A 69,819-nucleotide genomic window follows, 5' to 3' on the forward strand; every position below is an offset into this window, starting at 1 on the left:
GTTCTATTCAATTTTATATAGGTAGAATGCCATAGAGATTATTAGTTGGCATGAACCCACATTGGACATGTTCTTTTTACATGCCCAAATGGTTCTATTTGGTTTTAGAGAATCATTGTAAAGGGAGAGAGGGGTTTGTGGGGAATGAGAGAAAGAGAAATATCACTTTGAAGTAGTTTCTGGAATTAATATTTGGAGAGATTATAGAAGACATAGATAAGGCTAAGCATATATATATATATATATATATATATACATTTGAGCTCAAAGAAAGAAAAGATAGTCTTTTGCTGCATGTGAGGGAAGCTAATTAAAACTAGATTGAGAAAAATGAGAATGCATTACAACAACGAAGGGATAACTCCTGAACTCTAAATGCAGAAATGCTACCTGGTGTCCAAAAGGGACTAGGGCCAAAACCTGGAAAGTCCTCAGGGATCCCAAAAGCCCTTCTCTGTGAGCTTTTTTCTTTCTCTCCTTCTCTCTCCCAGTATTACACCTCAAGCCACATAACAGTGCTTGATAGCCACATCATCATCCTGAGTTTACTTTCCCTCCATTTGAACAGAGGAAACTAGAATCCCTTAGTCCAGTGCCTTTGTTTCAGGAGGCATTGAGTGATTGGTTCAGCTTAGATCTAGAGCCCAGCTCTAGTCCAATCAGCAATGGGGAAGAGAGCAGGGCTCATACAGTGCACATTTCTGTGGGTCAACAAAGCAGTTAAGGAGTCACTGGCATCAAAAAGAAGTCCCAGGAAGTGTGTATAATAGTGCACCATTTATGTAGTTTTAGAGAGAAAAAAATAGTTGATCTGGATGAGAGACAACTCTTAAGCAGTCACGCCAGTCTATAGGATGGATTCTGTACTTAATATTTTTGTAAATCATACAAAAGAGTGAATGCTCAAAAAATAGCCCTATATTTTCATATAAACAAAGATCTTTAGAGTACAAACATGCCAAAGTGGGTGGTGGTGGGTAGGGGAAGGGATGTCAACAGATGGACTTTAATGAATATAAGGAAAAGGTAAAACATAAACTAAAGTAATCCAATTATCCAAATCCATTAGTTTTGAAAAATCAAAGGAGCCTGCTCTTGAATGCACTGAGGAGAATTTCCCATAGATGAAAACCTGAGCAATTTCTGTGATCTAAAAGACTAATACAGAGCTTTTATTTATTGTGTAATTTCTAAGTCTCAGGTATTATTCACTTATTTACTGATGCAATGTGAGTAGAGAGAGTAAGAAGGAATAAAGAAAAAAGAGGGGAGAGAAAAGCAAAGAAAGTGAAATGAAAAGGAAGAGAGAGAGAGGGAGGGAGGGAGCAAGGAAGGAAAAGAATATCCTAAGATTCTACTTCAGGAATGGCTGTCTCCAAAGTGTATGTTCTCACTACCACATGAAAATGCACACATTTTTTAGATTTGGCATGAAATTTTTTGAGAAAACATTAGAGAACATTAAAATCATTTATTGAAAAACATGGGAGGCAGTGCAATGGTGGCTCAGTGGCAGAATTCTTGCCTGCCATACTGGAGAACCGGGTTCTATTCCCAGAGCCTGCCCATGCAAAAAAAAAAAAGACATTGGGTATTGAATTTTTTAAAAATACACAGACAAATCTGAAAATGAAACAACAACCCATTTGGAGCCAGATTATGTAGGATACAAATAAAGGTAAATGCAAAGTCTCCCTACTGATCTCCATTCCCAACTCCAAAATGTTCCTTCTTTACTGTCAGGAACCTAAAATTCATCAAAAGGGGCTCCATCCTCCAAAAGGAAGACTTTGACCTCAAGTAAAAGAAAATATTCAAACCCAAAAGCAAAGAAGAAACAAGACAATTGATAAATCACATTTCAGAAAAATCAAAAGCTATTTCACAGCAAACAATATTTTTTAAAAAGTTAAACTGCAAATCACATTTGCAATGTATCTGACAGATCATTACTATTCTTAATAGTTGAAGAGTTCTTACAATAGGAAAAGATAAAATGCCTCAACAAAAAAAGCAAATAGAAAAAGAGCAAAGGACCATGTTTCATTTCCTAGGCTGCTCAAGCAAATACCATGAAATGGGTCAACTCAAATTTTGGGGATTTATAACTTACAGTTTTGAAGCTAAAAGAAAAGCCAAATCTAGGAGTTATCAAAGCGATTCTTTACTCTCCAGAGACTGTGTAAGGTGTTCTGAGGCTGGCTGCCAATCCTCCATTTGTCACAGGGCAAGGCACATGGTGGCATTTCCTGGTCTCTCTTCTCCCTTCCCAGTTCGGCTGATTTCAGCTTCTGACTGCTTCCTCTGTGGCTTCCTCTATCTGAATTTCATTCTCTTATAAGGACTCCAGTAATAGGACTAAGCCCAATCCTGGGCCATGCCTTCACTAAAAGAACTTCACTAAAAGGTATTCATTACAATGGGTTTACACCCACACATTTTTCTGGGGTGCATACAGCTTTAAGCCACCGCACTAATTGGCAGGACATACATTTGCCAAATAAATGTACGAAAAAATGTTTATCTATACTAGCAACTCAACTTTTTGAGTATGTGGTGGACAGGTTTTCTCTTTCTTTTTTTAAATGACTACATCAAGGATTGAGAAGGGTGTTTTGAAATGTGCTTTCTTACAAATTACAAGTGAGAGTGTAAACTGTTACGAATTTTTGGAACATAATTAGACAATATGGATCACAAAACTAAAAAATCTATCTACCTTTTGATCCAAAATTTGTGTGCCTAACAATGTATTCCAACACAAAAAATAGACCTCAAAAATTAAACAAGAATGTTTTTAGGTAAAATTATCTATAAAATCTGAAAATGACCTAACATCCAATATCAGGCAATTCTTTAAATAAAATTGTTCCATCCATAAAATAAGACTCTTTTCAACCTTTAAAAGGTATGCTATGAACAAATAGTAATGTTCTGAATTAAGTGAAAATAACAAATTATAATATAACTTATACTTATCTATATAATTCCTACATATATGCATATTTACATTTATATATTAAGTATAATATTTATTTATGGTATAATATTGTATATTATATATTTTATATAATATATGTGCTTTGATATATAAAACACATCATTAGTATTTGTAATGTAAATATATATTTAATACTCAGTAGATATATACCAAAATATTACCAATAGCCCTTTCTGGGCATAAGGATTATAGGATATTTTATTTTATATATTATATTGTTGCCTATTTTTCACAGTTTCTATTAAAAATTGAATTATTTTATGGTGATAAAAAATATTTTTAAATTAAAATGCAAATTCTTCAGAGAGGGAGGGACTGTTCTGTCCATCACATCTGTGGATTCAAAGAGGTTTTAATCATGTTGGAGGAGGTCACAAAGACGGCTGCACATTTTGGGTGTCTAGAAGCAAACTGTCTTCTTCACAAATTTGCAGAGCCTATGTAAGTATTTCCTCCCTAAAGCAAAATAATTCTGACATGATTCAGAATTTTTAAAAAGCAATCATACAGGAGGATTGTGGGAAGACGGCAGAGTAGGAAGCTCCAGGAATCAGTCTCTCCAACAAACAGCAGTGAACTGGCAGAAGCTGTCTGAATCAACTATTTGAAACTTAGGAGTTTAGTGGAACACTGTGCAGCATCCCGGGAGGAGCAGAAGGAAGAGGATGGTAACTTGTGATAAATTTTGGTTGGTTTCACCTGCTCTGCAGCGTCTCCAAACCCCACACCGCCCAGGCCTGCAGCGGCTGGTATTGAGAAATGCAGCACAGGCTCCTAGTGCAGCTTATAGGTGCTAAGATGGAGCATAAAGACCTACCTCATCCACTAAACTTTGGGGAGGGTGGTGGTCTAGTCACTGATCACTGCTTTGCATCAGCTACTTCAGATCACTTGGGGCCAGCTCTGAGGGTGGTCATTGTCCCATCACCCCTCAGGCAAAGACAGCAGAGGAAGCTTAACGATGGTACTTTCTCAAAATTACATAGTTAAGAGTTCCATTAACTATGCAAGTGATGAATCAAAATAACGCAGCTTTCATTACTGTAGGGGTAACTAACAGTTCTGGATTCTGGGTGTGATTATGGTTGAAAGGGGAAGTTTAGGGTTGTGTATGTCACTAGAAGGAAAGCTAGAGGATAAAATGTGGGACTGTATGACATAATGAACCGGTGGACAATGACCCTATTTAATTGTACAAATATAAGAATGTTCTTACATGAACTAAAACAAATGTACATCACTATTAAAAGGTGTTAATAATAGGATGGTATCCTGGTTTGATGTTGTTATGTACCCCAGAAAATGCCATGTTCATTTAATCCATTGCTGTGGGTGCAGACCTACTGTGGCTGGGACCTTTTGATTAGGTTGTTTTAATTGTGCTGTGACTCACCCAACTCAAAGTGGATATTAATCCTTTACTGGAGTGCTTTATGGGAGTAAAAGATAGAAAAAGCACAGAAAGCTCAGAGAGAAACACCTGGAGAAGTTTGGAGAGAATTTAGAGCGAGAAAATCCCTGGAGATACTAAGAGTGGTTCCATAGAAGCTCAGAGAGGAGGTCACTGGAACCAGGAGCTGAAAGCAACAAAACCCAGGAGAGACGCACCAGCAGATGCTAGCCATGTGCCTTGCTACCTGACAGAGGAACCTCTGATGACAGCAGCCTTTTCTCAGAGAAGATATTGTCTTGTTGATGCCTTAATTGGGACATTTACATGGCCTTAGAATATTAAATTTGTGAACTAATAAATCCCCATTTGCAAACCCAACTCATTTCTGATATATTGCATTCTGGCAACTTCAACAAACCAAAGCAGATGGTATATGGGGAAAAATACAACTAATGGAAACTATGGACTATAATTAAAAGTAACATTGTAATATTCTTGCATCAATTGTAACAAAGGTATTAAACCAATGCTAACTGTCAATAATGGGGGTAACAAGAAGCATGTTTTTGTTTTGAGCAATGAGAATGTTCTCAAATTGATTGTGGTGATAAAAGACAACTCTGTGAGTACACAGAGTCTTCGATTCTACACTTTTGATGGATTGCATGGTGTCTGAATAAAACTGTCTTAAATATTCAGCTTCAAAATCTCTAGAAGAAGCTCCCTTGCTGGTCCTTTCCCCACCTCCTTTATGCAAGGTGAATTAGCTTATGCTTCCATTGTGGGGCCCTGGCCCTGTTCCAGAAGGAGCAGAGTGGCCCCTGCCTGCATACTGGGGTGCATGTATGTCAGTGTCACTCTATCAGGTGGAAGTCTGAGGGACTAGACCAGGGAACCTGTCTTGGACTGTTCTTCCCAGAGTTGGCCTTGAGAACAGAGAAGCAGCTTGCAACCATGTCAGAAACAATTACATAAAAGCAGCCCTGGACAAAGGACTATCTGCATTATATCACACAAGAGAGCAGTTAGGAGGAAGTGAAAGACTATTTAAAATGGACTAGAAAAGGGTGTTCATTGAACTTCTATAAACTGTAAACAGGAATTTCTAAGGTTGCTAGCAAGCACAACCCTAGTAAAAGATGCAGGCTCTATGGCTCCATATACACTCAGATACAATAGAGAGGACCTTGTACTTCTTATTTGACTTGATCTGATCTTTTTGATAAGAGAGCTAAGTTTTGAAGGAGACCACCAACCAAAGCAGAGACAATTTTCAAAGAGAGTGAAAGGTGATTTTAGCTTTGGTTGGTTTTTTTTTTTTAATTAACTCCTGGCATTCAAGAAAATCTGTTTTATCATCTGCATAAAAACTTAAAGAACAGACAGCTCAGGGACTGAATCCCAGAACTAACACTTTAAAATATTAAAATGTACTGTGTGCAACAAAAGATTACAAACAAATAAAGAAACATGGGTTGACAGCCCATCCAAAGGAAGAAGATAAAAATCCAGAAATCATCAATGAAGAGGACAACACTTTGGACTTATCAGACAGAGACTTTAAAAACATGATTCGATATAGACATTGTCTATATCTTAGAACTACAATACTCTGAGACCAAAGGAAGAAAGGTTGATTTGGTCTGGAACTGAAATTTTCTGTAGCATATAATCTAACTCAACCTATCTGGATAGCTCACTTGAACAACTGAAACACAGGGAGTCCAGAATAAGAAAGAGGACCTTTAATCCTGTATAGATTAATGTAATGCTTGCATACATCCTAGAATATATTAAACAGATAATCAAAAAGTATTGGCAAAGTCCCTTAAGGAATGGGAGAAAAAATATGGAACTATTAAACTTTACCATCAAGGAATCCTCTAATACTGGTTCAAACTTTAGGAATACCCAAATGAATAGGCCATGTCCTTGATCTTGATGCTTACTCCGGTAAAGCTCATGCAGGTAGTGGAGCTTAGCTTACCTATAGGCATGCCTAACAGTTACTTCTGGAGAACCTCTGTTGTTGCTCAGATGTGACCTCACTCTCTCTAAACCCAACTCTGCAAGTGAAATTAATGTCCTCCCCCCTACATGGGACATGACATCCAGGGGTGAAAATCTCCCTGGCTATGTGGGAGATGACTCCCAGGGATGAATCCAGACTTGGCATTATGGAATCAACAATTCCATTCTGACCAAAATGGGGGAAAGAAGTGTAACTAATAAAGTATCAATAGCAGAGAGAGTTCAAATGGAGTCAAGAGGCTACTCTTGAGGTTGCTCTCATGCAAGCTTCAATTAGACATTGCTACCTATAATAAACTGCCAAACCCCAACCAGGGTCATTCTAGCCAATCCTAAAGAACACCTAGGGTAATATGTAAGATTCCACAAGGGTTCAATGCACTAGTATAACTTTTCAGAATCCTACAAACACTGGATGGTTCTCTGCACTAGATAAGTCCTGGAACTTAGAGGGCCCAGCTTCTCCAGAACATCAGATAGTTCCAGCTCCCTACCCCATATTACTGACAGACCCATCCAACCTGAAAAGTTAGAATGGCCATAGCCCAAACACCCCTAAAGAGAGGAATAGAAAGATCAAAGGTGATGGTGGAATTGTACAGAGAAGATAGGATTTAACAAATAAACATGATTGCTGAATAATTAAATTGATATCTCTTTTAGTCTACAGTATCTTAGAGCAGCTAGAAGTAAAAAACCTAAAATTATGGAATTGTAACCTATGTCAAACTCTGAAATCTGTTCTACAACTAATTGTGGTGCTGTGCTTTGAAATTTATTGCTTTTTTGTATATATGTTACTTTTCACAAAAAAGAAAAAAAGTCAATTGTAATGATGAAAAAATATTTATGCCTTCTAGCCTCCTATATTCTGGAGCCACTAGAAGGAAAAATCTGTGAGGATCATATGGTAACACATGACAAACGCTGGGATCTGTCCTGTAACTACATGTTGAAGAGTGTTTTGAAACTATTGCTTTTTTATTTCGTTGCTTTGTATATATGTTATATATTTTTTTATTAATTAACGGAAAAAAAAAAGAAATTAACCCAACATTTAGAAATCATAACATTCTACATATGCAATCAGTAATTCTTAACATCATCACACAGATGCATGATCATCGTTTCTTAGTACATTTGCATTGGTTTAGAAGAACTAGCGACACACCAGACAAAGATATAGAATGTTAATATAGAGAAAAGAAATAAAAGTAATAATAATAGTAAAAAAACAAACAAACAAACAAACAAAAACAAACAAACAAAGAAACTAAACCTATAGCTCAGGTGCAGCTTCATTCAGTGTTTTAACATGATTACTTTACAATTAGGTATTATTGTGCTGTCCATTTTTGAGTTTTTGTATCTAGTCCTGTTGCACAGTCTATATCTCTTCAGCTCCAATTACCCATTATCTTACCCTGTTTCTACCTCCTGCTGGACTCTGTCACCAATGACATATTCCAAGTTTATTCTCGAATGTCCGTTCACATCAGTGGGATCATACAGTATTTGTCCTTTAGTTTTTGGCTGGACTCACTCAGCATAATGTTTTCTAGGTCCATCCATGTTATTACATGCTTCATAAGTTTATGCTGTCTTAAAGCTGCATAATATTCCATCGTATGTATATACCACAGTTTGTTTAGCCACTCGTCTGTTGATGGACATTTTTGCTGTTTCCATCTCTTTGCAATTGTAAATAATGCTGCTATAAACATTGGTGTGCAAATGTCCGTTTGTGTCTTTTATTACGCAATAAAATTAAAGGCTTTGTTTGGGAAAAAAAAAAAAAACATGATTCTCAAAATGCTTTAGGAGATAAAGGAAAACCCAGAGAAAGAACTAAAAATATGAGGAAAATAGTAAATGAACAGTATGGGAATCTTTTTGAGACACTCAATAGAAACCAAATAGAAATACTGGAATTGAACACAGTAGTTGAAATGGGAAATACCCTACAGGTTTTACAATAGCAGATTGGAGCTGGCAGAAGAAAGAATCAGTGATTTTGAATACAAGATGATTGAAATGATTCAGGCTAGGGAGAAGAAAGAAAAAAGAATTAAAAATGAACAGAGCCTAAGAGAACTATAGGACATCATCAAGCACAATAATATACATGTTATAGGAATTCCAGAAGAAGAAGAAGAAAGATAGAAGGGACAAAATGTATACAGTAAGAAATAAATGGCAGAAAACTTCCCAAATTTAAAAAAAGACCTGAATATACACATTCAAAAAATCACAATGAAACCCAACCAAGATAAACTCAAAGAGAACACACCGGATTTAGTAATCAAACCGTCCAATGCCAAGGAAAAGGAGAGAGTTTTTGAAAGCTGCAAGAGAAAAGCAACATGTTACATACAAGGGAGTCCCCATAACATTTAAGTTCCAAGTTCTCATCAGAAACCATGGAGGCAAGAAGGCAGTGGTACAAAATATTTAAAGTGCTGAAAGAAAACAATTTCCAACCAATAATTTTATATCTGTTAAAACTTTCTTTCAAAAATAAGGGAATGATTAAGTCATTCCCAGACAAACAAAAGCTGAGAGAGTTCATAACCACTCAATCCATCCTACAAGCAATGCCAAAGCAAGTTCAGACTGAATGGAAAGGGCACTAGACAGCAGATTGAAGTGGAATCAAATAAAATATGATTGTTATAATTTAGGACAAGTTTTAACCCCATGATAACCATAAAGAAAATACATGAAAAAATATATTCAGAAAGAAATGAGAAGGACTCCAAATAGTATGATACCAAAAAATCAAATAAATATGAAAGTAGGCATTGATGGAAGAATTGAGGGTCAAAAAAGGTATGACATCTGAAGACAAATTAGCCAAATGGCAAAAAAGTGCTGTGCTATCTGTAGTTACCTTAAATGTAAAGGGATTAAACAGTCAAGTCTAAAGGCAGATTGGTAGAATGAATAAAAAAGCATGACATAACTATATGCTGTTTACAAAAGACTCACCTTAAATTCAAAGACACACACACAAGTAGGTTGAAAGTGAAAGGATGGAAAAAATATATGCCATGCAAATAGTAACCAAAATAAAGCTGGAGTAGCTATATCAATATCAGATAAAATAGACTGTAAGTCATAAAATGTATGAGGTACAAATAACATCATTATACTACTGAAGGGGTCAATTCAACGAGAAGACATGGTAATTATAAATGTATAGGAACCTAAAAGCAGAGTCCCAATTTATATGAAGCAAATACTGACAGATTTGAAGGGAGATATAGACAATTCTACATTAAATAGTAGGAGATTTCCACACACTGCTTTCAATAACTGATAGAACATCTAGACAAAATGTCAATAAGAAATAGAAAATTTGAATGCTACTATGAACCAGCTAGACCTAACAGAAATATATAGAACAATCTACCCCACGGCAGCAGATACACATACTTGTCTAGTGCACATCGATCATTCCCCAGGAAAGACCACATGTTAGGCCAAAGAACAAGTCTCAATAAACTTCAAAAATATGGAAATTATACAATTATCCTCTCTACTTACAAGGAAATAAACTTAGAAATCAGTAATTGTGTTAGTTAGATTCAGTTGTCAACTTGGCCAGGTGAGCATACCTAGTTTTGTTGCTGCGGTCATAAACCAATGGTACGTGAACCTCATCTGTTGCTAATTACATCTGCAGTCAGCTAGGAGGCGTGTCTGCTGCAATGAGTGGTGTTTGACTTAATTGGCTGGTGCTTAAATGAGAGATCACAATGTAACACTGCTAAGCAGCTCGGCATTCCTCATCTCAGCACTAGCAGCTCAGCCCAGGCCTTTGGAGATGCAGAAAGAAGTCACCCCAGGGAAAGTTGTTGGAACCCAGGGGCCTGGAGAGAAGACCAGCAGAGACCATCTTGTGCCTTCCACGTAAGAAAGAACCTCAGTGGAAATTTAGCTGCCTTTCCTCTGAAGAACCAACAAAATAAATCCCCTTTTATTAAAAGCCAATCCGTTTCTGGTGTGTTGCATTCCGGCAGCTAGCAAACTAGAACAGTAATGGAGGGAGAAATGGGAAATTAACACGTAGAAATTAAAGAATGGACTTTTAATCAATTGGTCAAAGGAGAAATCACAAGGGAAATTAGGAAATGTCTTGAGGAGAATGGAAATGGTGCTGCATATAACACATGAAAATTTAAGGTATGCAGTGAAGACAGTACTGAGAGGGAAATTTATAGCTCTAAATGCTTGCATTTAATAAGAAAGACTTCAGATCAGAGATCCAGTTCCCAAACAGGAAGAACTAGAAAAAGAAAAAGAACTAAACCCAGTGTGAGAAGAAGGAAGGAAATAATAAAGATTAGAGCAGATCAAAATAAAATAGAGAATAAAAAACAATAGGGAAAGTTTAAAAAATAAAAGTTGATTCTTTGAAAATGTCAATAAAATCTGCAAACCTTTAGCTAGACTGACAAACTAAAAAAGAAAGAGGACAGAAATAACTAAAATCAGAGATGGAAAGGGAGACATTACCACTGGCTCAACAAAAATAAAAAGGTTCATAAGAGGATACCATGAACAACTGTATGCCAACAGACAAATTTATAGCAATTTACAAACTACTTACACTGACTGAAGACAAGTAGAAGATTAAAAAAACCCATTAAGTTGTAAAGAGAATGAATCAGTAATCAAAAACTCTCTAACTAAGAAAAGCCCAGAACCAGATGGCTTAATAAGGGAATTTTACCAAACATTCCAAGAATAATTAGCTCTAATCATGCTCAAACTCTTCCAAAAACTTAAAGAGAAGGGAACATTCCCTAATTCATCTAGAGGCCTTCACCACTCACATATTAAAGCCGTATAAATTTATCACAGGGAAATAAAAATGCAGACCAATATCTCTTAAGAATATAGATGTAAAAATCCTCAGCAAAATATCGTCAAACCAAATCTAACAGCACATTAGAGGAATTAACATTAAAAGCTGGATACACCCAAGGTATGCAAGGGTGGTTCTACATTTTAAAATCAATTCATGTTATATACCACATTAACAGAATGAAGTATATTTAAAAAAAAAAAAAGCCCAAAACATGACAATATCAATTGATGCAAGAAAGACATATTACAAACTCCAGCACCCCCCCTTCTTGTTAAAAACACTTAGAACACTAGAAATAGAAGGAAATTTTCTCAACGTGATAAAGGGAAAGTGTGAAACAACCACAGCTAACATTATAATCAATGGGGAAAGACCAAAGGCTTTCCCTCTAAGATCAAGACCGAGACAAAGATGCCCCTGTCACCACTGCTATTCAAAATTGAACTGAAAGTTCTAGGCAGTGCAATTAGGCAAGAAAAGAAGTAAAAAAATCCAAAATCAGTAAGGATGAAATGAAACGTTCCCAATTTGCAGAAGATATGATCCTATACACAGAAAATCCTTTAAAAAGTCCACAGTAAAGCTACTAGAACTAATAAATGAATTCTGCAAAACAAGATCAACATGAAAAAAAAATCAGCAGTGTCTCTATACAATAGTAATGAACAATAACAAAGAAGAAATCAAGAAATAATTCAATTTACAATAGCAGCTTAAAGAATCAAATGTCCAGCAATATAATATATTTAACCAAGGTTGTAAAGGACTTGTACACAAGAAATGACAAAATAGTGTTAAAAGAAATCAAAGAAGACCTATGTAAATGGAAGGACATTCCATGTTCCCGGATTGGAAGACAAAATATTGTTAATATGTCAGTTCTACACAAAGTGATTTATAGATTCAACACAATCCCAATATAAATTCCAGTAGCCTTCTTTGCAGAATGGAAAAGCCAATCATTAAATTTCTGTAGAAGTGTAGGGGCCACAAATAGCCAAAGCCCATCTTGTAAGAGAAGAATGAAGTTGAAGGACTCACACTTCCTGACCTTAAAACTTATTACAAAGCCAAGGTAATCAAAACAGTGTTATACTGGTATAAGGAAAGAAATAAAGCTGAATGGAATCAATTGTAAGTTCAGAAATAAACCTTCACAGCTTACAGCCTACCCTATGGAATTTGGACTTGTACATCCCCCAGTTGCATGAGGCACTTTTTATAAGATTTCATATTTACAGATATCTCCCATTCGTTCTGATTCCCTAAGAAGCCTGATTAATACACAAGGGATTGCTATAGGAAATACTAGGCTGTCATCAGAAGGAACTTATTTTCTTTAATAATTTTGATTCAGGAATGCTAATGCCCAAATAACTTTATTTTCCCCACACTTCTTGGTTCTCTCATGATCATGTGTGAGTATCACTGGAAGTGTTCACATAGTTACCCAGCTAAGGATAGTGTGATTGACAGAAGAGGAAATTCTTATTTGTAATAGTTGAAAGAAACAAAGCAGATAAATATTCTTATAACAAATAAAAATGTATTATATAGTCGATTTCCTATAAAAATTGAGTAAGGTTTAAGCTAGTAGTCTAGCCCTTTCTCTCTCTCTGTTCTTCTCTCCTTCCCCAAATATTTCTATCACAATCTGCCACATAGTCAAAATACACCACTCTCGTACATGTTCGGCGTATAGGGAGAAAACTGCTATTGTATGCTATGGCCTATGTTTAACAGGAAAACATCAGCAATATCACAGCAACACCAGGGGTAAATAATGGGGGGAGGGACAAGAGCAAAGGGGAGGTTTGGATTTTCTATTTGGTAATGGTGTGTTTATTGGTTATCTTTCTCTTGGGAACAATGAAATGATCTAAAATTGAGAGTGTGGATGGACTGTTGACTTTGGACATTATACATAATATCCAATGAATGGAGGTGGTTGAGGGTTGCACTGACTGAGGAATAGATTGGCTAACAACGGTGCGTACATATGATCAAATAGTATCAAAAAAGGAATGAGGTGTGAGGCATGCAACATTGTGAATGACCCTGTGGAACATTTGGTGAGGCAAAATGCACCAAAAACAAAAAGAGCAAATGTTGCATGATCTCATTTAGAAAATACTTATATAAAGAAAACAGGGGCCTAGATTGTAAGCTCTTAGAGCAGTCACATTTAGTCCAGAGTGGTATTGTTATTTCTTGATTTTGAGAGGCTGTTATATATATATATATATATATAACCTGGTGTTCACAGATGAGAATGAAGCCAGTCAGGTCAAGATTAAGGTAATTCAGAATACAGAGGTAAGGAGATATTGTCTACATTGTAGTACCTCATCTACTCTTTGAAACCAAAGGAAGAAAGGTTTATTTTATCCAGAACCTAAATTTTCTGTAGCACATAATCAGACTCAACCTGTCTGGATAGATCATTCACACAGGTAGCCCAGTGTAAGAATAAAGGACTGTAATCCAGAATAGCTTAATGAAATGCCTGGATACATCCTTAAGTATATTAAGCAGATAATCAAAAAGTATTGGCAAAGTCCCTTGAGGGATGGGAGAAAAATTATCGGACTATTAAACTTTATCACCAGGAAAACCCCTGATACTGTATCAAACATTAGGGTCACCCAAAATCAATAGGCCAAGCTTCTTGACCTTGAGGCTTGCTCTTTTGAAGTTTAAGTAGGTAGTGGAGAAGCTTAGCCTACCTATAAGTATGCCTAAGAGTTACTTCCAGAGGACCTCTTTTGTTGTTCAGATGTGGCCTCCCTCTTTCTAAGTCCAACTCTGCAAGTGAAATCATTGCTCTCCCCACCTCATGGAACATGACATCCAGGGGTGAAAATCTCCCTGTAACAGCATGGGCAGTGACTCCCAGGGATGAACCTAGCCCTTTGCACCATGGGATCAACAATGCCATCCTGACCAAAGAGGGGAAAGAAGTGTAACAAATAAGGAATCAGTGGCTGAAAGAGTTCAAATAGAGTCAAGAGGCTACTCTGGAGGTCACTCTTATGCAAGCTTTAGTTAGACATTGCTACCTCTCATCGCTTGCCAAACCCCAGGCAAAGCCATTCTTTCTGGTCCTAAAGAACACCCAGGGAGTCTGAGTTTCTACAAAATTATCTGAGATTCTACAAAGGTTCCATGCACTAGGGTAACTTTCCAGAAACCTCCAACCTCCAGATGGGTCCCTGGACCGGATAAGTCCTGAAACCTAGAGGGGCCAGTCTTTCCAAAACATCAGAATTCCATCCTCCTGTCCCATTTTATCGACAGCCCCTTCCAACATGAAAATGTTAGAATGGGCGTAGTCCAAATATGCCTAAAGAATGAGAGAAAGATCAAAGGTGATGGTGGAGTAATATAGAGAAGGTAGGGTTTAACAGATGAGTATGATTGCTTAATCATTATGTTGATGTTTCTTTTTGTATCCAGTATCTTAGAACAGCTAGAAGTAAAAACCTAAAATTACCCCATACGAAGCTCTGAAATTTGTTCTACAACTAATTGTTGTGATGGGCTTTGAAATTTATTGCTTTTTTGTATATATGTTATTTTCCACAAAAAAAGAAAAAAGTTGATTGTGATTATAAAGGCACAGTTATATGATGATTTTGTGAACCATTATTTGTACACTTTGGATCGTTATATGGCATCTGAATATAAAACATTTATCAGTTAAAAAATGAATTAAGAAAATCCACCTCTTGTGTGTTTTGTGGGTTCCTGAAGGTACTTACCTTGTCAAGAGTCTTTCATTATTTAAAAAATAAATATTCTTGAGCCCATTCAGCTCAAGCCTTGATTAACTGCAGTCATTTGAGAGCAGGAACATGACAAGAAAGGAAGCACCAGGTAAGGAGTCCAGTGTGCCCAGGACACCTAAAGAGAATAAGGGAAGAAAAAGGCAAAGGGAAAGGGTCATAAAAGCAAGTGCTACTTTTCAGCTGTGCTTAGGACCAGCTCTGTGTACAGACATTGGGTATAATAATCAAATTATGAAATTTTATGTACTTCTATAACCAAGGCAGCATCCATTTCATTACAACCCCTTAAGGAATGGAAAGTATGCCATTCACTCCTTGAGAAGAACTGCTTCCTCTAGAAACCACAAGGTGGGGACTCTCTCTAGCATCTCCATGCTCTGATTCCATCGTCAGAGCTGAAATAATGGGTAGCATTGGAAATCTCACTGACAAAATATACTCCTCCAATCAGGGCAGTTTTAAATAGAACTTGCTGTAAATGAACCACCCTGCTTAAGTATAGACTTCTGTCCAGTGAGAATCCTTCTTTACTGATGCTGCATCTGTATCAATCTATATCAGCCATCATTTTCTTTCCTCAAGCCATCATTTTCTTTCCTCAAGCTTTTTAATTTAGTTCTGTGTTCCTAAAATAAAATGAAGTATCTTGCATTGGCAGAGACAGAGACGTGCCATCCAGATCCCTTTCAAGGAAGGACTTGCCACCCCGCTGTAGGGAGTGCACGTAGCTGTCCAGCTATCAGTGCCTTCACAGTTGGTCACAGCTGCAGAGAACTGCCTCATTACATCAGTTCAACCCCATTTAGGACAACCCTAACAGGCAGTACTCACTCCAGAGCTACCAGGAGCTAGGCATGAATACTGGAGAGTGTTGCTTTCAAAGCTTTTACTTTCACGAGTACTGATCCCTAATAAATATCTCACATCCCAAAACCCATTTCAGCATCTATTTCTAGCAAACCTAAACTGAAATGAGAAATAAATTGTTCAGATCATCTGACAATTATTGGCCGCTAAACAATGTTGAACACAACCTGTACTTTTGTACAACTTCATACTCTTCGACTGAATCACCACTTATTCATTTATTCAATAAATATTTGTGTCTCCTTTGATCTGGACACCAACTGTGCTTGATGATGGATGTACCAGAAAGCAAAAAGGAATACCTATATAATGATTCAGTAATCAAAATCATTCCTTAAATCCTGATTTCTTGGTTACAATATCTATATCCTTCCTAATTTTGTATTTTCTTTCTTACTATTCTTCAGTCCTAATATACCACATAGTTTCCTTATTTTTACTTATTTACTTATTTTTGCATGGGCAGGCACCAGGAATCCAACCCGGGTCTCTGGCATGGCAGGCAAGAACTCTGCCACTGAGCCTCTGTGGCCCACCCAGTTTCCTTATATCTTTCATCGTAGTTTAATATTTCACATACAACTTCTGTTTAACCAACTGTGTGGTTTCTAGCTCATGAATAGACCCAAACTAATATAGCTGGCTTAATGTTTTGCATTTTGCTTGTCACTCTATCCTTTCTTGCTGTCTGGAATGCAGATACAGTACTGGAGGTGAAGCAGCCATGAAAATGAAAACAACAATTTAAGGCATGGCAGACTAGAAATTCAGAAACAGCCTGGTGCCTGATTGCTTCAGGGAGTGTTTCAGTTTGCTAGGGCTGCTGAAATTCAATATACCCAAAGTTGAACTGGCTTTTATAAAGGGGACTTATTTAGTTTCCTTGGAGGAAAGGTAACTAACTTATATCTGAGTTTCCCTGTCACATGGGAAGGCACACAGCGACATCTGCTGGGCTTTTCTCAGGCTTCTGGGTTCAAATGGCTTTCCTAGGGTGGAGTGCAGGTAGGGATGGTGGTGTGCATTTCCTTTCTGCATCTCCAAACATCTGAGTCTTAGCATTGAGCTGTGCTGGGCTCTATTCTGACCTTTCCTTCTAAGCCTCATTCTTCGAGGAAGGCACTCCCCTTAGCTGACCACAGTTGTAATCAGCCATAGATGAGATTCACATGCTAATGATTTAAGGCCACAGCAACAGAACAAACTGGGCACCATTACTTGGCCAAGTTGACATCTGAACTACCACAGAGAGCAACAATTAATAGTGTATTGCCTATCCCTGTTCTCCTCATTGTATGAGAAAAATAACCTCTACGTGGGTTTTCTGTTACTTGCAACTGAATGTAAACCCTGGTTGATGGAATCTCCTACTTGACACTTACTATGCCTGATGCGTAATGTTGTGTCACAGCACTTGATGGAATGAATGAATAAATGAGTGATAGCACTTGCTATTATTTTGTCCTGTATGTCCTAGTCAAATCCAGAAAGACAGTCAGTAATTAGATATAAAGTCCCAAGAGCAGTCTGGTCCCTGGTCCCCCCTCACCCCGACCCTTGGCTCTCTCCACTGTAGAACAGATCTGCTCATTCTAGTCTTTCCTTTTCATTCTATCCCTTTTACAGAAATACCACATAAAATAGGAACAACAAAGGGTTTCTCCTGTAAGATCATTTTTGACAGTTTCCTTCCATATCTCATATTCAAAAAGAGAGGAAAATTTGGCACATGGAGTGTGGGACTGTATATATTAATATGCTATATGTATTTTATTTAAATGCTTATTTTTTCAGATGAGCTGGGAGATAAATGGCATGTCTATAATTATCCCATCACCATCAATATGCTTCAAATTACTGTCTGCTCATAAAGGTAGAGAAAATTTAAGTGCTTTTAAATGAAATTTCAGAAGTTACCTATTCATCAATTTGTTCTATATCATGGAGTCCTAGAGGCAAGAAGGTGACTTGAGATTGTATTTATTCGAAAAGAAGTTTTCAGCTAAGCTGCTCGATTGGGATATAAGAAGACTGTCAAGAAAGGATGCCCACCAAGCAAAACCAGGGTTTTTCAGCTTTACAAAAGTTTTCCAACAAAATTACAAACTATTGATGGTGTGCCACTCTTTATTTATTGCCCTATCAGTTTTTCCAAACTAAGTTTCCTATTGATTTATTGACTTATCTATTTATTCAACAGACATTCATTTAACACCAATTATGTGCATGAACATTGCCAAGTGCTAGAAATAAATGAGACAAGGTCCTGGAACTCAAAAAAAAAAAATTCATAGGCAGACACATGGTAAACTATTTCCATAAAATATGTTTCTAACTGAGGGAAAGATAGGCTTCTTGGGGGGTCACAGAAGAGAGAGAAACCCATCTCAACATGGAGGAAGTGTTCAGGAAAGGTTTCTCAAAGAGGATGATCCCTGAGCCATTTTATACAATGAACAGAAGTTACCTCTACCCACTCTAAACGTATTCCCAATCCAACTGCTTCTCAGCATATCTTCCTCTACCAGCCTAGTCCACCATCCTTCTCCTTGGATCATTTCAATAAGACCATAACAAGGCTCCATAAGGCAAATTTAATTCTTGTCTCTACAGCAGTAGTAGTGAACTTTTAAGTGCTAAATCAGATTATGTCACCTCTCCAGTGATTTTCCATCATTTGTAAAATAAAAGTATTTATCATATCTATTAGACCTGTCATGATCTGGTATCTGGCTACCTATTGGATCACATTTTCTATCACTCGTTCTCTGATTTTCTGCACTCCATCTACAGTAGCCCCCTTGACATATCTCAAACACACCAAGCAGTCTACCTCAGGGCATTTGTACTTGCTTTTCTCTCTGCCTAGAAATATTCTAATGGCTTACTCACCCACTTCAGTTGGTTCTCTGCTCAAATACCACTTACTCAGTGAGATTCTCCATCACCATACAATGTAAAAAAAATTCCCCATTCCTCAATTCCCTTACTCAACTGTTTTTCTTCTTAGCACTTGACCACCATCTAGCATTATATGTATCTATCACTATCACTATCTTCCTCTCTAGAATATATGTCCCCTGAGAGTGGGATTTTATTCAATTCACTGCTGTATCCCCAGGACTTGGAGCAATTCCAGCCACACTGCAGGCACTCGGTAGAAAGAACGTATGTGTTGAATGAACCTATCCATTGCATGTCCCCACAACTTGGAAGGAAAGAAGAAAGAAAAGGATATCATGTTCAGAAGTTGTTTACATGGTAGTCCTATGCCCCACTTCTCCCATTCTAATTTAGCTTAACAGTCTCTGTTCTAGCCCCAATGGGAAGCCAAAGAAAAGAGCAGTTTCAAGGAGAGTAGAAAGGGAGGCGGGGATTGCTTGTCTGAAAAGCTTTAGAATTGCTATTGTGAATTAGAGCTGTGTTATTAAAAGCTTTTTTAAATCCTGCAAGTTCTAAGTGAAGGCAAAGCCTGAGTCCATTTGGGGACACATGCTCAGCCACCTCAGCTTGGGGTTCTACTATGATGAAAGGGTTTTCTGATGGACAAGGGTTCCTGGAGAAACTTTGTCAGCCATCCTCAGTGGGAAGTTATGCAAGAACTTTTACAATACACAGAGGCAAGAGTTCTTAAAATGGCAACCCAGATCTTATTCTGCACTCAGGGATTTGGGGGGACTTATATTTTACTTTTTTAAACTTGTATTAGTTGTCAGCATTTAAACATTAGTAGATTTCACATCCAAATCTATATATTCTGTTATCTCTTGAAAATTCTAAAGATCTAGGAACACATAATAATTGATGGGAGCTGAGTTACAGCTGTTCTCTTCAGGTGAAGCAAGCATTCTGCAGCTTGCTCCATACCTACCACGACCTTTGTATTACCTCAGGTGGGTTCCCTTGCTGGGTACCTGTCTGGTCCCTGCAGGCATTTACATTTTGATTCCTGGACTTAAACCTGATTTATTACTTTGATCAGGAAGATCAAAAAAAGAAGTAAAAATGTTGCTCCTGACGGCCATGAAGATTGTTCAACAATTAAAGTAACACGGATAATTTTAGAAAGGCAGAGTTGGAATAGGGTGCAGAAGATGTTCAGTCTACTTCATTATTACAGATAAGGCAATAAAGGCCCAGATGGGTCAAACTTTGAGCAGATCAACAATTCAGATCTTTGATGCCCAGTAAGGGTCCCATTCCTCCCACTGAATGGCTACCGGAACTTGTATTTGACGTTAGCCACCATCACCATGTGTCCTTGGTCGGTGTTGAAGCCTCTCAATGTCTTCCATTCCTAATATTTTAAAAACGCTTTTTATAGCCTAACCTCAGGAAAAGTCAGCCCTTCTAACCATGTAAGGGCAACTGAGAGAAATCTCTGGAATAAAATCTTTTGAGGCCAGGGCAAGATTTGAAGGACTTGAAGTTAGCCTACATTAGGCATCAGCAAATTCCTTTGGTAAAGGGCCATGATAGTAAATCGTTCAGGCTTTGTGGGTTCCCATCTCTGTTACAACAGTTCAGCTCCACTACAGACTATGTAAAAGAATGGGCATGGCTGTGTTCCAAACAAAATTTATGTATGAATGCTGAAATTTGACTTTCATATCATTTCATCTGCCGTGAAATATTGTTCTTCTTTGACTTTTTTCCAACCACTTGCAATTGTAAATGTTCTTAGCTTACTGGTCATAGAAAATAATTGGCAGGCCGGGTTTCGTCTACAGGACATAGCTGTAAGGCCTAGATTTTAAATGTGCATGTGATGAGCAGCCAAAGTTGCTTGGTTGTGGGCATGCCTGGATTTGGTTCAGTCCAAACACAAGGGCTCCTGCCCTAACCAGAAGTGGCCTGATTTTTAATATTGGTATCTGAACTGTCTTGCAGTTTATATCATGTTTATACATTTTACTCACATTCTTATTTGCTCTTCACACCAAACCTGTGAGGTACAAAGGATGTAGAGCTTACATTTCACATTTGTTCATTACTTGAACAGAAGAAAAATTCACCCAAAATATCACTACTTCAAGAACATTTTTCTTAATATTTTTCTATGGCTTTCTCATAGGTGTGCAAAATTTTACAGAATTGACATCATAATGTGGCATCAAAATTTTACATCCAATCATATATGTGTGTTTTTTTTACATAATCTATGTATTACATTATATTACTAAATAGGCCTTGTGGTGCATATGTAAGGTGCTATGAGATATACCATTATTATTAATTGTTTCTCATTTTTTGACATTTAGGAGGTTTCTAATTATTTACCATGATAAATAATTCTACAGTGGATATCTTTATTCACTTTACTTTCACTGGAGTATTTCCTTATGATATTTCCAGAATCAAGATCACCAGATAAAAGAATAGTAACATTCTTTGATTTTTTTGCTTTCAAAAATTTACAGCAAAGCCCCCAGAAATGTGTGGAACTTTCATAGTACAAGGGTTAAAAGGATGGTCCATGAAACAGCCCAGCTCTGTCATTAACTCCTGGTGACTTCAGTAAAGTTGCTTTCCATTGTAAGTCTCAATCCCTCATCTGGCAAATGAGGAAAATAATATATACTTTATGTGAGTATTAAAATATATGATCTCTGTTAAGGTGGCCCATACTGTACAATTTCTAAATATTAGTGAAGATGATAGGATATTGATGATGATGATAATAATGACGGTGTTGAGTATTTTAGTCTGCTGAAGCTACCAAAATGCAAAGTACCAGAAATGGATCAGCTTTTATAAAGGGGATTCATTAAGTTACAAGTTTACAGTTCTAAGGGCATAAAAATGTTCAAACCAAGGCATCCAGAGAAAGATACTGTCCTAGTTTGCTAGCTGCTGGAATGCAATATACTAGAAACGGAATGGCTTTTTAAAAGGGGAATTTAATAAGTTGCAAGTTTACAGTTCTAAGGCTGAGAAAATGTCCCAATTAAAACAAGTCTATAGAAATGTCCAATCAAAGGCATCCAAGGAAAGATACCTTGGTTTAAGAAGGCTGATGAAGTTCAGGATTTCTCTCTCATCCTAGAAGGCACGTGATGAACACAGTCACAGTTCCTCTCTCAGCTGAAAGGGCACATGGCGAACATGGCATCATCTGCTAGCTTTCTCTCCTAGCTTCCTGTTTCATGAAGTTCCCCAGGAGGCATTTTCCTTCTTCATCTCCAAAGCGCTGGCTAGCAGACTCTCTGCTTTGTGGTGCTGCAGCATTCTCTGCTCTCTCCAAATCTCCCATTCTCCAAAATGTTTCCTCTTTTATAGGACTCCAGTAAACCAATCAAGACCCACCCAGAAGGGTGGAGACACATCTCCCCTAATCCAGTTTAACAACCACTCTTGATTGGGAGACATCTCCAGGGAGATGATCTAATTACAGATTCAAACACACAGTATTGTAAAGGGATTATTCTGCCATTTTACGAAAATGGGATTTTGATTAAAACATGGCTTTTCTAGGGGGCATACTTCCTTTCAAACCAGCACAGATACCTTGACTCCAAAGAGATGCTGAATGGCGTTCGGGTTTCCTCTATCACATAGGATGGCATGTGGCCAGCATTTCCCGGTCCTTTCTTTGCTTCTATGGGGCAACTCTGGATTTCTTCTCTTAGCATCCCTTGGCTTTCTCCAGTTTCTAATTTGCTTAGTATTTCATGGAAAGGCACATGGTGATGTCTGCTGGGCTTTGGTTCCTGACTAGCTTCTGTCGGCTCTCTCAGTTCCTGGTGTCTCCTGGGGTTCTGCATTTCCAAACGTTTGCATCTGAGCTTTCGGTGTCAGACCTCCAAGTATCTCCAAATGTCTACCTCTATGTCAGCTCTTTTAAGGACTCCAGTAAACTAACCAAGACCCATCTTGAATAGGCACAGTCACATCTCCATCTAATTAAAAGGTCATACCCACAATTGGGTGTGCCACATCTCCACAGAAACAACCTAATCAAAAGATCCCACCCTGCAATACTGAATCAGAATTAAAGAACAAGGGTTTTCTGAGGTACACAACAGTTTCAAACCAGTACAATGAACATCAATTTATTCATGAAGAACTGAGTTTAAAGTGTTTAAAGTTCTTGTCTAATGATACACATTCAGTAAATAGCACTTCAGATACCAATTCAAGTCTTTACTGTTTCTCTTTGATGGCATCCAAGGTCTTCCTAGGATTTTTAACCTATAAATAGTTTATATTTCTTGCTTCAGCTCACTCTCACAGCCTTTCATTTGCAGACTGACTTCTAAGCCTTAGAGATCACCCAATCTGTTCCCTCCTGATCTAAGGACCCTATTGGTTTAGTTTTAACCTGCTACCCAAATCCAGAAGTGACAATTTTTCCTCTTTTTCTTTTTAAGTTAAACACTCATAGATGAACATTATATGACATAATATTTGTGCCTTCAAGCGTTAGCATCAGCCAAGGCACCAAGCTTGCCAAACAACACTTTTCCTTCTAACAGTATTTATATTGCTATTTAAAGTAGATGTCGACAAGCTCTGACTCTGAGTTCATTTATATTCATCTTCTTTTATCCATGCTCTGATATTTCAAGGTTAATGAAATCAGTATTCCTGAAACAGAACTAATATCCAAGAAGAATTCATATATGAAAAGAATTTATTACATTCTCCTCATTATTTCTTCTTTTACAAAAACAATACCCACTCCAAAGGTCAAAATATAGAACCAGTAAATATTAACATGAGATTTTGATGAAATCTATAAACTTTGCCCATAAGCTACAATATTATTCTACATTAAATAAGGTAGAGTCTATAGACTTACTTGGCAGCTTTTCATCTGTGCTTAATCACTCCTTTTCCCAGTATGGTTATCTATATATCTACTCATTGAAGGAGTTGTTTTTCTAAGGTGTTGATTGCATTTCATAGTAGTTTCGGTACAAAATATTTGAGGAAATTTGATGACACTTGTGGTTATATATTGGTGGCATTTGTGGTTCTAGAGCAGTGTCATTAAACCTTTCTTCTTAAAAAAAAAAAACAGATAGTAAATATTTTATGCTTCTTGAGCCTTGGAGTCTCTGTTGCAACTAAGCAAATTTTGTGGTTGTGGCACAAAAGCACCCATAGACAATACATTTGTGAATAGGTGTTGCTGTATTCCAATGAAACTCCATACACAAAGCAGATGGTAGGTCTGCAGAAAATTTTTCTAACCTCTAGAAGCTGATAGACATGTCCTAAATGTCAGTGACGCTCATATTAGCACTTTTGGACATCCAATAACATTTTGATGATCTTGGTGACTTCTGACATTTTGTGGAACCAGAACATGGTGATGGTATCTTTGGACTTAGTGACACTTGTTATTGTGGACTTTTATAGCACTTAAATTTTTTTGTTGACACAGTTCCAGAAGGTTGTGGTTTAGTATATTAAAGGTCATTTGCCAATCGTAAAATCATAGCATTGAACTCAGAGCAAACACTCAGAGAATGATTGTTGAGTGAATAAATGATCCCTTCTTGGGTCTCCAAGGTGTGAAAAAAAATCTATATCTATTATTTATTAATTCCTATACTCCATACTTTATATTCAATGAAAACTGTCTAGTTAATTTGGAAAAAGTATCAGACTATGGCTAACAGGTAGTTTAAATTTTTATTTATTCATACTTGCCTTGTATGTGTCAGCAAATATTAATTAAAGCTCTAACTATATGTAGGGTACAGAAGTATTTGTAACTGACCATTTCGAAAATCGTATTTAGGTGTCTGGATTCACTAGCTTTATAAATATCTCTAATTGAATCTTGATATAACTTGGTATAATTTCTAATGAGAAATGTCTGCATTCCTAAAGGAATGGGGACTTTTTTATATACAGACCTTAGAATGTCTCATTATTAACAAATAAATACAGGGATGTGTCCCTCTTCTGCACACCAAGAATGTGTTCCACTAGATTTAGAAAATTATAATTTTACAATATAAAATTACAAGGACTAAGTTCAATCTACCAGTGGATACAAGAACAAAGTTAGAAAAAAATATATTATGGGCTTCTAGTCAATGGAAAATGTTCCAGGTTTCCATTCCCTCATAGAATCTTTGAACAACTAGCAAAAACTGGCAGAGCCTCTCCCTCAAACTCCAGAAAACAGTTAAAGGGTTGCAGATACTGAGTACTGAATCAAGAAAATACAGTTTTTTAAAGGGATGGGGAGGGCAGGCCACCAGAGACCCAGGTTCGATTCCCGGTGGCTGCCCATACAAAAAAAAAAAAATAGGGAAAATCTCATGATTTCCTTGCTGATCACTTCACCCAACCATCCCCAGTGAGGTGTGAAGCCAGCCTGCATTCTCATTGTGGGTCAGTAACCTTGTTCTGGAGGGAGCAGCATAACTCTTATTTGCACAGTGAGGGGTCTGTATATCAGTACTAATCAATTCACTGGCAGCCTGAAAGATTGAGCTAGAAAACGCAACAGGGGTCATACTCCCTGAACTTGCCCTGCAGACATAAGCAGTTTGTAGACAGCTAAATCAGTATAGAAAATAATTAAGTCAAAATGTCTTGGGACAAAGGATTACCTGCTTTAAATCATATCATACAGCACCAGAGAAGGGGATAAAATCTATTCATAGGATGTAGTGAGGACATTCAAAGTTCTTAAAATGGAGGATTTCCTAAGTCCTCAAGCAAGCACAAGACCAGTATACACACAGACACAGAGAAGACGGTAGAGAACATGATCCTTGCATTCACCTTGGCTGATCTTCTTGATAGGAAAGAACCTAACCTGCCACAGAGCACCCAGCCAATGCAGAGGCAATTTGTAAAAACTAAGAAAGACTTTTAATTTTTGCATTGGTCTCTTCGCTTTTGTTCATTCCTGGCATTCAAAGAAATCACTGCCATATCATGAACTGGAAATAAACTTATGGAACAGACAGCTAAGGGACTAAACCCAAGAATTAACACATTAAAATATTAAAATGTACAGAGTGCAACAAAAAGTTACAAGACAAAGCAATAGGAAATGATGGCCATCCAAAGGAACAGGATAGAAATCCAGAAACCAACAACAGCAAAGACCAGATTTTGGACATGCCAGATAAAAACTTACCTAAAAAATAATCCTCAATAGGTTCAAAGAGATAAAGGAAAACTTAGAGAAAGAACAAAAAGACATCAGGGAAACAATGATTGAACTATATGAGAATCTCAATAAAGAGATAGAAATGTTAAAAGAAACCAAACAGAACTACTGGAATTGAAGACCACAATAACTGAAATGAAGAATTTCCAGTAGGGTTTCAATAGCATGTTGGAGCTGGCAAAAGAAAGAATCAGTGAACTAGAAGACAAGACAATTGAAATAAGGCAGGCTTATGAGCAGAAAGAAAAAAGAATGAAAAAAGGTAAACAGAGCTAAAAAAAACATGTGTGACATACCACCAAGCATACTAATATATGCATTATGGAAGTCCAGAAATGAAAGAAAGAGAGAAGGGGCAGAAGAGAAATTTAAAGAAATAATGGAAGAAAACTTCCTAAATGTAATAAAGGACATGGATATGCACATTCAAAATTCCCAGTGAACCCCAAAGAGAATATACTTGAAGAGAACAATGTATAGACACATAGCAGTTGAACTGCTGAATACCAAGGACAAGGAGAAAGTTCTGAAAGTTGCACAAGAAAAGCATCATGTTATGTAAAATGAATTCCCCATAAGATGAAGTTTCAATTTCTCATCAGAAACCATGGGGGCAACAAGGCAATGGAATGAAATATGTAAAGTGCTGAAAGAAAACAAAAACAATTGCCAATCAGGAATTCTTTAACCAGTGAGACAGTCTTTCAAAAAAAAGGAAAAGAGTAAGACATTCCCAAATAAAACAAAAGCTAAGGAAGTTCATCACCACTAGATTTGTACTACAAGCAATGCTAAAGGAAGTTCTTCAGATTAAACAGAAAGGACACTAGGGTGGGCCACAGTGGCTCAGCAGGCAGAGTCTTCACCTGCCATGCCGGAGACCTGGGTTTGATTCCCAATGCCTGCCCATACCAAAAAAAAAAAAAAAGGAAAGGACACTAGATAGTAACATAAACAAATAAAGACCCCGGATAAAGATAACCATATGGGTTACTATAAATGCCCATACTATTGTATTGCATCTTTTGGTATGTAACTCCACTTTTTCCTTCTTATAGGTTCTAACAGGCAAACACATCAAAAATTATGATAAATCTATGGCTTGGGACATACAGTATATAAAGACATAGTTTGTAACCAGAACAAAAAAAAGGGGGATACAGAGGATATGGGGGCAGTGTGTGCGCATTATTGAAGTTCAGTTGATATCAAATCAAACACGTTTATTTTAGATTTAGAATGGTCAATTTTAGCCCCAGGGTAGATACAAAGAAAATGCATGAAAAATATATACATGCAGGGTGGGCCACTGTGGCTCAGCAGGCAGAGTTCTCGCCTACCATGCCAGAGACCCGGGTTTGAGTCCCAGTGCCTGCTCATGCAAAAAGAAAAATAAAAAGAAAAAACATACATATACAAGCAAAAAAAGAGAAGGGACTAAAAATTGTACAATTCAAAAAGTGAAATAAACATGAAAGTGGGCATTAATGCAAGAAGTGAGGTACAGAAAAGGTATAAGTCTTAGAGACCATGTAATAAAATGGCAGAACAAAGTTCTTCCTTATCAATAGTGACTTTAAATGTAAATGGATTAAATTATACAGTCAAAAGGCAGAAATGGGCCGAATGGATAAAAAAGCATTACCCAACTATAAGCTCATTATAAGAGACTCACCTTAAATTCAGAGACACGAGTAGACTCCAAATGAAAGGATAGATAAAGTATACTATGCAAATAGTAAATAAAAGAGAGGTAGAGTAATTATACCAACAGCCAACAAATTATACTTTAAGACAAAATATTATAAGGGACATAGTAGGGCATGATACACTGTAAAGGGGTTGATTCAACAAGAAGACCAAACAATAATAAATATATATGCATCTACTGGCAGAGTCCCAAAATAAATGAAGCAAAATTAATGGATTTGAAGGGAGAGATAAATAGTTCCACATTAACAGTAGAATAGTTCAATATATTACTTTCAATAATGGATAGAACATTTAGACAAAGGATCAATAAAGAAATAGAAGGACTTAAATGATAACCAAAAAGACCTAACAGACATATAGAAACATTTCACCCTACAGCATCAGAATACACATTCTTCTCTAGTGCACATAGATCATTCTCCAGGGTAGTCAATATGTTAGGTCACAAAAAGTCTCATTAAATTAGAAAATATTGAAATAAAAGAATGTATTTTCTTTGAACACAGTAGAATGAAGCTAGAAATAATGAGAGGGAAAAGTCATAAACACGTAGATATTACAGAGTACTCTCTATTTTGCTTAGAACTGTTTAGTATGCTTGTGTGTATATATATTATATATAACATATTATATATAAAATACAGAACTACTTATGTATATGAATAGATTAGATAAAAAATGTCAAGACACATATATAGTCAATGATCAGATAGATGCATAGATATAGATAGATAATCAACAAAATAAGTTTTGGGTCAATTTTCAAGCTCAGTTAAAATAGTGTGGGGCGGGCCGCGGTGGCTCAGCGGGCAAAGTGCTTGCCTGCTATGCCGGAGGACCTCGGTTCGATTCCCGGCCCCAGCCCATGTAACAAAAAAACGGAAAAACAAAATACAATAAAAACAAGAAAATGTTTAAAAAAAAAAAAAAAAAAAAAAATAGTGTGGATTAAGGGTGGGCCACGGTGGCTTAGCAGACAAGAATGCTTGCCTGCCATGCCAGAGGACCTGGGTTCAATTCCCAGTCCCTCCCCATGTAAAAAAATATATATATATTGTGGGTTGAATTTCCAGTTGTTTCAATTATGCAAGGGGGTACAATATTCATTTTTTATCTAGGCCAAAAATATCATCTGTTCCTCTTATAAAATTAAACATTTATGAAAACTTAAGATAATGGTGCTAATTATGTCATATTTAATGATATAAACAAATCATGTAATTTTCTTCTATTTTTTTACTCAACTGATTGATGCATTTCTATAAACATTTAAGGCATTAATAGAAAAACTGAAAAGAAACATTAAAGTATCTAGAGTCTAATAAAAAGTTCAAAATGCAGCTAGCCATAAGCAAATGCATGAAAAATTTTATAACTAACTAGATGAATAATATAGAGTAATAAAAATGATTTACAACATGGAATACAGTTTACAACAATCTTAGGAATTTTTCTAGTTTGCTAGCTGCCGGAATGCAACACGCCAGAGACGGATTGGCTTTTAATAAAAGGGGATTTATTTTGTTGGTTCTTCAGAGGAAAGGCAGCTAACTTTCCACTGAGGTTCTTTCTTACGTGGAAGGCACAAGATGGTCTCTGTTGGTCTTCTCTCCAAGCCCCTGGGTCCCAACAACTTTCCCCGGGGTGACTTTCTGCATCTCCAAAGGCCTGGGCTGAGCTGCTAGTGCTGAGATGAGGAATGCTGAGCTGCTTAGCAGTGCTACGTTGCAATCTCCCATTTAAGCACCAGCCAATTAAGTCAAATGTCACTCATTGCAGCAGACACGCCTCCTAGCTGACTGCAGATGTAATTGGCAACAGATGAGGTTCACGCACCATTGGCTTCTGTCCGCAGCAACAAGACTAGGTATGCTCACCTGGCCAAGTTGACAACTGAATCTAACTAACACAGGAATTAAATTCAAAAGAATTACATGATAAAAAAAATTGTGTGATATACTTCATTCTTAGGGGATGGTAGAGAAACTTAAAATTTCCAACTTTCTTTTCTAATTATGAACCCAAGCTTCTACCCTAAACAACTCTTGATATTTTATCTGTAGCAGGCAGCTAAAATGTCTCCTAAATCTATGCAGAAAGCAGAATTTGTAAGCAATGAACTAGGATATTTAGCTGAAGGGGATTTCTTCTTTTTGCTTATAGTAAAATGCCAGAGGCAAGAGAAAATTTGAGGGAAAAATTCTTAAGAAAAAAAATACAGGACTTAATGATTTTGGAAAGTCTCAGCCTAGTGAAAGTCATAAAAGGTGCAAAAACACTGTCAGGAAACCACTCTAGAGAAAAAGTAAAGGATGTGGCTAGATATAAGTAACAAAAGTTCACGTATTCAGTTACACTAAAAGCTCTTTAAAAAGACTAGGAATGTAATTCATGGATTTCCTCAGCCATCTCTGTGGAAACCAAAGATAGGAATGGGATTATCAAAGAAAGAATTGTGGAACAGTTTGTTCAATACAGCAAATCCCTATGACATACATTGGCTATCCATAATATTTTTGAGAATTTTACATCAGCAGAAATACTGCTAGTTTGATCTGAAAGGGACAGAAAGAGGGCAAAATACAAAAAGGGTGTAGACTCCCAAAATTCTACAGGCAGGAGATGGTTGATAAAATTACCCAATAGCAAATACATGGTCCCCTTCATGAGATAAGGATACTGAGGAAGTCATAGACACACTCTGCAGCCATCTCATTGCCCTCACCTACACCCCTTATCTTCCTTTCTTGCTTGACTTTTAACCTTTTTTTTGTTTTTTAGTTTTTTTTTAATTTCTTATAACAATGTACTCTTAAATAGCCAATAGGTCAAAGAAGAAATCACAAGGGAAATTAGGAAATATGCTGAAGTGAATGAAAAGAAAAATACAACACTCCAAAACTCACAGGTTGCAGCAAAGGGAGTGTCAAGAGGGAAATTTATAGCTCTAAATGTGTATATTTAAAAAGAATAAAGATGTCAAATCACAGAACTAACCACAGAACTGGAAGATTCTGGAAGAATTAGAAAAAGGAGAGTAAAATAAATCCAAAGCAAGCAGAGGGAAGGGAATACAAAGATTAGAGTGGAGATAAATGAAATAGAGAATAAAAATGAAACAATGCAGAGAATCAATAAAACCAAGAGTTGCTTCTATGAAATGATCAATAAAGTCTACAAATCTTTAGCTAGACTGAGAAAGGAAACAAATAACTAAAATCAGAAATGAAAGAGGTGACATTACCAGTGACCCCACAGAAATAAAAAGGATTATAAGAGAGTGATGTCATTAACATGGTAATGAAAGACAGCTACTGAAATGCTCTCTCCAGAGATTCAGCAAAAAAAAAAAAAAAAAAAAAAGGAACAAATCTCACTTGCTTAGAGCTCTGGAGGAAGGTAAAGACTGGAGAAGGATTCCACAAATGCTGAATCAAAGCAAGAGAAAAATATCAGGTGGGAAACTTTTGTGGTGAACCAGCTGGTCCTCCTGCCTTCCCCTCACTTGATCCTACCCAACTCAGGAAGTGCCCAAACGTTAGATCCCTCCCACCTCCCACTGAGGACACAGACTTTAAACAGATCCTCACCTATATCCAGACACAGAAACCCAAGCCCACAAGGACTCATGGCAGGACTCAAGCCACAGGGGAAGACAGAATACAGAAGAGCAGCAAGGAAGAGCTTCCATAGAATTAGGGAGGGAACTGTAGAATCTTCCCCAAAAGCTACAAATTTAGCCACGCTGAAACTGTCTGGGGACCCAGGGGACAAGAGAAGACATTTCAAGGCCCAGGTCAGTGAAGGATGAAGAGTCTGAGAAAACATGGACAGAGTCCTGGTACCCATCATTCTTGAGGGAAACAGCAGCAGGCAGCCCAATCCTTGCCTGGAGGATGGTTGCAGACTGGAGTAGCTGTGGGAGCCCTCAGCCAAAAGTACAGAAGGGTACATAGTCAAACAGTGAGCCAGATTTCAGCCAGTGAAGTGAGGACACATGAACTCCACAGTTTCAGCCCCACCTGGTCAGATGCTGTGGTGCTCCTGAAGACCATTAAGTAACTGGAGAGGTCCCATCAGGAGGGCAGTCTGTAAAGTGCAGGTGTAAACTGCAGGGCTTTTCATAGTCTCATCAAACCCATCAAACCCTATCCCAGGCCGATCAGAGCTGATCTATATCCCCTGCTTGGGGCACCTGGCCTTATTTGGGCTGAGAAATACTGGTGACCCAACTTTCAAAGCAGTACAATAACACAAATCCAATCAACAACAAAATCCTTGAGAAACCAACCTTCAAAATAGACCCATCGAGATAATCAGGTGACCAGATATCATTTAAAAAAATCACATGGCATACTAAACACAAGGAGAAATGACCCAATCAAAGGAACAAATAAAAAAGTCAGAGGAAGCACAGAACCTGGAAAATTAATCAAAAGATATTCAGAGGACTTCCGGAGAAGATGGCGGCTTAGTAAGACGTGCGGATCTTAGTTCCTCCTCCAGAACAGCTACTAGGGGAGTAGAAACGATACAGAACAGCTCCCAGAGCCACGACAGAGATAAAAGAGACAGCGTACCCCATCCTGGAACGGCTGACTGGCTGAGAGAACCCGCTCCGGTGAGATCGCCGAGGGGTGCGGGCTTCCCCGGGCTGGGGCGGCAAGCGGCCGGAATCCCTCCCTTCCTCCTTCCTGGGCCAGCTGGGACAATTGGAAAGGCGATCCCCTCAAGCCGCGGCGGCTGGCGCCCCCCCCCCCACGCATGGCCCCCCAGACCAACTGGGAGAATTGGATCGGAGATCCCCAGGCTGCGGAGAATGGTGACCGGGGTCCCTTCCAAACACGTGACTTCCCGGTCCGGCTGGGAACGGTGCACTCTCCCGGGCCGTGGTGGCTGACGCACTCCCGCCACACTTGTCGCCCCGGGCAGACTAGGAGATTCGGATGGGCGCTCTCCCGGGCTGCGGCGGCCAGCAACCCTCCCTGCATTTGGATCCCCAGGCCAGCTGGCAATCTTCCAAGCCGCTTCGGCTGGTGAACATCCCCAGGGCGAGAGTTTTCCAAAGTTAAAGGACCCACAGCACCTTTTACTGGTGGGACGCGCAGACAAACGTGTGCCACACATGTCACCTACTGGGCAGGAAAAGAAAAACAGAGCCCAGAGATTTCACAGAAAAAGCTTTCAACCAGCTGGGTCCCACACCCAGGGAAATCTGATCAAATGCCCAGACACCAGCAGAAGATAACGGATCACGCTCAGAAAATTGAAAATATGGCCCAGTCAAAAGAACAAACCAATAGTTCAAATGAGATACAGGAGCTGAGACAACAAATGCTGAATATACGAACAGAAATGGAAAACCTCTTCAAAAACGAAATCAATAAATTGAGGGAGGACATGAAGAAGACATGGGCTGAACAAAAAGAAGAAATAGAAAAACTGAAAAAACAAATCACAGAACTTATGGAAGTGAAGGATAAAGTAGAAAAGATGGAAAAAACAATGGATACATACAATGATAGATTTAAAGAGACAGAAGATAGAATTAGTGATTTGGAGGATGGAACATCTGAATTCCAAAAAGAAACAGAAACTATAGGGAAAAGAATGGAAAATTTTGAACAGGGGATCAGGGAACTGAAGGACAATTTGAACCGCACAAATATACGTGTTGTGGGTGTCCCAGAAGGAGAAGAGAAGGGAAAAGGAGGAGAAAAACTAATGGAAGAAATTATCACTGAAAATTTCCCAACTCTTATGAAAGACCTAAAATTACAGATCCAAGAAGTTCAGTGCACCCCAAAGAGAATAGACCCAAATAGGCGTTCTCCGAGACACTTACTAGTTAGAATGTCAGAGGTCAAAGAGAAAGAGAGGATCTTGAAAGCAGCAAGAGAAAAACAATCCATCACATACAAGGGAAACCCAATAAGACTATGTGTAGATTTCTCAGCAGAAACCATGGAAGCTAGAAGACAGTGGGATGATATATTTAAATTACTAAAAGAGAAAAACTGCCAACCAAGACTTCTTCATCCAGCAAAATCGTCCTTCAAAAAGAGGAAGAAATTAAAACATTCTCAGACAAAAAGTCACTGAGAGAATTTGTGACCAAGAGACCAGCTCTGCAAGAAATACTAAAGGGAGCACTAGAGTCAGATACGAAAAGACAGAAGAGAGAGGTATGGAGAAGAGTGTAGAAAGAAGGAAAGTCAGATATGATATATATAATACAAAAGGCAAAATGTTAGAGGAAAATATTATCCAAACAGTAATAACACTAAATGTTAATGGACTGAATTCCCCAATCAAAAGACATAGACTGGCAGAATGGATTAAAAAGCAGGATCCTTCTATATGCTGTCTACAGGAAACACATCTTAGACCCAAAGATAAACATAGGTTGAAAGTGAAAGGTTGGGAAAAGATATTTCATGCAAACAACAACCAGAAAAGACCAGGAGTAGCTATACTAATATCCAACAAATTACACTTCAAATGTAAAACAGTTAAAAGAGACAAAGAAGGACACTATCTACTAATAAAAGGAACAATTAAACAAGAAGACATAACAATCACAAATATTTATGCACCGAACCAGAATGCCCCAAAATACATGAGGAATACACTGCAAACACTGAAAAGGGAAATAGACACATATACCATAATAGTTGGAGACTTCAATTCTCCACTCTCATCAATGGACAGAACATCTAGACAGAGGATCAATAAAGAAATAGAGAATCTGAATATTACCATAAATGAGCTAGACTTAACAGACATTTATAGGGCATTACATCCCACAACAGCAGGATACACCTTTTTCTCAAGTGCTCATGGATCATTCTCAAAGATAGACCTTATGCTGGGTCACAAAGCAAGTCTTAACAAATTTAAAAAGATTGAAATCATACACAACACTTTCTCGGATCATAAAGAAATGAAGTTGGAAATCAATAATAGGCGGAGTGCCAGAAAATTCACAAATACGTGAAGGCTCAACAACACACTCTTAAACAACGAGTGGGTCAAAGAAGAAATTGCAAGAGAAATTAGTAAATACCTCGAGGCAAATGAAAATGAAAACACAACATATCAAAACTTATGGGACACAGCAAAGGCAGTGCTAAGAGGGAAATTTATTGCCCTAAATGCATATATCAGAAAAGAAGAAAAGGCAAAAATGCAGGAATTAACTGTCCACTTGGAAGAACTGGAGAAAGAACAGCAAACTAATCCCAAAGCAAGCAAAAGGAAAGAAATAATAAAGATTAGAGCAGAAATAAATGAAATTGAAAACATGAAAACAATAGAGAAAATCAATAAGACCAGAAGTTGGTTCTATGAGAAAATCAACAAGATTGATGGGCCCTTAGCAAGATTGACAAAAAGAAGAAGAGAGAGGATGCAAATAAATAAGATTAGAAATGAAAGAGGAGACATAACTACTGACCTCACAGAAATAAAGGAGGTAATAACAGGATACTATGAACAACTTTACGCTAATAAATACAACAATTTAGAAGAAATGGACAGGTTCCTGGAAAGACATGAACAACCAACTTTGACTCAAGAAGAAATAGACGACCTCAACAAACCAATCACAAGTAAAGAGATTGAATTAGTTATTCAAAAGCTTCCTAAAAAGAAAAGTCCAGGACCAGACGGCTTCACATGTGAATTCTATCAAACATTCCAGAAAGAATTAGTACCTACTCTCCTCAAACTCTTCAACATAATCGAAGTGGAGGGAAAACTACCTAATTCATTCTATGAAGCCAACATCACCCTCATACCAAAACCAGGCAAAGATATTACAAAAAAAGAAAACTACAGACCAATCTCTCTAATGAATACAGATGCAAAAATCCTCAATAAAATTCTAGCAAATCGTATCCAACAACACATTAAAAGAATTATACATCATGACCAAGTAGGATTCATCCCAGGTATGCAAGGATGGTTCAACATAAGAAAATCAATTAATGTAATACACCATATCAACAAATCAAAGCAGAAAAATCACATGATCATCTCAATTGATGCAGAGAAGGCATTTCACAAGATTCAACATCCTTTCCTGTTGAAAACACTTCAAAAGATAGGAATACAAGGGAACTTCCTTAAAATGATAAAGGGAATATATGAAAAACCCACAGCTAATATCATCCTCAATGGGGAAAAATTGAAAACTTTCCCCCTAAGATCAGGAACAAGACAAGGATGTCCATCATCACCACTATTATTCAACGTCGTGTTGGAGGTTCTAGCCAGAGCAATTAGACAAGAAAAAGAAATACAAGGCATCAAAATTGGAAAGGAAGAAGTAAAACTATCACTGTTTGGAGACGATATGATACTATACGTCGAAAACCCGGAAAAATCCACAACAAAACTACTAGAGCTAATAAATGAGTACAGCAATGTAGCAGGATACAAGATCAACATTCAAAAATCTGTAGCATTTCTATACACTAGTAATGAACAAGCTGAGGGGGAAATCAAGAAATGAATCCCATTTACAATTGCAACTAAAAGAATAAAATACCTAGGAATAAATTTAACTAAAGAGACAAAAAACCTATATAAAGAAAACTACAAAAAACTGCTAAAAGAAATCACAGAAGACCTAAATAGATGGAAGGGCATACTGTGTTCATGGATTGGAAGACTAAATATAGTTAAGATGTCAATCCTACCTAAATTGACCTACAGATTCAATGCAATACCAATCAAAATCCCAAGAACTTATTTTTCAGAAATAGAAAAACCAATAAGCAAATTTATCTGGAAGGCCAGGGTGCCCCGAATTGCTAAAAACATCTTGAGGAAAAAAAACGAAACTGGAGGTCTTGCGCTGCCTGACTTTAAGGCATATTATGAAGCCACAGTGGTCAAAACAGCATGGTATTGGCATAAAGATAGATATATCGACCAATGGAATTGAATAGAGTGCTCAGATATAGACCCTCTCATCTATGGACATTTGATCTTTGATAAGGCAGTCAAGCCAACTCACCTGGGACAGAACAGTCTCTTCAATAAATGGTGCCTAGAGAACTGGATATCCATATGCAAAAGAATGAAAGAAGACCTGTATCCCACACCCTATACAAAAATTAACTCAAAATGGATCAAAGATCTAAACATTAGGTCTAAGACCATAAAACAGTTAGAGGAAAATGTAGGGAGATATCTTATGAAACTTACAATTGGAGGCGGTTTTATGGACCTTAAACCTAAAGCAAGAGCACTGAAGAAGGAAATAAATAAATGGGAGCTCCTCAAAATTAAACACTTCTGTGCATCAAAGAACTTCATCAAGAAAGTAGAAAGACAGCCTACACAATGGGAGACAATATTTGGAAATGACATATCAGATAAAGGTCTAGTATCCAGAATTTATAAAGAGATTGTCCAACTCAACAACAAAAAAACAGTCAACCCAATTACAAAATGGGAAAAAGACTTGAACAGACACCTCTCAGAAGAGGAAATACAAATGGCCAAAAGGCACATGAAGAGATGCTCAATGTCCCTGGCCATTAGAGAAATGCAAATCAAAACCACAATGAGATATCATCTCACACCCACCAGAATGGCCATTATCAACAAAACAGAAAATGACAAGTGCTGGAGAGGATGCGGAGAAAGAGGCACACTTATCCACTGTTGGTGGGAATGTCAAAGGGTGCAACCACTGTGGAAGGCAGTTTGGCGGTTCCTCAAAAAGCTGAATATAGAATTGCCATACGACCCAGCAATACCATTGCTGGGTATCTACTCAAAGGACTTAAGGGCAAAGACACAAACGGACATTTGCACACCAATGTTTATAGCAGCGTTATTTACAATTGCAACGAGATGGAAACAGCCAAAATGTCCATCAACAGACGAGTGGCTAAACAAACTGTGGTATATACATACGATGGAATATTATGCAGCTTTAAGACAGAATAAACTTATGAAGCATGTAATAACATGGATGGACCTAGAGAACATTATGCTGAGTGAGTCTAGCCAAAAACTAAAGGACAAATACTGCATGGTCCCACTGATGTGAACCGACATTCGAGGATATACTTGGAATATGTCATTGGTAACAGAGTCCAGCAGGAGTTAGAAACAGGGTAAGATAATGGGTGATTGGAGCTGAAGGGATACAGACTGTGCAACAGGACTAGATACAAAAACTCAAAAATGGACAGCACAATAATACCTAATTGTAAAGTAATCATGTTAAAACACTGAATGAAGCTGCAAAAAAAAAAAAAAGATATTCAAACAGATCTCCTGAATCAATTCAAAGAAATGAAAGAAATGTGTAAAAGAGATAAAGGATATTAAAAAGACACTAGAAGAGCATAAAGAAGAATTTGAAAGAATACATAGAAAAATAATGATCATTAAGGAAATAAAAGACACTGTAGATGGAATTAAAAATATACTAGAGATACACGAGAGCAGAGTTGAAAAGGGATAAGAAAGAATCAGTGGACTAGAAACAAAGAAACAGAATCCATTCAGACAGAAGAACAAAATTGAGGGGGAAAATGGCAAAGTTTGAGCAGGTTCTCAGGGAATGATGGACAAAACAAAGTGCACAGACATGTGCATCATAGGTGACCCAGAAGACAGCCAGGAAGAATACATGAAGAAATTATGGCTGAAATTTTCCCAACCCTTAAAAAAATATATAAAAGATATAAATATGCAAATCCAAGAAGCCCAAATTACACTAAGCAGAATAAATCTGAATAGACACATTCCAAAACACCAATAATCAGATTGTCTAATGCCAAAGAGGAGTAAACTTTGAAAGCAGCAAGAGAAAAGTGATTCACTATATACAAGGGAAGCCATGTAAGACTCAGTGCTGATTTCTCACCAGACACCATGGAGGCCTGAAAGCGGTAGTATGAATCTTTCAGACACTGACAGAGAAAAATTGCCAGCCAAGAATTCTCTAGCCAGCAAAACTGTCCTTCAAAAATAAAGAAGAGTTTAAAACATTCACAGATAAACAGAAGCTGAGAGTTCGTTAATCAGAGGCTGGCCCTGTGAGAATCACTAAAGGGACACCTGCCAGCTGAAAAGAAAAGATAGAAGAGAGAGACCTGGAGGAGGAAACAGAATTGAAAAGTAATAGCAACGATAACTAAAAGGATAAAAAAAAAAAAAAAAAGAAAAGTAGATCTAACAAATAAAAACCACAGAATAAAATGGTTGAAGTAAGAACTGCCTGGATAGTAATAATTTTGAATGTTCATGGATTAAACTCCCCAATCAAAAGACACAGATTGGCAGAATGGATTGAAAAATATAATCCATCTATATGCTGTTTACAAGACTCATTTTAAATGCAAAGATACAAATAGGTTGAAAGTAAAAGGATGGAACTTTGAGTAGGGCATGAGATTTTGTAGGTTTGTCCAGAGTGATGCCCTCATAAATCCGAGTGTTAAAAAAAGAGAGAGAGAGAGAAAGTGAAAGGATGGAAAAAGACATTCCATGCGAGCAGTAAAAAAAAAAAAAGTGGAGTATCTATACTGATATTGGACAACATGGACTTTAAATGCAAAAAATGTTATGAGATAAAGAAGGACAACATATATTAATGAAAGGAGCAATTCACTAAGAACTAACAATCACAAATATTTATGCTCTTAATCAAGTGCCCCAAAGTACATGAGGCGCAAATTGGCAAAACTGAAAGGAATAATACACGATTCTACCATAATAGTGGGACACTTCAACCTACCAGTCTCTCCAATAGCTAGAACATCTTAACTGAGGATCAGTTAAGAAAGAGAGAACCTAAATAATATGGCAAATAAACTAGGCCTAATAGACATATATAAAACATTGCACCCCAAAACAACAGGATATACCATCTGCTCAAGTACTCATGGAACGTTCTCCAGGATAGACCATATTCTGGGGCTTAAAATAGCTCTTAATACATTTGAAAAGATTGAAATTATGAAAGCACTTTCTCTTATAACGGAATGAAGCTGGAAATCAATAACAACTGAAGAACTCGAAAATACACAAATTTGTGGAGGTTGAACAACATACTCTTAAACAATCCATGGGTCAAAGGAGAAATTGAAAGAGAAAGTAGTAAATATCTTGAGACCAGTGAAATAGAAGATCTCAACAAACCAATCACAGGAGATTGGATCAGCCATCAATAACCTTTCAACAAAGAAAATCCTTAGACCAGATGGCTTCCCTGGTGAATTTCACCAGTCATTCCAAGAAGAATTAATACCAATCCTACTCAAACTCTTACAAAAAATTGAAGAAGAGGGAATACTCCCCAATGTATTCTACCTAACCCATTCTACCTAACTCATTCACTCAATACCAAAGCCAGGTAAAGATACAAGTAAAGAAAACGTCAGAACAATCTCTTTAATGAATATAGATGCAAAAAGCCTCAAGAAAATACTTATAAATCTAATCCAACAGCATATTAAAAGAATTATACACCATGACTAAGTGGGTTTTATTCCATGTATGCAAGGGTGATTCACACAAGAAAATCAATTAATGTAATACACCACATTAACAAATCAAAACCATATGATCAACTCAATTGATGCACAAGGGTATTTGACATAATTCAGCATCCTTTCATGATAAAAACACTTCAAAAGGTAGGAATAAAAGGAAACTTCCTCAATATGATAAAGGGCATTGTGCTGGTTTGAAAAGATTTATGTAACCTAGAAAATCCATGTTTTAATCCCGATCCAACCTCGTGGGAACAAGGAAAATGCTCTCAGGAGCGCTTCATAAAACAAGAAGCCTGGAGAGAAAGCTAGCAGACATCACCATGTTCACCATGTGCCTTTCCAGTTGTGAGAGAAGCCCTGAACTTCATCAGCCTTTCTGGTTGGTGAATTTTGGACATTTTTACTACATTAGAGCAGTAAACTTGCAACTTAATAAATCCCCCCTTTTTAAAAGCCGTCCGTTTCTGGTATATTGCATTCCAGCAGTTGGCAAACTAGAATAGGCATATATGAAAAACCCACAGCTAAAATCATACTCAGTGAGAGTATGAGAGACTGAAAGCCTTCCCTCTAAGATCAGGACCAAGACAAGGGTACCCACTATTAGCACTGTTATTCAACATTGTGCTAGAAGGTCTAACTATAACAATTAGTCAAGGAAAAGAAATAAAAGGCATCCAAATTGGAAAGGAGGAAGCAAAACTGTCACTATTTGCATATTCCCCTTTTAAAAGTCATTCTATTTCTGGTATATTGTATTCTGGCAGCTAGCAAACTAGAACACCACATATCTTATAAGGGTTTGACATCCAGAATATATAAAGAAATCCTACAACTCAACAATAAAAAAGGCAACAGCCCAATTTTAAAAATGGGCAAAAGATATGAATAGTCATTTTTCCAAAGAGGAAATACAGATGGCTGAAAAGCACATGAAAAGATGCTCAGTTTCACTAGCTGTTAGGGAAATGCAATGAACTGCATCTCACAAATACTAGAATGCTGCTATTAAACAGACAGCAAGCTACAAGTGTTGGAGAGGATGCAGGAAAGTTGGAACACTTATTCACTGCTGAGGGTAATGTAAAATGGTACAGCTGCTGTGAAGGACAATTTGGTGGTTCTTCAGGAAGCTAGGTATAGAGTTGCTTTATAGCCTGGCAATCCAGCTACTCGGGATATATCCAGAAGATCTAAAAGCAGGATGCAAACAGACATTTGCACACCAATGTTTATAGCAGTATTATTCACAATCGCCAAAGGATGGAAACATCCCAATTATCCACCACTGGTAAATGGATAAATATAGTATATACATACAATAGAAGACTATTCAGCAGTAAGAAGGAATTAAGTCCTGAAGCACAAAGCAACATGGATGAACCTTAAGGACATTATTTAAGTGAAATAAGTCATACACAAAAGGACAAATATTTTATGATCTCACTGATATGAGCTAATTATAATATGTAAACTCATAGATACAGAATATAGGATAAAGAATGAGGTTAAAGAATGGGGAGTGGTTGTTTAATATGTGCAGAATGCTTAACTAGGTTGAATTTAAACATTTGGAAATGGATAGAGGTGACAGTAGCACATTAGAGTGAGAATAATTAACAGTGCTGAATGGTGTGTGAACATGATGGAAAGGGAAAGTTTAGACCCATGAATGTCACCAGAAAGAAGTGAGAGGTTAAACCATGGGAATATATAACAGTGAATTGTGTGGTGAATAATGTCCGTGATTAACTGCACAAATATAAAAAAGTTCTTTCATGAGCTAACAAATGTACAACAATATTCAAGGAGTTACTAGAGGAGTAAATGGGAAACATGCATCTATTGAAAACTATGGATTATAGTTAATAGCAATATTTTTATATTCTTCTATCAACAGTAACAAAATATCACACCAGTACTATGGGTCAACAGTGGATGGGGGGATAAGGGAATGAGAAGATTTGGGGTTTCTATTTTCTTTTTATTTCTTCTCTGGAGTAATTAAAATGTTCTAAAATTGATCATGGGGATGTATGTATTGATACTGTGAACCAGTGATTGTATACTTCAGACAGTTTTTATGGTGTGTGAATGTATCTCATTAAAATTGCATTAAAAATGATTCTAAGAGAATACTATAACCAGCCTTAAGCCAACTAATTAGAGAACATAGTTGAAATGGACAAATTCTTAGGAAAACACAAATACCTCCACTGACCCAAGACAAAATAGATCTCAAGAGACCAATAATTAGTAAAACATTGAATCAGTAATTAAAACTTCCCAGTAAAGAAAAGCACAGGACCAGATGGTTTCACTGGTGAATTTTAGAAAACATTCCAAGAAGATTTAACAGCTATCTTGTTCAAACACTTCAAAAATTGCAAAAAGAGGAACACTCACTAACTCATTCTATGAGGCTGATATCCCCTTCATACCAAAGCCAGATAAAGATACCACAAGAAAAGAAACAGACCAATATCTTAGATGTAAAATACCTCAAGAAAATGTTAGCAGATGTATTCCAATTGCACATTAAAGGAATTATACCACCATGAAAAAAAGGGGATTCATCCCAGGTATTCAAAGATGATTCAACATAAGGAAATCAATTAAGGTAATACAGCACTATACATAGAACAAAGGGGGAAAAAAAGACATGATCATCTCGATTGGCACAGAACAGGCATTTTATAAAATTGAGCACCCTTCTTGATAAAAAAAAAGCCCTTTAGAAAACTAGGAATAGAAGGAAATGGTAAAGGGAATATATTAAAAACCCTCAGCTAACATCGTATTAAAAAATGAAAGGCTGAAAACTGTCCCTCTAAAATCAGGAACAAGACAAGGATGTCCACTGTCACTACTGTTATTTAACATTCTACTGAAAGTTCTATCCAGAGCAATTAGGCAAGAAAAAGAAATAAAAGGCACCCAAAATTGAAAGCAAGAAGAAAAGCATTCCCTACCACCAAAAACAAAAAAGTTCTAAAAAATCCACAACAAAGTTACTAGAAGGTATAAAATCAGCATGCAGGGATCAGTTGTGTTTTTAAACACTAGTAATGAACAATCTTAAGAGGAAATCAAGGGGGAAAGTAGCAACTAAAAGAATTGAATATCTAGGAATAAATTTCACCAAGTTATACATGGAAACTACAAAGCATTATTAAAAGAAATCAAAGGGTGGGCCACGTTGGCTCAGCAGGCAAGGATGCTTGTCTGCCTTGCCAGAGGACCCGGGTTCGATTCCCGGTGCCTGACCATGTAAAAAAAAAAAAAAAAAAAAGAAAGAAAAAGAAATCAAAAAAGATCTAAATAGATGGACGGGCATTCCATGTTCAGGGATTTGAAGACTAAATACTGTTAAGAGGTCAATTCTATCCAAAGTGATTTACAGATTCAATGCAATTCTAATAAAAATTCCAACAGCCTTTGCAGAAATGGAAAAGCCAATCATCAAATTTATATGGAAGGGTAAACAACCCCGAATAGTGAAAACCATCTTGAAAAAAGAAGAACCAAGTTAGAGGTATCACACTTCCCAATTTTAAAACTTACTTAAAAGCTACAGTGGTCAAATAGCATGGTACTATCACAAAGACATAGAGACCAGTAGAATCAAATTGAAAATTAAAAACTAAACCCACATATTTACGGCTAATTGACTTTTGACAAGGATGCCAAGTCCACTCAATGGGGGAAAAATAGCCTCTTTAACAAATGGTGCTGGGAAACCCATAGGCAAAAATAAAAAATAAAAAGAATGACTCTTACCTCACATGATATAAAATTTAACTCAAAATGGATCAAAGGCCTAAAGATAAAAAACAAAATTATAGAACTCCTGGAAGAAAATAGAAATTTAAATATATAATTACCATGTGACCCATCAATCCCACTTCTTAAGTATATATCCAAAGGAATTGGAAGTTAGGACTCAAACAGATATTTGTACATCAGTGTCCATAACATCATTATTCACAGTTGCCAAAAGATGGAAGAAACCCAAGTGTCCATCAACTAATGAACAAATAAATAAAATGTGTTATATACATACAATGGAATATAAATGAGCCATAAAATGGAATGAAATTCCAATACATGTGACAATATGGATGAATCTGGAAGACATCATGTTGAATGGAATAAGCCAGGTACAAAAGGATAAATATTGTATGAACTCACTGATATAAAATAATTAAAATCAGCAAATACATAGATTCAGAAACTATTTTGAAGATGGGAAATGGCTAGTTAATGCTTAATTGGAACAGAATTTCTGTTTGAAGTGATAGAAAAATTTTGGTAATGGGTGGTCATGATGGTAGTACAAACACTGAATTATATATTTGAATGTGGTTAAAAGGGAAATTTTTAAGTTTTATTTATGTTACTAGAATAAAAATTTTCTAAAAAGTTTAGACTTATACAATACTATAAACCTAAGGTAAACTATGGACTATTATTAATAATGCAATTATAATCCTTCATCAGCTGTAACAAAGGTACCACATTAATGCACAGTGTTAATCATGGGGGCAGGGAGAGGACATTGGGAACACTATTTTCTTCATGATTTTTCTATAAACCACCAACTTACTTTATAAAAAGCATTATACATGTTTAAAAATTAGAATGAAGCCCTTCTTTGAAAATATATGTCATTTGTAGTCAATCAATTTATTTGTTTGTTTGGTTGTTTTAATAAAATAACTAAGCCAAGGTGGGAACACTTTTGTAGAAGGAATTTGCAAGCTAGGCAGAAAAGCCATATTAACTGCCAAGGTTTTGGCACCATCATGTGGCCATTTAGATTTATCCATTAAAACTAAAAGAAGGTCTGCAGAGCCATGTATTCCCCCAATTCCATACACATCAGGACTATTATCTGGACATACAGGGGAAATGCCTCAAAACCATGTTTAAGTCAAATGTGTTCTTTGCCTGATTGGAGATAAAAGACCATTATTTATCAAATTATAATCCAATTCATAAAGTTATCTTGCCTAAATTGAATCCAATTTTGTTGAGCTGTGTGGAATTAACTAAGTAAATGCCTCCTGAATCTTCTTTCTTGTCTCTTTCTCCACTGTCACCATCCTAGTCCAGGCACAATATCTGTCTTGGCTGATCTGTCTTAGAGCCTGTAAAACTGATGTCTCTATGTATCATCTCAATTCCCTCCAGTAAAGAGCTACTTATGACAAATACCACACACCAGTTGGCTGAACTACAATTTATTTGCTCATATTTTGGAGCCTAGAGTTTCAAAATCAAGATATCAGTAAGGCCGTGTTTTTTTACAGAATTGGAAACTTTCTAGAGAGGGCAGTTCTGTCACATGGTCTCCTCTTGTATCTTTCTCTATTCCTGGCTTTTCTTTATAAGGCCACCAGTGATAACAGATTAAGGGACACCCTGATTTAGTTTGGCCACACTCAAATAAGATCTTTTTTTTTTGTATGTTGTATGGTGGGGCAACGTTTCATTCTTTTTCCATGTGAATATCCCATTATTGTAGGACCATTTGTTGAATTCTTTTTGTTTGTTTTGTTTTGCTTGCTTGTTTTTGTTGGTTTCTTTTGTTTGTTTTGGGAAGTGCATGGGTCGGGAATCGAACCTGGGTGTCCCACATGGCAGGTGAGAATTCCACCACTGAACTACCCTCGCAACCCCTCAAATAGGATCTTAAAAGATCCTATTCACCATGTGTCCCACTAAGTAACACTACAAATATAAATAAGTTCTTGTATGAACTACTGAAAAGGTATGAATCTTGTACAAAGAGTATAATTTCAGGATACAGGGGAAAAACTGCTATTGCTACTATGGGCTGTGCTTAACAGGAAAACATTAACAGTACCACAGCAACACTAGAGGTAAGTAATGGGGAGAAGGAAAAGAATTAAGGGGAAGTTTAGATTTTCTATTTGGTGAAGGTGTGTTTATTGGTTATCTTTCTCTAGGGAACAATGAAATCATCTAAAATTGAGAGCGTTAATGGACTGTAGACTTTGGACATTATACATGATGCCCAGTGATGGGGGTAGCTGAAGGATGCACTGACTGAGAAGTAGATTGGTGAAAGATGGTGTATACATAATGAACAAATAGTGTGCCGCTGCAGGAAGGAATGAAGTTGTGAGTCATACAGCATTGTGAATAAACCTGTAGGACATTTAGTGAGGCAAAATAAGCCAGAAACAAAAAAGCTAATATTTCATAGTCTCATTTAGAAAATACTTATAAGAAAACAGGGACCTAGATTGTAAGCTCTTATAGCTGTCACATTTAGTCCAGAGTGGTAATTGTTATTTCTGGACTTTAAGAGACTGTTTTTTATATGTATAACCTGGTATTTACAGATAAGAATGAAGCCAATCGGGTTGGGATTAAGGTAATTCATTACACAGGGGTAAGAAAGATGTTGTCTATATTTTAGGACCTCATCTACTCTTTGAGACCAAAGGAAGAAAGACTAGAACCTACATTTTCTGTAGCACATAATCAGACTCAACCTGTCTGGATAGATCATTTAGACAATCCAAACACAGGTAGCCCAGAATAAGAATGAGGGACTTTAATCTTGTATAGTTTATTGTAATGCCTGGATACATCCCTGAGTATATTAAGCAGATAATCAAAAAGTATTGGCAAGGTCCCTTGAGGGACAGAAGAAAAATTATTGAACTATTAATCTTTACCATCAGGGAAACCCCTGATACTGTGTCAAACATTAGGGACACCCAAATCAATAGGCCAAGCCCTTGATCTTGAAGCTTGCTCTTGTGAAGCTAATGTATATAGTGGAGAAGCTTAGCCTACCTACAGGCATGCCTAAGAGTTCCTTCTGGAGGACCTGTTTTGTTGCTCAGATGTGGCCTCTCTCTCTCTAAGCCCAACTCTGCAACTGAAACCATTGCCCTACTCCTACGTGGGATTTGACATTCAGGAATGAAAGTCTCCCTGGCGGCATCAGAGATGAGCCTGGCCCTGGCACTGTGGGATCAACAATGCCATCCTCACCAAAAGGGGGAAAAGAAGGGTAACAAGTCACAGTGGCTGAGAGAGTTCAAATAGAGTAAAGAGGCTACTCTGGAGGTCACTCTTAATCAAGCTTCAGTTAGACATTGTCACCTATCTTAGCTTGCCAAACCCCAAACAAAACCATTCCTTCCAATTCTAAAGAATACCTGGGACATTATATAAGATTCCTCAAAAGTTCCATGCACTCGGAACTTTTCATAAACTACAACCTCCAGATGGGTTCCTGGGCCAGATAAATGCAGAGGGACCAGCCTCTCCAGAATATCAACTAGTTCCATTCCCTTATCCCATATTATCGACAGCCTTTTCCAACATGAAAAAGTTAGAATGGACATAGCCCAAATACCCCCAAAGAGTGGGAGAAAGGTGGAATAATACAGAGAAGGTAGGTTTTAACAAATGAGTATAATTGCTGAATCATTATATTGATATTTCTTTTAGTCTCCAGAATCTTAGAGCAGCTAGAAGTAAAAACTTAAAATTGGGCAGTGTAACAGTGGCTCAGTGGCAGAATTCTCACTTGCAGGTTCATTTCCTGAAGTCGGCCCATGCCAAAAAAAATAAAAACTTAAAATTGCGCAATTGTAACCCCTACCAAACTCTGAAATCAGTTCTACAACTAATTGTTGCGATGTGCTTTGAAGTTTGTTGCTTTTTTGTATAAATGTTATTTTCCACAAAAAAGGAAAAAAAGTTGATTGTGATGATAAATGTTCAGCTATACAATGATATTGTGAACCAGTGATTGTATACTTTGAATGATTATATGGTATGTGAATATATAATATATATCAGTAAAAATGAATAATTAACAAAAGATCAAAGAAGAAGGTGAAATTAGAAGAGAGAAGATAGGATTTCACAAATGAGTATGACTCCTGAATCATATTGATATTTCTTTTAGCCCCCAGTGTCTTGGAGCAGCCATAAAGAAAGACCTAAAATTGTGCAACTGTAACCCATACCAAATTCTGAAATCTTTTTATAACTAAGTGTTGTGGTATGCTTTGAAATTTATTGCTTTTTTGGATATATGTTATTTTTCACAATAAAAAATAAGCTAATTTTTTATTAAAAAGATATATCACAAATGAATTCACCCCTTAACTGATGATATATCTTCAAAGATAAATCATCATAAAAAAAGATAAATATATCAGAGCTATAACTGGTTCACACCCACAGGAGCTTGGATTAAGATTAAGAACATGCTTTCTTTTGGGGTACATGATTTAATCCACCACACCTACCTAAAGCCCTTCAATAACTTCCCACTTCTCCCAAGAACCCATCTCAATCTTACCACCGCCTGTAAGCCATACAGTAGCCTCTGGCCACACGTAGTTATTGAGCACTTAAAGTGTGGCTTGGGTGAATTAGGATGTTCTATTAGTATAAAATGCACCCTAGATATTGAAGACTTAAAACAACAGTGAATGTAAATTATCTTGTTAATAATTCTCATAGTGGTTACACATTGAAATGATAGTTTTTATGTATTTGGTTAAATGAAACATATTGTTACTTTTCTTTTTACTCTAAAATATGGACCTAGAATCGGGGAATATGGTTAAGAAAACAGGAAAAAGGCCTTTCTCTATGGGCTTACAGCTGTGTGGGAAAGATAGGCGATAAGCAATGTAAGTATAATATGGAGTATGGCAGATAGTGGCACATGCTAAGGAGAGAGCGATATGGGTATCAAGACAGGTGATTAAATTATAGGTAGGCAGTATTAGGAAAGGAATGACATATTGAAAAGGTGATTTGGGGGTCCTAAAGGAAGTGGGGAAAATTCTTGGAGGAAAATCATCACAGACTAAGGAAACAGCAAAGGCAAAATTCTACGACAGGAACAGATTTGGTTCATCTAAGAACAAAGAGATCAGTGTGGCTTAAACTCAGTGAACTTAGGAAAGAAGGGTAGAAGTTGGGACCAGATAAATAACAAGGCCCAGATCAGCCTCTTGCAGTCATGGTAGGACACAGGCTTTTATTCTGTGATAGGAAACAACCAGAGAGTTTAGATACCACATATTTTTTTTAAATAAGAGTCATCAAATTCTTATTAATTTTTTTTTTTTTTTTTTTTTTTTTTTTGCATTGGCAGGCACTGGGAATCAAACCCAGGTCTCTGGCATGGCAGGCGAGAACTCTGCCTGCTGAGCCACTGTGGCCTGCCATAGATATCACATTTATGTTGACTCTGAAATTTATCTCCAGCTCCAACCCCTTCCCCAACTCAAGCACAGATACCTAACTCTTACTCAACATCTTTCCTTAGTTGTCAAACAGCGAGTCCAAAATGTGCACGTCTAAATCTGAATCCTGATATGCCACCCCCAGACCTCCTCCTCAACCAATATTTCTCACCTTACTAAATTGCATCTAAATTTACCCATTCTACACTAAATGTTTCAAAAATTTTGAGTCAAAGACTTCCAGTTTTAGCTCTATTATGTAAAGATATTGGAAATCATCACTTACCATTGAACAAGAAAAAGTTGGACCAACTGAAAATCAATGACTTTCTTGGACCCATCAGAAAACTGAGGTGTCAGGGCAAACTTCCATCCTGAAATCTAGATAGATGGGTTAATCCAGGGATGTTCTGCTGAAATTTTCTTATTTGGTGCAGAAGCTGTTGGAGTTACAAACTGGTAGCCCCAGTTTCCACATAGCTGCTATAATTAGATTGAGATTTTAACATGTAGACACCTGTCAGGTGCAGGAAGCTTTTCTAAGAAATGAAATCAGTAAGTCAAATATTTAATTAAGCAATAAAACCTAAAATACAGACTCAACTACCTAAAAATGAAAAAATTCTGTAGAACCAAGGGGAAGAAAGTTAAAAGATAACTAGGAAATTGGAAGGAACTATTTGCAATATAGGTAACAAAAGGTCAGTGTCCATAATACATAAATAGTGCCTATCAATCATTGTTTAAAAAAAGAGACAACCCAATATATTAAAGAATAAGCAGGCATTTTGGAAAAAAAAATCATTTGGGAGGCTTCTAGTGGATTGAAAAAAATTCAGGGAACCAGAAAACAAAGTGCTATACATGGCAATTCTTTGATGTAAAATTATTTAACCAAATCTTGAAGATTCTTATCTATTGGCCTTAAAACCATACCATGGTGAATGGATAAAATTTCGTTGTCTTCTGATTTTACGCCCTTATGAATAGTATCAATTTATTAAAAGTCTTACTTTCTATGCCCACAGTCGCTTCAGGAAAGCAAGACGTTCCATAAGTGAGGAAAATCAAATAAATGAAAACTGGAGAGGAAGCAAAAAACAATTAGAATAGTCCAGAACCCTGGCACAAGGCTTTACAACAGAAAGCCTTTCACCCAAGCCTGCGCCTGATAAGAATCATTCTTCAAATTCCATTTACATAATCGGTTAAACTGAGATGTCTGTGTCTGGCAGGCACCCGCTTATAAATTTGGTTCTTCCAGTCCTAAGTTCGGCAGAGTTGACAGCTGTGCTTTGAAACTTCTCCAGTTACTATCCTGGCACAGATCTATGTGCGCCTGTATAACATTCCATCTGTTGGTATATGAGGTGATTTTAATTGCAAGGCTGCATTTGGCAGATAGATGAGATAATGCATTCAAAGTTTTTCATAGAATGAAATTGCATCTCTTAACATTATACTTTTTGATTAACTGACAAGGCTAAAATACATTGTTTTTTACCAAAAGCCTTTCAGTTGAAATCATGCCATACAGCAGAAGGAGCTGTCATACTCTGAGCAATCACACTATCCATGAGGCTTTGTTTAAAGTAAGTGCTGTCAGCTGCCAGAGGCACTACTGAAATTACAGTATGTTACAGGTATTAAATGAATACATTTGATAACTGCTCTGTCACAGTTGGTATAAAGAGAATAAATATTCAGATGAGGAAAATTATAAGTATCCAGACTCACTTAATTAGCTTAGCCAAGTTTGAAAGCATTAATCATTTTCCTCTTAGCAACCCCTGCTTTCACTTCTGTTTCTTACAAGTCTTTGTACTCATCCCCAGGCTTAGATTGAACTCATTCTTGTGAAAAATGATTAAATCTTTCTGTTTGGTTTTAAGCCTAGGCTTAGAAGCTTCGGGATATAATACCTCTTCTCATAGCCAGACAATACCTCTATAAGTTTTATTGAGATCCCTTTCTTTCTGTCCACAGAACTTCTCCAATGATTCTGAATAAACCACACCTTCCACTTATGCATCAAGTGTTGCTGATGAGAAGTCTGATGTCATTCCGATTTTCTTTCCTTTGTAGTCTTGTTTTTAGCACTGGTATTTTTTAGGATTTTCTTTTTGTCTCTAGTATTTTGAACTTTCACTACAATTGGTTAATTTTGTGAAAGGCATAAAGTCTGTGCTCAGATTCTTTCTTTTTTGTTTTGCACAGAGACATTCAATTATTTCAGCACCATTTGTTGAAAAGACCATCTTTTCTCTATTGAATTGCCTTTATTTCTCAGTCAAAGGTTAATTGGTTGTATTTGTATACATCTATTCTGGGATTTCTATTTTGTTCCATAATCTATATATCTATTCTTTGGCCAATATCATGCTACCAAGAGGCCCTTCAGGAAAGGCTGGCCAATATACACACCTACAAACACTGTCTTACATGACCTTCTCTCCACATCCCATCAACACTGAAATTTACCTTTTAAAAATGTTGACCAATCTTCTAGGTTCCCACCAAAATGATTTTTTTTTCAAAATGCCTACCTATCCTTTGACATATTGAATTGTCTTTTAAAAAATGGTTTTCAGGTACTCTTTAAATTATGGGCATTGACCTATTTTTATATATGTTATAAATACTTCCTTCCAGTTTCGTAACTATCTATTAACTTTTTTCCCCGTTGTTATACAGAAGTTCTTCATTGCTATGTAGTCACATCTTTCTTCAAGGTTTCATACCTTGCTTAAACATTTTACAACAGGGTTTCATTTCATACTTAGAAAAGCCTTCTGCACCTGCCAGGTGCCTACAAGTCAAATTCTCAATCTAATTCTAGCAACCACATGGAACCTGTGGCTTACATATTTTCATTGGAAATTTTTGCTTTCTCATCTCAACATTCTTTTCCAATTTATATTTTCACTCTTCTTAATGTTATCTAATATCTGACTAGGCTAACTCATCTGAATTATTCCACTGCAGTAAATGTTTGTAGCTTACAGGAAGAATGTTCCCAGAATGAAGTTGGGTAAAAATAAATGAACAAATATATCAATAAATACCTTGTCCCTAAGGTAGGGGAATTTTATAGTATCCTTACAACAAAGGACTATCACTAAGTTAGATGATATACTGTAAGTTAAAGCATTGTGTAAATATAAAGTATTGTCATAATCAGGATTATTTTCCTTTTTTTGGGGACAGATTTTGCCTCCGTTTCAAAGTTTCTCAGCTGTGGTTTGTCATATGTAAATCTGTTCGGATGACAAAATGCCTGGGTTTCACCACTAATCTGCCTTGAATAAGGTCAGAGTACAATTCTAGCCCATCGCTCACCCTGTTCCAGTTAGGATCAGGCAGCTGGTGTTCCCATTGACTAGATTACAAAATGCATGGTTCCCAAAAATGCATAAAAGGAAGCAATTGTATGCCATTTCCTGTAGGGGAGAGTTCCCTTCAGTGTTCTCATCAAATTGTGGTGCTGTTTCATCTTATTCAAAAATTAAACATTTTTGAGCACCTACCTGTCCTTGTTTCAGATGCTTGTGATACATTTGCCTACAACCAGTCAAAGATGCCAGCCCTTGAAAAGTTTGCCTTCTTATAGAGGGAGACAAAATAAATAATTACATAAAAAGAACTAAATTATCTAGTATGTTACAAAGTGATTGCATGCTATGGGAAAAAGGAAAGGTAGGAGGATTAGGAGTGTAAAAGGCTGATCAGGCTAAACCTCAGGGGAACAAAGATGTTAAGGAAGTAGAAGCTCAGCTTCTAGATATCTAGGAGTGTTCTAGGTAGAAGGAACATCCCATACAAATGCACAATGAAGAATCATGCTTGAACTACAACGAGGAGGCCAACGTAGTAGGAATTGGAACAAGCAATGGAGAAAGAAGCAAGAAATGAGATCAGGAAGTAAAAGGGTGTCCTTGTGGGAGATTGTAAGGACTTTGATTTTCACAGTGAGTAAAACAGGGAGCCATTGCAAGATTTTGAGCAGAGGCCTTGACCCTGTCCTCCTTGACTCCTCATTGTCTCAGGCAAATTTCCCTGAATGACTCTGATTCAGCACATCATCTTCTGAATTAGATACTTCTTGGGCACACTTCAAAATCTTCTTGGTCCCACTTTAGCCACTGCAGCTGTTACTAGTTCTGTGTAGGGAACTGGATAACACCTTACCTTAAGCTGTACTGTTTTGCCCTGGAACTCATTTAAGGTTGGCCCAAAATGTTTTCCAAATCACATGGATTTATACATTCTTAATCAAAAAGTACAAAGCAGTTAACATCAGCGAGGTCATCCTTGATCATAGGGAACAAAAGCTAAGGAATAAGTCCTGCCTTCTTGTATCTCCCAAGCAAACAGTCTTTACTTAGAGACATTTAATAAGACTCCACAGATGTTTTAATAATTATTAAAATAAGATCCAGAATCATGGTCCTAAATTTATTCAGAAAAATGCTCACTGTGGTCAGAACCTAAGTCACACAGAATTTGTAAGGGTTAAAGAGACCAATAAAAATGTAGGTTGACATTCTCTTAAACCAATCTTAAAAACAAATTTAGTCCATCAATTTGGTATTTTTTCCAAATTCTTACTAGTTGAACTTTTCCATTTATTTTCTGTGATTAAGCAACTAATTATTCACCTTCTTTCTCACCATTGAAAAGCTTTCATATATGTAATTGAACCCAAGATAGATGCAAAAGCCAAGTTATAAATTAAGTCTAGAAATGATCGATTAAGTTTTTGTTTGTTTGTTTTACTTTTATCTAAGTAGAATGTATGTGTGTCATTATTTCAGCAAAACTGCATTTACTGCCTTGAAAAAAATACAGAAAATATAGGAAAGCTCAAAAAACTACTAAGCTATAAATAGACCAATAAAAAAAGAAATAGCCAAATCTCACTTTATTAATTGTTATTGCCACATTAATACTGTATACCAAACAACCATGAATCTTCAGCCACATAAAAAAATAAGTTTATCGTTCACACATCTTGGTTTGGTTGCATGGTTCTGCTGATCTTGCAGGGCTCACTCAAACATTGGTGGATTGGATGGTTGGCTCTGCTCTAGTGAGAGATTTATTGAATCAACTTACTTGGAACCATTATGATTTCATTCTCCTTCTGAAACCAGCAGGTTAGCCAGGCATGTCCTTCTCATGGCAGTGGCAGAAACCTATCATAAAAACATTTTTCGAGACTCTGCTTTCATCATATTTGTAACACCCCCAAGAGCCAAAGCAAGGCATCTGAGCCCACAGGTGGGCTATTATATACTGCTTATAGGAAGCAGGTAGCACAGATATAAGGAGAAGGGAAAAACTCAGCCATTGGTGCAATCCATCATGACCACTTCTAATAATTTACCTAAGGAAATATCTTAACAAGATTTTAAAATATATATACATGCACAAGAATTTTCATCAAAATGCTGATTACAATATGGAAAAATTAGAAACAACCTAAATGCCCATCAAGAGGGGACTGTTTAAACATATGATATGAGAAAAAGAAAATTTATATAGCCATTAACACTGATGTAGATTCTTTTCTTCTTGAATGAGAAGATATCCACCACATATTATAGAGTGAAAAAAAAAGTTTACAGAATAGAATGAATTGTATGAGCCCATTCACATAAAATGCATATTCACACATGTTGTATGCATAAAAAATATCTGGAAGGATGCCATGAATAGCTTTCTCTGAATTGCTGAGTTTCAGGGACTTGACATTCTCTGTATTATTTGAATATTTTAATAATGTACAAGTATTTTTACAGAGGCAATAAAGCGTTCAAAAGGAAAAAAATAATAAGAAATAACTAATCTTTAAGATCAAATACAGGGGAGAAAAGACCTTTCCACTTAATTTAATTCCTCAATTCATGGTCAAGTTTAGACTTGAATTCCTAGGTTTTTCCATAAAAATGAAAGTAAATATTCATTTGAAAAAAAAACAGATTTCATTTATTTATTAAACTAGGTGGGAGTACAAAGATGTTTGTTATATTACATCAATTATTTCATAATAAAATATTTTTTATTTTTAAAAACCAAAGCTATTTTATTAAATATACTTGAATCACAAATGTAATGAGGATTTTAATATCCAATAAGGAGAATGTTCACATTTGAGACTATTTTTAATAACTTCCTTGAAATTCCTAGATTTAATAAGACAATAATTTATTGAACTCCTACTATCTACAGTTGCACTATGGCAATGGCATAAGAGTTGTTAAAAAATGTACATGACAAAGAATCTATCCTGAAAGAACCAGAAGTTTCATATTTGAGGGAATATTCTCTAAGTAGGAAATTAAATGAAAAACTTCTACCCCTAAAACTATGTAATTGTTGAAGGTGGATTTCATGGAGAAGATCCATCTCCTCTATGGGACACTCACCTCAGAGAGACATCAATGGCTTAATGATCTGGGCCCATCCTTCCATTGGCTTGAAACCTTGCTCCAAATACTGTCGACAGTCTAATAGACAACCTTGATCATGCCCCATTATACGCATCCTGGCCAGAGGACAGCAAAAAGAATATGTTTGAAAGAAAAACAGTGATCAGATATTAACCAGTAGGTCTAACTCAATGATTCAAAATTGAACAGTGCCCTACAGTGAACAATTCCCAAGAGTACTTAAAGTTCCTAAAAATGGTTTGTTGTCAAAAAAAAAAAAAGGTCAAATAAATATATCTTAGTCTTGGCTTGTTATGACTGTGCACATCGAGTCACCTGTCATGTTTTCAACTCATTGTCCTCCATTTTCTACCCCAAAATGCTGGGATTCCAGCTATATACATATGAACATAAAATGCAGGTACTTTGTGTCATTTCCAAGCAATGTATGGCAGCCAGGCTTCCTAGAAGTTTATCCAATCCACGATACATTCAATGGATAGGTTACCCTGCCATTCTGGTCAAATGGGTCTGTTTAACAAATCCAGCTCTCTTCATAAGGAGCTGTAACAGATGCTGTCAGCCCCCTCCCCTAGTCCTCGGATCTTAAGGGTGCTCCAGACTTCTAATGGCCAATACTCAGCATCTCTGCATCCGAGAAATTTTTCCCAGAACAGAGAGGTCTAGGGATTAACTAACATTCCCAGCTTATACCCCAGATCACTTGTTGCTCAGATGAGATCCACCTGTGGCTGTGTTTTATAACATTTTCCAGATTTGCCCTACAGAAATCAAAACCCAACTACCTACCATGGAAGCTGGTTTAGTGACACAGCATATATTGGTTGTCTCCTCTTCTTTGTCTCTCTTCTCTATGCCCCCTACTAATATTCCTTGTGTCTCCCAAATGTACTGCTTGCACTCAACTCCTTATCCTAGGGTCTTTTTGGGGGGAGGCAAACTAAGAAGAGATGGTTGTCTCAAAATCTAGACATGTGTGGAAGCCTAATCTCAACATAGACTTAAACCAGTTTTCAAACCAGTTATCAACAATAAAGCTGATAATGTTTTCTCTGGCTGTCTGACTTCTGATTCAATCACCTTTCAAACTCACAGTTGAGGTGGGAGTTTGGAAAGGAGACATATTATTAGTCTTTGCAAACCGTTACTGCCAGTAGTTCTTATTTGTATATACATATGTACATCTATAGAACTGCATGTCATTTACCTCCTTAACTTCTCTGTCTGGATGAATTTGCACTCAATCAGACTTTGGTACATACCTTGAGAATCATTCTCTCACCCTACACTATTAGGGTGAGAGAATGAGAACTACCCAGCAATGGATAGGGTTACCCTGTGAAAAAATGAAACTCTAAGACAACAGATATTATAAAGTAGAGGTTGAATAAATATCTATCAGAAATGTCATAGAAGATACTCTAAACAGGAATAGGTGACCTCAAGGTTTCCTTTCTCTAACATGCTTTATAACATCCTACCTCTAGACCCTTGCTTGGTCTCCTGTCCTACATCCCCACCAAAAGCCTAACCATCTTACAAATTTCAATTCAAATCCTTCCTTCATCATAGTAGCAGGAGGTGATACTGTTTCTTTTCTCTGAATTCCTGTAATTCATTTATCCTATAGAATCACATTTATATGCCGCTATACATTTAAATTATTTTTATTTGGGTCTTGCCTCCCTTCATTGATTGTATGTTCCTTGAAGGCAAGAACTGTGTCTATTAATATCTGTAATACCACAATAGCTACCACACCGTCTAGTTAAGAGCAGGCTCTCAGTAAATAGTTTTTTAATAAATTAATTCTTATAATTTTTAATAAATTAATAAATTTGGATATAATGAAAATATACCTGATGCGATAAAATTAAAAGAGCACTGGACTTTTAAATTAGAGACATAATAAGGACTGCTGTTTGTCAAGCCCACATTCTCTTTCCAATTCTGTTATCTTTTATGGCAAAATCTGTCTCCAATAATAGAGACTAAAAATGCCAGATACTCACTTTCATGGCCTTCCTTGCAATTAGAGGTAACTAATCCTTCTGAGAGAAAGAGAGAGGAGAAAGAAAGAATGCAAGAGAGAGGGAGAAAAGGAGATAGAGAGAGAAAGGATGGAGTTTCTTACCTCCCTTCCTGCTTTATATTTGTAGTATGAACTTGTGATATTTGGAGCTGCTTCAGCCATTTTGTACCTTGAGAGAAAGCTCAAAAGAATAAAAGAAAGAACTCCTTGAATCAGCCTGGAACCACTTCCCTCCAGTCTTCTTTTCATGTGAGAACATTAAATGTCTTTATTGTTTAAGATACTATTAGACAGGTAGCCTGTCATATGTAGCCAAAAGCATTCTAACTGATATAGAGGGCATGAGATGGTCCTAGCTCTGTGATCTGTGTGATCTCAGTAAAATTTCTTAACATCTCTGATTCTCCATTTCTCTATCTATCATGGCCTTCTTCACAGACTATTAGACAGGTAGCCTGTCATATGTAGCCAAAAGTATTCTAACTGATATAGAGGGCATGAGCTGGTCCTAGCTCTGTGATCTGTGTGATCTCAATAAAATTTCTTAACATCTCTGATTCTCCATTGCTCTATCTATCATGGCCTTCTTCACAGGGATGATGCAGTGAATACGCAGGTATTGAAGGGAGTAAATGCTTGTGCAAATTAACTTAATTAAAAGTTGTAATGAAAGATGGCCTCATATTTTCTCAATGATTTTTGACAGATCATGTCCTCAAAACCCCAAATCAATGGATTAAAAACCACAACATAAAAGCAAAATTATAATCTGCTGATGAACTGAAACAATTAATTTTCACAGATCTCTAGAATTATCTTCCTTTCAAAGGAAACTCACAGTCCTTCATTTGACCAATTCTAAGAATTACTTTTTTCATGGAGTACGATAGCTTGATTTTTAAATAATAGGGACTTTAATCTTCTTAAAATATGTTGAAAGTAGGCCAAGATCATTTTCTGGAACATGGTCATAGCAAATATGGTTTAATTACAGGATAAATCCAAAGGCTCTTTTTCTATGACAGGTTACACACTAACTTACTCGGTAATGATTCAGTCATTTAGAGTAGCATATAATTACTTGACATTTACAGCTAAGTACTTTCTATGCCTTTGCCAAATAAAACCATGTGAACACTATAGAAAAAAGTTAAAGCAAAGCAAATGATTCAGGAGAAGCATATGTGTTTTATTTTCAGGTTGTCTAGTCTCCAATTCAGAGTGATTTGGTCCTCTTAGTTGCACACATTTGTGTGGGTGAACTCCAGTCTGCTTGAAGTCAGAGGCATGCAAATCAGACAAGAAGAGGCCAGTTCAACCTGCCCTTCATATAGGAGGTTTAGTCTTAAAGAATTCTTGCTAGTTATAGTAGATTGTAGTAGCTACTATATTTGTCTTCTCAGCATCACACTTTCCTTTCGGCAACAAACACTCCCCCACAGTCAAAGGGCTGGGCATATCCTCAAACTGAGTCAGTCAAATTGCCACATCCTTCTGATGTATGTCATTAAGATAAGGTCAATCAGAATTCTCTGGGCTTACTATATGAATGTTGGGAGAAGTCTATCTCCAAAGAGAGAATCCACTCAGCACAGAGAAAGAACTAGTTTCATTGTTTGCATCAGGCTTTTACTGCTGCATAAGAGGAGTTTGCCAATCCATACGACTTTTGGCAAATATTCATTGGTTAATCCAAGGATGTGTCTCAATTGCTTCACCAAACAGTAACAAACAAAAAGTGGGTGATGATGTCAGCTATCATCTGAATTTAGGTAAAAGGAAAAGTCTTGGATTAGCTCTGCCATTGGAACATGGATTAACATAATGAAGAGAAATGGAGAATAATTGATAGTAAAGATTAATTAATGCAATGAAGAGAAAAATCTAGAGTAGCACAATTTAGTGGAAATATAATGTGAGCCACATATGCAATTTTTAATGTTCTAGTAGCCACATTTAAAAAAGTAAAGAAAAAAGTGAAAACAATTTTATTAATATATTTTATTTAACCTGATATATCCAAAATCTTATCATTTCAACATAAAATCAATATTTTAAAATTATTAGTGTGATATTTTACTTTCTTTTTTGTACTAATATTTGAAATCTGGTGTGCATTTAATACTTACAGATCATCTCAATTCAGACTATCCTCATTTCAAGTGTTCAATAGTCAAATGTGTGGCTAATGGCTACCATATTAGATAGCGAACATCTAGAGAATAAGATATCCTGATTTTAAATTTTTGATGGAATTTCCCTAATATGTCTCTGAGCTGGAAGCCCGACTGCTTCCCCCAGATCTAAATCCCCATTTACCAGTGGAATAAGTGGAATAAAATTCCACCCTAGGATTTTAAATGGTAAATTCAAGGTTACACGTGGATGTGGGTACATCCAAGCATGTGTGCCAAGAATCTGAAACTCCTCTTGTGGACTGTTCTACTCCACCTCCCACAAATGTGATGCACTGGCACCCAGGTTATTGAGCACTTTCTTGAGGAAAATCATGTAACTGTGAGCATTGGTGCCATATAAATTCAAGGCTTCAGACCTCAACTAGAAACTCAGTGCTACTCAGAAATCGTGTCCCATTCTCTTTCCTGTTATCCTAACAGCTATTTCAGATCTTCACCATTTTCCTTAAGCCCATATCTTTGTGTATGAGCTTCTATCATTTTCAGTTTATAACCCTGCTCTTTCTTCATAAGAAATGAAAAACATCAAATAAGAACTCCATTATGCTACACTTTTGTTTCTCTTTAAACTTCAAACTTAGATGTAGCTTTACTGTTTGTTTTTTGCCTCTTATCTGAGCCTCATTCCAATCACTTCCCATCTTCTTAAGGATTACTCCATCAATTACCTTATTCCTTCAACTTTTTTCTCTTCTCTGCCTCTTTCTCTACAGCATAAAAGCATACTCACAATTGTCATCTTAAAAGATCCTATATGTCCATTTTTTGCTAATGCTTGTTTTCTCACCATCTTTTTGAAGCAATCTACCCTCAGTACTCCAATAAAACAATCCAAAGTCATCAGATACACTCCTCTGGAAATTCCAACAGAGCCTATTTATTCTTTACCTCACTGTTGAGCAGCAACATTTGACAGAGTTGAACATACCCTCTCTGCCTTGAAAATCTTTCCACCCTTGGCTCATAAGTCTTCTAATTTCTTCCATTTCTAGCTATTTAATCTCTTTACAGATTTCTTTTCTTTTCTTTCCTTTTTTGCACTGGGAATCGAACCCAGGTCTCCAGCATGGCAGGCGAGAACTCTGCCACTGAGTCACCGTGGCCCACCCAGATTTCATTTTCTTTTGCCTGTCATTTAAATGTTGCTCCCTAAGTTTCATTCATCTACCCCATGGTCTCCAAAGTGCAGTTCATGTACCAGCTTCACTATTATCTTCTGGGAGCTTAATGGAAATACAGATTCTTGGGCCTTACCCAGACCTACTGTGTTCTGCAATATACCAGAATGAGTTGACTTTTACAAAGGGGATTTATTAAGTTACAAGTTTACAGTTCTAAGGGCCATAAAAATGTCCAAACTAAGGCTTCCAAAGAAAGATACCTCGACTCCAAAGAAGGGCTGAATTTCGTCTGGGTTTCCTCTGTCACATGGGAAGGTATGTGGGCAGCCTCTGCTGGTCCTTTCTTAGCTTCTCTGGGGCAACTCTGGGTTTCTTCTCTTAACTTCTCCTGGCTCTCTCCAGGTTCTAGTTTGCTTAGCACCTCCTGGAAAGGCTCATGGTGACGTCTGCTGGGCTGTGGTTCCTGTCTAGCTTCTGTTGGCTCTCTCAACTCCTGGCATCTCTTAGGGCTTCTGCATTTCCAAAAGTCTGTGTCTCAGCTTTCTCCATATTGGTTATCCAAGCATCTCTGTTGGCACCCCAAGTGACTCCATATATCTGCATCTGTGTTGGCTCTGAACTGTCTTTCTCTCTGTGATCTCTTTTAAGGACTCCAGCAAACTAATTAAAAGACCCACCTTGAATGGGCAGAATCACATCTCCATCTAATCAAAAAGGTCACACTCACAATTGCATGTGTCACATCTCCATGGAAACAACCAAATTAAAAGAACCCATTCTACAATATTGAATCAGAATTAAAGAACAAGGCTTTTCTGGGGTATATAACAGTCTCAAATCAGCACATACTGAAACAGAGTCTGCAGTTGACAATATCCCCAGATGATTTCGGTACACATTCAAATTTGAGAAGGACGGCTTTATACTCACCCTCTTCTCATGCTATGCTTTCTTCCTGGGTAATCTCATCCACTCATGTGACTTTAATTACCAATCTTATACCAATAATTTTCGAATGTGCACTCCAGCCTAGTTCTCGCTCCTGAGTCCCAGGTACAATATAAAATACCCCATTGGATATCTCTACTTATTTGCACTCAGGTATGTCAAACTTATGTCTAAAATTGAATTAATCTTATTCTCTTCCATTCACTTTCACCTGCCATAAATTACATTTTTTCCTGTGTTTTTTGTCCAAGTAAAAGATACCAATAGTCTTCTCTTTCTCATTCAGGGGGATGATAAAATTTGTTCTCAAGGAGCTTACAATCTAATAGAGATGATCAAATTGATACAAAAAAAAAAAGAATAACAAGTGATACAGAGTAGTACAAAAATATGATAGTGCAAAGCACTGACCCATAGTGCTGTAAGGGGGAGATCATGATGCTCCCCAAATATTCAGAAAAGGGGGATATGATCGGGACCCAAAGTGTTCTAATAAAGGGGAGATAAACAGAGACCCGAAATGCTCAGATAAGGGGGAGAGCATGAAGAAAGGGTAATTTAAAAGATTGCATGTCAGATGGGGGTTGGGCTTACCTAAGCTTAAAAGGATGTGGTCAGGGAATTCAGATAAATTAGAAAATGAAGAGAAGCAGGAGCACATTTATTTTCAAAATTCTATGTAACCCTTTGTCCCAAGGTAATAGTCTTTTTCCAGGGAATCTAAGAAAGGGGTAAATGTTCAGGATTTCTACAGCTGGTGTGAGAGTTCACCTAGATCTCTTGGTCTCTATCCCCTTCAAATTTCTTATCATCACATTGAACATATATTTATTGAAAACCTACTATGTGCCAGGTGCTGCTGTAGGTGATAGAGATAAAGCCATGAACAAAAAAGTCCTCTTGGCACTCACATTCTTGGCAGAAATACTTAAGTCATTTAAAAAGAGGTAGTCATGCAAGGTAGGTCCCAAGGTAGGTGACAAGTCACCCCATCAAGCATGAGGGCTTGGAAAAATTGCAAAACATCTCATGAAAACACTTCAAGATAAAGGCTTTATACTGAGGAAACTTGCATGGGTCAGTAGGCAAAGAAGGCCTGGATGCTTCATGCTTCCATTGTTTCCCCAAGGAGGCCTACTGGAAATTGACCCCCTTGAGATGTCAACATGACTGATTTATTTGTTCAATGCTTATACATGTTAGATGCCAATAATCACAAGGAAGAATGGCCCTGCCCTCTAACAGGGGCCTGAGGCAGAGAAGTGTAATGGAACAGTGCAAGACTGAGAAGCTTTTTCAAAATAAAACAACAGGTTTATCAGTGTTAAAAATCACACCAAATGTTCTGTTATATTCTTACTTTATGCAGGATTCACTTGCAATACATTCCTAATTGCTTTGATAGACTAGTTAAAAACAGCACCAGAGTTCAACTACCATAAAAATAAAAAATAAAAAATAGTGACACATGCTCACAAATGCGGAAGTAATCTATTAATTCAGCTATGAGCAGAAAAATATTGAGGGCAGAACATTCAACCACAGAAAATTTATGGTGAAATTAAAGGCTAGCTGCAAAAATGGAACATTCCCCTGACATTTTTTTAAAGTGATGTTTTTCTCATACCCCAAAGGTCTTGCCGTTAAATGTGTTTGATAATTCTAAAGCTTTCAACTGTAAGTCACCATACTTATCTCTTTATATTTCTCTTTTTATATTGCATTTTATTGCTGACAAAATAAAATAGGGGGAGAAAAACTAGTGCTTTGATAGCAAGCTTCTTACTGTTTTATTTTATTTCAATTCCATTATCACATATTTCCAGAAACTCACAATGGTGCCAAATAGCTTTCTCTATCTTGGATTGGTTTTCCTGTATATTAGCTGTCATTGTAAAATTATTGTACCTACTACATGGAGACTAAAATTCCAAACAAAGGCTACTGACAAATTTCTCTGTAGTTCACTGAATCCTCAAAGAAAATGGATTTTCTATCCAGCTAAAATTAATCACCATTGTTCAAGAAATTGGATGGCATTGTGCAGTTCGAATAGAAAGCACTGTGTGCTTTGCTTTCCTTTTTATTGTATCAGCAATCAAATTCTCCAAAATCAATTAGCATTGCATAACCTTCCTAAAGAAATGACTACCCACAATACAGACTGACTGTGGAAAAGTCGTTGGGTTTGCATGTTTTTCAACCAGTATATACTCATGAACTGTGGAGATGCAAGTTTAGGGAATGAGATGAAGCATCAGGGAATATCTTATCTTCTCTAGCTTGCCCCAAGAATATGCAGGATCTGGGAAAGTGACACCATAGTATAGCGCTGCCCAATGTGCCACGTTTCAGGGTATTTGAGTTAGTGTTTCTGCCTATCAAACCAAAAACAAAATTAGTGGCTTAAAACAAAATTAATTTATCACTTTTTGTATGTCTATGGTTTAGCCAGGTGGTTTGTTAATCTGGGTTCACTCTTCCATCTGCAATCAGCTGGCAGGTTGGCTATGGACTGACTGGTCAGGGATGGCTTCAGCAGGGACAACAGTGTGTCTCAGCTCTCTTCCATATGGTCTTCTAATCTTCCATATGGCCAGCCCTGGCTTATTCTCATGATGGTACAGTTAGCAGCTAGAGAGCAGAACCATGCAATGTGTGTTGATGTTGAGGCTAAAACTTGGCACACTATTACTTCTGCTGCATTCTATTAGCCAAAGCTAGTCATCAGGCAGCCCAGATTTAAAGAGCAGAGAAACAGACTCTATTTCTTGAACAGAGGATCTTCAAAGTCACATTGCAAAAGGCTTGGACTCAATGATAGAAAAAGTGTTTTAGTCATCAATCCACCATGGGAACCTTCCTCGGGTGTTGTATTTCTACTTGGACATCCTTGGGGATCATGTTCTTGCTAAGACTTCATTTCACTGTGGCCCTGTCTTGCAAATGCTGCTACACTCCAAAGGAGAAATCAGAGAAGGGATGGGGCAAGAGAAAAAAGAAAGATGCTGCCCTGTGTCTACAGGACTTCATTGTCCCTTAACTCCTACCAATAATACATTCAAAACCCTTGCTATAACCTCATGATAGATGGTGTGAATTTCCCTGTCTCTAACAGGGAAAGGCCATATGCTGTGCTTTGACCAATGAGACATGCCACCTGCAAAGGCTTAAAATGTGTTTGTATAAGCAACATGCTTATACTATGAGTAGCCATTGCCTCTTCAACATGGAACAGAGCCACCCCCAGCCAACCTAAGATGCATGAGCTAGAAACAAATGCTTATAGTTGTATGCAACTTAGACTGTGTGCTTGTTACATAGCAAAGGAGGAGCATGGAGATTCTGAATGCAGGAAACCAAAGATAGAATGGAATAACCATTTTAAATTCAGGTCTGTTCAAAGAATTTTCTGGAAAGAAACCATGCAAGAAGTCTTTCTTATCCACTGACCATTGTAAATATAGATCCAAGAACATCTTTTCTACTGATGTGTATGTGTGTGTAATTGTGTTTCTTGTGTAACAGTAGGTACTATTTGTGGCCACTCACAAACATAAATCTTTAGCTATTTTTGTCAGCATAACAGGATACATTACTATTTGCTCAAGAACTGTCCCATTTCTCTGCCTTCTGTAAAATGGAGATTAATATGCTGAAATAACTCAAAGAGTTTTCTTGCAGAGAATAATGGAAAAAATAATTGAAACATTTAAGAAATACAAAGCGATATAAATACTAAATAATAATTACGTGTGAGAATTGAAATGAAAATTGCTGTGCCAAGAATTGAGGGAGATTATAGCACCATTACTTGTGAGCAACAGCTAATGAGAATCCTCATTAAAATTTCTAATTTTCTACTGACTGACTCTTTACCAGATCAAAATATTAGCAAATCTACATTAACTGGCAAGAAGTAGAATGATATTCAGGGCAACCAGGCTAATTTCCTCCTTGGATATGATTGACCAAGTTTGTCAAAAGTGACATAGCAGTTGCAGAGAGACATGGTACTTCCATTTACAGAACAAAGCAGTCTTTTTGCCTGCCAGATAAAGTTCCATATGGCTACTTAGGTGGGGGCCTTTTGAATAGTGGTTAGAAGGCCAATTCACGTGATATTTCCACTAATACTAGTCCAAAAGAACAATTGCTGATTTACCTATGCACACTGGTTATAATAATAACTACTATTCTGGAATAACTACTATGTATAAACCACATATACACAGTATCTTATCCCCAATGCTTGTTATGTATACTGCTTTGTACATAATAGATGTCCAATAAATGCTTAATGAATGAATGAATGCTTACAAGGTATTGTTATCTCCTTCTTACAGATAAGACAACTGGAACTCAAAATGCTGAAATAACTTGGGCAGTAAATGACAGCCAGAATTTAAACAAACTTTCCGGTCTCCCTCTCTGGTGTAGACACAGAAAACAGAACATAAACCAACAGTCCTTGCTTTTTTAGACATTTCTTGTCTAAACTAGAGTGGGGACTTACCTGCAGTTACTTGAGTTCAGCTAGGTCCAGCCCTCCCATAGATAGTAAAATGAAAGACCATAGAACAGATCAAGGTGAATTCTCTAATCCCTCTCTGATCACTCTGAGATTGTACCTTCTGAAAATCAGTCTAACGTAAGGAATCCTGGTACTTCCAAGCTGCAAATCCATTCAGTGGGGTTCCCAGCTTTACCTATTCTCTAGCCTAATTGGTCTATTGCTTTGACCTGGTCTTGTTTCTCTCTTTCAACAAGATGTTCTCGTTTCCCAGCTCCAGGAGAACGCATGGGTAAATTAAGATTTCCAGACCCCTCTTGTCTTCCTGATTAATTTTCCGCTTATTTACGCAGCTGTCCAGACAATACCTCCATCCCATTTAGCTCACTATGTTTCTCACTGATGTTTGCTATGGTGTCGTGAGCATAAAATCTGGAATCAGAAATCCCTGCTTTGTCACTTAGTAACTGCTATGGGTTGAATTCTGTCCATCTGAAATATATATTGAAGTCAAAACTCCCAGTACCTTGGAATTTGACATTATTCGGAAATAATGTTATTGCCATGGTAATTAGTTAAGATGAGGTCATGCTGGAGTAGGGTGGTCCTTGATACAATATAACTGGTGTCCTTATGAGAAGAGGAGGAGACAGGGAGGAGAAGGCTATATGAAGAAGGAGACACACATGGAGAAGACAACAATGTGATGGTGGAGGAAGAGATTGGAGTTATGCTGCCACAGGCCAAAGAACATGTGGGACCACAAATATTTGGAAGAGGCAAGGAACAATTCTTCCCTAGAGCCCCAGAGGGAACATGGCTCTGCCAAAACTTTGATTTTAGATTTCTGGCCTCCAGAACTATGAGAGAATGAATTTCTATTGTTTTAAGCCACCCAGTTTAGGAAACTAATGTACTAACTGATGTTTAGAATATCTCAAAATCTTCCTAAGCGTCAGTTTTCTCATTTGTGAAATAGGTGTGCACCTAAGCAATTAATGTAGGCCTTTAAAACCTTACTGAAGATAGCATTAATCAAAGTGTTCAAATACAATATCATGACAAGTTGGGGGTGAAGAAGAGTAGGTTGCTATGAGGGGCTCTTTCTTCCTGAACCTAACATCATACTCCGTAGGAAACTGCCTATTTCTACATCTATATTAGCCCTTAATTATGTCCCTTAAATGTCAGCTCAATGAGGGTAAGGATTTTTGTTTGATTCACTGACATTTCCTGAGGGCCTAGCACATTGTCAATGTCCAGTAAATGTTGAATGAATGAATAAATCACAGTAAGTTTCCAAACAGAGCAATTTCACCCACTGGAGAAGTAATAGAGCCTAGTGATACAATATAGAAATTTTGAGGTCAATGGATTTGAGTTCCAGTCCTGGCTTTGCATCTTACTAGCTATGTGAGCTCAGCAGGAGCTAAACTTTTCTAGGAATGAGTTCCCTCATCTGTAAGTGGAAATAATAATAGTACTTACTTTCTAGAGATTGGTTCAAAGGTTAAATGACATAATATATGTAAAAGATGAAACGCAATGCCTGGCACACAGACTGAAAGGAAGGTAAAAAGTATTGGGAGGGAGCGGTATGTTAACCAGAACTCATTTGGTTTAAGCATTTGCGTTCTTTTTGTAGGTAAGCATGACCAAAATGCATTCATTCAACAAAATGCTATGTATCAGGTGCCTCCTATGGGCCAGACATTGATTTAGGGACATGGAATACTTTAGGGAACAAAATAAAGAACTCTCGCTTAGTTTGCCAGAGTTGCTGTGACAAATACCACACAATGAGTTGACTTAACCAACAGAATTTATTGTCTGGGAAGTTTGGAGGTAGAAATCCAAAAAATCGGTCATGCTTTCTCCCAGAGTATGTTGTGTTCTGGGGTCAGCTTGCCACAATGCTTAGTGTTTGCATCTCTGTCTCTATCACATGGCTTGTCTTGGACTTTCTATTTTGCCTCCATGGTCATCTGTGTTTCTGTTTAGATTTCCTTTCCTTATAAGGACTTCAACCAAATAGAGTAAGGCCTACCTTGATTCAGTTTAGCATCTTCTAAATAGGGTCTTCAAAGATCCTATTCACAAACAAGTCCACACCATAACTAATAATAACATCTACAAAAGTCTAATTTACAAATAGGTTCACATCCATGGGACTTAAACATATTTTTTGTAGGGGATATTATTCCATCCCTAACACTTCCCCCTAAGGGAATGTACATTATGGCAGGAGCACACATAATAAATAAAAAAGAAATACTTATAAGAATATAATAATTTATTATAAATAAAATAAACAACGAACACCATAAATGAGCAAGTTTTTATGTATGTTGGAGGGTGACTAATGCTTTGGAAATTTAAAAACTAGAGCAAGATAATAGTGATCAATAGTGTGGCAGTAGACAGAATGCAATATTTAAATAGAATGATCAAGATAAGGATTTTTGAGAAGGTGACACACGAACAAAGACTTGAAGGGTGTGAGGGAATTAGGCATGTGGGGGTCTGGGGGAACAGCATTTCACGAAAAGGAAACAGCCAGTGAAAGGCCCTAAGGAAGAATATGATGGGGTGCATTTAAGGATCTGCAGAGATAAGAGAGACTGGAGTAGAGTAAGGGGTGTTGAGGAAGATAATTTCAGGCCTAGAGTGCCATTGTAAGGACTTCAGTACTTACTCTGAAGGGTAAAGGGACAATAAGGGGTTTTAAGTGGAGGAGTCATGTGGTCAGATTGGGGTTTTAAAAGGATCATTTGGTCACTAGGTTGGTTCAGCATAGGTTTAGAGAAACATGTACAGAGACAGAGAGACCTGCTAAGAGGCTTTTGCTGTGATATAGACAGAAGATGACAGTGGTGTAAACCAGGGTAGCAGGAGTTTGGGGGGTGGCAATAAGTGGATGGATTCTGTATATATTTTACAGATAGTTATAATGAGCACACATCAGCAGTT

General features: G+C 37.1%; 1 long non-coding RNA gene across 1 annotated transcript; it reads right to left on the minus strand.

Moving 5' to 3' along the window:
- Window positions 1–54,716: 54,716 nt before the first annotated feature.
- On the minus strand, window positions 54,717–58,324 carry LOC143658013 (uncharacterized). The gene is made up of 3 exons (XR_013163067.1): window positions 58,172–58,324; window positions 56,014–56,132; window positions 54,717–54,780 (listed from the first exon to the last, which is right to left on the minus strand). It is a non-coding gene; the product is annotated as an uncharacterized LOC143658013 (long non-coding RNA).
- Window positions 58,325–69,819: the final 11,495 nt, after the last annotated feature.

The sequence above is a fragment of the Tamandua tetradactyla genome, chromosome 15 (genome assembly GCF_023851605.1).
Source record: "Tamandua tetradactyla isolate mTamTet1 chromosome 15, mTamTet1.pri, whole genome shotgun sequence".
NCBI lineage: Eukaryota > Metazoa > Chordata > Mammalia > Pilosa > Myrmecophagidae > Tamandua > Tamandua tetradactyla.